Genomic DNA, 61187 nt, shown 5'->3' on the forward strand with positions numbered 1-61187 from the left:
TGAGACAGAGTCTCACTATGTAGACATGCTGGCCTTGAACTCACAGTGATTGGCCTTCCTAGTGCTGGAATTAAAAGTAGGTACCACCATGTCCCACTTGAACAAATAGAGTCCAGCATTTTGACTGTCCATCACACTCCAAGTGTCTCTGAGGAAAGAATGGATAATAGTTATTATTATTTCCCCAGACTAATAAGGAACTAGTAAGGAAGCATTTCTTATTTAAGAACAGTGTTTTAGGACTGTACAGAGTGGAATATACCTTTAATCCAAACACTTGCGGGGCACAGGCATCAGATCTCTGTGACTTTGAGGCCAGCTTGATCTACATAGTAAGACCGCATTTCAAAACAAACAAACAAAAAAATAAAAAGAAAAGTGTTTTAGGGAGGCATAGTGGTATAAATCTTCAATAACAGTCTTCAGGAGGCTGAGGCGGGAGGATTCCCAGGTTGAGGCTATCCTGGGCTACATAACAAAACCCTGTCTCAAAAATAATAATGATAAAAGATTATTTTATTTTAAAGCCTGTGGCAGTCAGCTTTAATTGTCCACCTGACACAACCCAGAAGAATCCCCTAGGAGGAGGACATCAGTGAAGGCCTTCTATCTTAGTCTTCAGTGGAAGACTGTTTCCGTGAAAGTAATTGACATGAGAAGTCCCAGCGCAGTGTGGGTGGTGCCCGTATCCCTAGGCAGGGCATCCTGAACTAAGGGTGGAGAGATGGAGCCAAGCACAAGCAAGCAGGTGAGCCCGCCTGCATTCCTCCTTTTTGCTCTTGACCATGGATGTGATGGGAATGACTATTCAGAATCCCTGCTTTGACTTACTCACGATGATGGATGGCAATGTGGGATCGTAAGCTGAAATATGTCCCTTTCTGCTCTAAATCACTCTCTGTCTGGGCATTTTATCATAATAGCAAAGAGAAAACCAGGACAACGCCTTTCAGGGTTCTAAGTACTTAGCAACTACAACGAGAAGCCGGTCTCCAAGAACTACTTCCAAAATACTGTTAAGAAGTTGTTCCTCGGCAGACACCACAATTTAGGGTGATACATGACCTCTTTGCTCAATGTCAGCCTCTCTACTTATGTCGGTGAGCAGCAGTGCTGCTCATGAAAGGCTTATCCTCACATCCTTTCCTTGCTTGTCAATCACAGCCTTCCTCCATATGATCCCCATTCTGCTTCCCTCTGCATCCTGCATTCTCCTCTTTGCTTCTCTCCCCTTAGACTCTGCTGCCTAGTTGTTTTGTTGGGTTGACACAAGCTAAAGCTACCTGGAAAGAGGGAATCATAACTGAGGAATTACATCTATCAGATGGCCTATAGGTAGTCTGTGGATCATTTTCTTGATTAATGATTGGCGGAGGAGGGTCTAGGCCACTGTGAATGGTTTCACCTCTGGGTAAATGGTCCTGTGTGGTATATAAAAGCAGGCCGAGTGTGCGAGCCATGGGAAGCAAGTCAATAAGAATTCCTCCATAGTGTCGGCTTCGCGTCCTGCGTGTAGGTTCTCGCCTTGAATTTATACCACCTCATCTGGATTTCTCTACAGTTTGTCACTGAACCCTGGAGAAGTTCATCCCTCTTGAGCACCATGCTTGACAGGCTGGCTAAAACCTCAGGATGAGGCATAGCTTAGCGGTAGAGTATATGTTTCCCTAATAAAAGTCCCTGAGTTTAACTCTCAAAACTCTACTGGTGAGCAAAGGCAAACTACCTTAGAACCCAGAATGTGACTTATTCAGAGCATGGAAATCCAGCTCTATAACTAGGCACTTTGCTATGTGGCCTTGGGACAAGAGAATGACACAAACACAATGTGTCTTCTATCAACAGTATTTTATTTACTGGCTTGGGGGTTTGTTTCCTTCTTACATTTTTACATTATCTCGTTTTATTATTAGCTCCACGCCCAATATACCATATAAAAGTAATCAGTTTCTCTATTTTTATGTGTAAGTATGCAAGCTAGGTATGGTGGTACATGCCTATAATCATAGCACTTGGTCGAGACATGGGGACCGAGGGCTCAGGTCAGTCTGGGATTCATGAGACTGTCTCAGATCAAAGCAGAGTCAAAACTATGGGGCAGAGGTCGCACCCATCCCTACAGATCTATAGCAGTTAATGGTTGCTGGAAGATGGAGACATGTTTTCTGTAATGGTGTAGCCACTGGAGGGGTGGCCATGCTCCTCCTGTAAGCAGCCTCTCACTCATGTTCCCGTGAATGGCATCTTGCTCACAATCTTGTAAATGATCCTAATAAAACCTAATCTAAAACCAGTCCTAACAAAACTCACTGGCACACCGAAAAGAGACTAGCCAGAGGGAAAACAGATTAATGATGCATGATTAATAAAAACTCAGGGTCAGGAATTGGGGTTCAACCTGAAGACCCAAAAAGCAAAACAGCCAACCACTGGCTCTAACCTTGACCTCAGCCCGAAAATGGTGATCCTGCCTCCGGGAATCCCAAAATGAGACTGTGTGTGAGAACTGTCTCCCCATCCTATATTTCTCTCTAGGGCTAGGATTAAAGGTGTGCGCCACTGAGATTAAAGGTGCGTGTCATTGTGGCTCCTGGGCCTAAAAGTGCATGTCATTGTGGCTACTGGGATTAAACGTGTGTGTTATCATAACCTGGTCTGTAAGGCTGACCAATGGGACTATTTTCCTCTCAGATCTTCAGGCTGTCTTTATTTATGAAAATACAATTGAAATGCCACTACAACGAAGGTAGAGGGGAGACAAGCTGGGAAGAGGAAAAGGATGAGCAACAGTGAGTGAGTCAAGGACACGAGAGAGTTATGGGTTTGAATGTCATCAAAGCACATTAAATACAAGCATGAAAATACCATAACAAGCCCACTGTCATGCATAATTAATATATGCTAATAAAAGCATCTGTGTATAAGAGCAAATGACATACAGAGAATAATAAAATAGTTCCATTTTCTCAAGACTGGCAGCTTCCCCAGATCACTGGACTTTCTGTATTGAAATGAGTCCTGCACAAACTGGAATAGTGACATCCCCTATGTCACACTGCTAGTAAACAACTGGCTGGGAGTTGAATAGAGGCACCTAGCTGATACTGTGGCAATTAGGTCAAATAGATATTTCTTAAATAATACTTGGTCCCTTCTTTCCCAATCCTGTGTGTTCTCCAGACTAATGCATACAGGTCCTGCTTGCCATCATGAGATAGCAGTTTGCTGCAGCAGATGAGGAATGGGTGTTCTGCAGGAGAGAAAAGCATCCTGACGCTAATGTGAAGGTCAGAACAAACACTCCCAGTAATGATGTCAATAAAGGATTAATTGGACAGAGTCTGTGATTATCCTAACAAGACCTGAAATCAGAAGTGATTGTGAATGGGCCACTAACTCAATCAACAATCAAACTACCCCTACTCCTGGATGATCAAGCACTGATTGCATATATGAATATTCAAAATATGTAAATTTTAGGGCCCTATTATCAGATAACAATCAAGGGTTGTAAGAGCCTTGAAATGGTCAATAAATCTCAAACCCAAGGGTAGCCTTGATAAAAACTATCTCAAGAAAGTCTCGTTTCAAGACTTTCAGATAAAGAGAGCCCGAGAGCTCCTTAGCTGACACTGTTCACGTCTAGTCATCAAGGACGAACAAACAGAGAAGGGGGCTTGTAGAGGAAAGCATCCAATTTAAGATGATAGTTGCCATCAGTTAATTGTATGTGTGGGGGTGGGGTATCATGGGGACAGGGTGTATTGTTATCTAGTAATTTTATCTCTTCCTGTTGTGGCAGATGTGAGGAAGAGGACAAGGGTCTCTATAAATTTAACATCAAACGTATGAAAATACGTTCCCTTTATGACCCAAACTAGCAAGGGACTTCTGTTCGCCTCTTAACAATATAGGTCGTCTGATGGACCGAGCGCAGCACCTCATCCTCAGGGCTGACAGAGCTCTCTCGGGGTGTGCAGCTTAACTTCTCAGCTAGCAGAGAAGGGCTGAGGTCAGTGCCCATCCACATCCCCTTTGGCAGACTCTACAGGCCACCACCCTCTGTCACCAGAACGCCACTGCTCTTCCTGAGTATGACCAGCCTTCCTTTTGACATTAGTTTACATAATCTTTGGAGATAATTCATTCCGAATGCTCAAACCCTACTCTAAAGCATCCTTTTATAGTTTTATAGCCCCCAAATTTCACTTTTTTGGTGTTTCCAGATTCCGTATTTGTAACAGTATCTGTAAGATACTGATTACCCATCATCCACTCTGGCCACAACTGCCTGACAATATGCTGGGTGCGGAGATGGGGGGTGGGGGTGGGGGGCGCGGAACAGTGACCAGGATAAAAGTCCTCCTAGCAATGAGGAGAGCAGGCGCGGCAAAGCTAGTTCAGGAAGTGGAGCCAGCATTGTATGGAGATGATACATGCCAAAGACTAGAGATAAGTTCATCAAGGTTGGAGGCAGGAAGCCTAGCAGTTGGCAGACCCGCCGCTGGGCAATTCGGTACTTTTCCAGGAAGCTTTCTCTGGCTGAATCCTGCAGAAGCAACAGCTTCTGCCCCCTTCACCTCGAATTATCAGAAAGCCATTAGGGCTCCCAATGTGCTTCCTCCCTCTTATTTTCCCGCGGCTAGTGTTTTCTCACAGATGAAATATTTTAAACCCTATTTTGCATATGCTTTTCCATCCGTCTTCTGCATATACCTGCCATACTGGTCCACATCTCTGTTGTCTGCTAGTAACCGCTGTCAAGGGTGGAGTTTCCTGTGGCCCAGGAAAGAGAGAAAACATGAGCTTGCCGGCTCGACGCATGGGGAAGCTGCTGCCTACTATCTCAGAAGTCTGGTTAACCCGTCTGAGGTCAGCACTGCACACCTGTCTCTGCCAAGCATGCCGTGTTCGCTGAATGGACACAAGCCTCGACCACCGCCCCCCCCCCCCCCCCCCCCCCCCCCCCCCCCCCCCCCCCCCCCCCCCCGCCCCAAAGACTTTCGGGAGCTTTAAGTGGAGCTGTGGTAGTCAGTTTTCATCACTACCTCAAAAATACCCGAGAAAATGGCTCTGAGAGGAAATGTTTCTTTTGCCTCCCAGTTGAGGTCCATAGTCACTTGTTCTGTTATTTCTGGGCCCCCAGAGGTGAGCCAGAACTCTGCGGCGGGACTGATGAAGTTAAGGTCCACATAATTCAATCACCCTTCAAAATCCCTGAAGCCAACAAGCCCATCTTAACCCCTGAGCTTGGGAAGGACTGTTCTGAAGCAAACCGAAGCAGGGGCTAAGCAAAAGGCTTGGTTAAGTCGGGCACTATTAAAACTGCCAAGGGCAAGAGAGACGGCTCAGTGGGTAAGGACACTTGCTTACCAAGCCTGAGGGCATGTATTTCATTCCTGGAACACACATGATAAAAAGAGAGAATGTTTATCCTCTGACTCCCACATGAGGACTGCAGTACAGCCCTCTCCCTCCCCCCACCCCCGCACTAAATAAATGATAGGAAGAATGGGAAGAGCTGGGTAAAGGGCTAAGCAAGGGAGAAACAGAAAGCAGACTGGGGGTGTGTGCTTGCCTTTCCAGCCCAAGTATGGACACAACAAATTCAGCGTGAACCTCTGCTCTCAGCCAGAGGCTGAGCTGATTGGAACAGTGATAGGCTGGGACCCAAGGACTGTCACCTCACAGGCTGGATGGTGATTGCCAAGGAAGCTTGCGAGTGATGACAACGGGGGCAGTCCTAGCTGCAGCTCTGATGGTTTGGTGGCTTTCAGCACGCTCTATGCTTTTCTCATGTAGCTGGCGTGGCAGCATTTATCTCTGTTTTACAGGTGGGAGTCGAGCAGAGGTTTCACAGTCCTCTAAGACCAAATCTGAGCAGAGCCCTCATCTATGTGCGTCTAGATTCAAGTCTTTCCTCTCAAAGGAAAATATACTTTTCGTATATTGGTTGTTTACCCCCTCATTTAAAATGCTTCTCAGCTTTGAGATTTCTGTCCGGTGCTCCAATTTGGGTCTCTGTCTCCTTTCATCGCCTGATGAAGGTTAATATTCAGGAGGATGCCTATATGTTTGTCTTTGGATTCACCTTCTAAATTAGCTTCTCTAGGATAACAAATTATAAGCTCACTGTCCTTTATTTATGGCTAAAAACCAAATATGAGTGAGTACATCCCATGTTCCTCTTTTTGGGTCTGGCTTACCTCACTCAGGATAGTGTTTTCTATTTCCATCCATTTGTATGCAAACGTCAAGAAGTCTCAAGGTCCAAATCAGGAGCAGAAGGAGAGGGAGCAAGCAGGAGCAAGGAACTCAGGACCACGAGGGGTATACCCATACACTGAGACAATGGGGATGTTCTATCCGGAATTCACCAAGGCCAGCTGGCCTGGGTCTGAAGAAGCATGGGATAAAACCGGACTTGCTGAACATAACGGACAATGAGGACTACTGAGAACTCAAGAACAATGGCAATGGGTTTTTGATCCTACTGCACATACTGGCTTTGGGGGAGCCTAGGCAGTTTGGATGCTCAACTTACTAAACCTGGATGGAGGTGGGTGGTCCTTGGACTTCCCACAGGTCAGGGAACCCTGATTACTCTTCAAGCTGATGAGGGAGAGGGACTTGATGGGGGAGGGGGAGGGAAATGGGAGGCGGTGGCGGGGAGGAGGCAGAAATCCTTAATAAATAAATAAATTTTAAAAAAAATGCTTCTCAGCATCCGCTGTAATCGCTTCTCGGTCTTTTGCCTAAGAACCCAGAATAAACCTAGAGCTACACAAAATGCTAAAGATGCTGTAGAGTCCAAGTCTTAAAATGTCCCATCAGACTCCCTCAGAGCCTCTACGTCATAGAAGACAATCGAACGCCAAACCACCAAAGAACATAAGCACAGGTTGTTACATGCTGTGGGTTACGACAGGGATGAATAGGAGAACAGAGATGAAAAGGTAGTCAGGGGAAGGCCCTGGAGAAAGGGATCTGGGATCTGAAGGACATTGCAGCTCAACCATTGGGCAACTGAGGAACAGATAAGTAATAACCAAGCAAAGCAAGACAGTGAAGGTGAGAATGAACTGCCCCTGAGGGAGTGGGATAGCTGGCCACACCCCCTAGTCTGCCGCCCAGCAAGCCTTTCCTCCCTTGTGCCTGTCACCTGTGCTGAGAGAGGAAGCCTACCCTCCCCCCTAACAGCTGCAGCACTCAGGAAAGTAGAACCTGCACCTTGCCTGAGCGACCTAGCAGTGTTGGCCCTACTAATAGAAGTAGGGTGAACCCCACCAAGCTCGTGAGCACGGGAGATCTGGCCCCGCCCCTCTGCCACATGGTGTTTGGGAAGAGGGGAGATACCCCTCCGCACTGCCCCTCATTGCCTGTGATGGGTGAGGAGCTGGCCCTGGGGTTATATGAACAGGAGAGCTGTCTGATCCCTCACCAGTTACTGCGTTTGGGAAAGTGACCCCTGCACTCACCTGGACAGCACAGCAGAGCTGGCCCTGATCAGCCAGGTGTGGCAGTGAAACCCTGCAGATATGAAAGCAGAACTGGTTCCAGCCCTTGCTCATTGCAGCGAAGAGTGAGCTAGCCAGGGCAAAGCTGGAGAGCTCACCCTCTTGGTGAGGACGGGAGAGAGCTGGCTTACTAATTAACTGTGCAACTACACAGACCCAGAACCAGGACTATGAGTTGACCCACCCCAACATCCACCCCATCTGTGATCTGCTGGAGCACATGAAGGGGCTGGTCATGCAGACCCAAAACTGCAGGATCTCCATGACACTGGGCAACAACAGGATATCCAAGAGCAGTCTCAGTGAGGGCCCAGCATCTATAGTGTAGCAGAAACCTTAGGCCTCAAGCTAAATCAATGACTCTTTTCAATGAACACTTGTAGGTATATATGAACAAAAGGGTTTACTGCCAGACTCACTATCACGACAGCTTCCATGATGAAATTTTCCCCTTTTTTCTTTATTTTTTTTCCTCTTAAATTTTACTTTATTTGCAGGGAGATTTCAAAGGCAGAGGGCAGATATAAAAAAGACGGGAAATAAATGGGATCCAGATGCATGATGTGAAAGGTACAAAGAATAAATAAAAAGAGAGTTTGAAAAATATGATTTCCTTTCAGTCCAGTGTGTTTGGTGTCTTCTTTCCCTTGGTTCACATCTGCCCAGTGGAAAAAACTTACCAAGAACTTGATGTTTCTTACTACATAATCATAAATAGGAATGCGTACGATATGTGTATGCATTTGTATTATAGCACACTGTGATCTTTGTTTTGCAAAAAGTCAGTCCCCTTCAGTCCTCTTATATACATTTTTTTTGCTTAATGAATATGCACATGTGGAAATACTTTCTAAACATCATCCTTTAAATGGGGACATTCGGACTGAAAAACTTCTGCACCCCATAAGCCTCTCCTCCAAATCAGACCAAACCAAACCGAATTAGAAAAAAAGCCCGGGTTTAATGGATAAAAATGCTCCTGGATGGTTTTCCAGTGTCCCCCTCCCAGAGGAGATAGAAAAGGAAGACAAGAAAACCACCATGTCTGTTTTCTAGGGGGCAGTTTAAGCACCTTGTGGGAGTGGTCTTGAGTATCCTGGGGAAGGGAGTCATCATTTGGCAGGCTTTCTGAGATGAGGCAGGGAGTGGGGTTGGGGTGGAGCTTTCACCTGAGCATTCCAGACTCTTTGGGTATATGGATGCCAGGAGCTGGAGTGAAGTTTCCACCAGAACACTGACCCCTGTGAGCCCATGTGCTATCGTTTACAATGCACCTCCTCTCTTGATGCACATCTGTTCCCAGTTCTTTTGATAGAACTAATATCTTCCCTGTAAGTGTCAATACTTAAATATCCTTGCACTCTGGGCTCTCAACAGGTATCTGGGAGAGGGGTTGCTAGACTTCAGGATACCAGTGGTATTTCCTTTCCTTTCGTTTTTTGTTTTCTTTCTGACAATATCTCAGAACTAACAGAGGGGAGTAATCTTGAACTTGCCAAGCAGTCAAGGCTAGCTTTGAACTACTGTTTCCTGTACCTCCCAAGTGAAGTACTAAGATTGCAGGTATCTTTATTAGTATTTTGTTATTGTTTGTTTGTTGAAAGAGTCTCACATAGCTCAGGGTGGCCTTGAACTATCATACTGTCTCTACCTTCTAAATTCTGGAATTATAGGCATATGTCACCACACCTAGCTAAAATGTCATAAGTTTTCATTATGGTTTCACACTATAATCAAAGCCATGATCAAGAGAGAAAATATTCACCACCTCAGAATCTCCCACTGAAAATCCCTGTTTTTTTATTTCTATTATCGTGTATTTGTTTTGTCTGCAGTAAAATGACATATAAATAAAACTACATAGGGTAGATTTTAGTATTTGGCTTATTTCACTCAGATTTTTCTTGTTGCTATTGGCTTGTTATTATTGTCTGGGACATGATCTTACTACATTGGCTCAGGCTGGCCCGGAACTCCATGAGTAGCCCAGATCCACCTTGACCTTTAACTTATCTTCCCTCTTTAGCCTTTATGTTGGCTATGTGAGTCAACAAGCCTGGGGTTCAGAACATTCAGAGCAGTGTGTGTGTGTGTGTGTGTGTGTGTGTGTGTGTGTGCATTATAAGACATAAATATGCAGGTGAACGCTCTATGATAGAAGCCTTGCATCAGTCAAGTATTTTATGCTTTTTAATACTATTAGAAACTGGATTGTTACCTTATTTCTTCTTTCTAGTTCTTTTCTGCAAGCATATAAAAATGATGATAAATAATATTACTTTTCATATTTTAATCTTGTACCCTATGATTTTATTGAACTCTCTCGCGTTCCATAAGTCTTTGTAAATGAAGGGTTTGTTTTATTATTTTATTCTATTTTATTTGAGAGAGAATTTTATGTAATCCAGGTTGCCCTTGAATTTGCTACCTGGACAAGGAAACCTAGAACTTCTGATTCTCCCTATGTCCCCCCAAGTGTTGAATTACAGATGTGATTCTAAGTTCATGGTATAGTGAGAACTGGATGGAGGGGCCTTGTGCTTGCTACTGACACATTCCACCAGCTGAGCCACATTCCCAGTCTCATCATCTTTGGTGATTTGAGTAGGAGGTCCTTCTGTATTTGTGTTGCTTTCATGGGTTATTAAAGAAACTGCCTTGGCCTAGTTGATAGGGCAGAACTCAGGTAGCCAGGGAAGACAGAACAGGATTTGGGGAAGAAGGGCAGTGGGGCGGACACCATGGTTCTCCTGCCCAAGACGGACGCTGGTCAGACTCCTGCTGGTAAACCACCGTCAAATGGCAATATACATTAATGGAGATGGATTAAACTAATATGTGAGAGTTAGCCAATAAGAGGCTAGAGATAATGGGCCAGGCAGTGTTTAAATGAATACAGTTTCTATGTGATTAGTTTGGATGTAAGCAAGCTAGGCGGCTGAGACCAAAAGCAGGCCTACTCCTCCTGTTATGCATATCCCAGGCTTTTCTCAAGCCCACAGTCTTCCTGCCTCTACCTCCCAATGCTGAGATTACAGGCACATGATACCATACATGGTATAAACATTGCTCTCTACATAAACAATTATGTTACTTCTAAATAAATCTACTTTGTAAGTATATGCAATAAGATATTATACTTATTTTTTCTTACCCTATTGCATAGACTTGTATCTCTAGTGCAATGTAAAATGTAAGTGCTAAAAGCAAGTATGCCAGGTGTGGTTGTGTACACCTGTAATCCCAATGCTTGAGAGGCACAGAGGCAGGCAGTTTCTGTGAGTTCAAGGCCCGCCTCGGTATACATAGCTAGTTCCAGACCAGCCACAAATATACAGCTAGACCCTACTCAAAACAAAGTAAAGCAAACATCTTGCCTTGTTTCAATAAATATAGTAAGCACATCCAATATTTTGTTGCTAAGTTTAATGTTATATGTCTTTTACCTATACCTTTGAAAATAAAGTGACTTGGTTTCTATTCTAATCCTTTCGTGAGATCTTATAAGAATAACTTAATAAGGTTTGTACTCCTAGAATAAACTTTACTTGATAATGATATATCTCACATCCTATGCATATAAGAATTTGATCTAATAACATCCCATCTCTGACAGACTCTGACCATAACTTCTTTATTTCTTTGACAGTTGTTGATATTAATTCATAATTCTGGCATCATGGAAATAATTGGGAGGCATTCTCTTCTGTGATTTTCTAGAATCTGTGTTATAAACAAATACATTGTATACATACATACACACAAAATATTTTTTACAAAAAAAATCTGATAGGTATATATTACTTCTCCCTTAGATATCTGATAGAATCCATCACTGAAATTATATAAGCTTATGAAGTCAACTACTGAGGATAAGTATATGGGAGAAAATTGCTCATACATGGATGCTGTTTTCATAGACTCACTCCTGATGTCCCTCTAAATCAGACACCTGATCAGATACTGTATTTTTTATGAGATTTCATGCATACTATGTCAATAATTCTCTGTTGCTGTGATAAAATCATGACCAAAATCAATTTGGGGAGGAAAGGGTTTATTTGGCTTACACTTATACTTCATGGTCTATCATTGAAAGAAGTCAAGTCAAGAACTCAAGGTAGAAATCTGGAAACAGGATCTGAAGCACACACCATGGAGGAATGCTACTTACCTGCTTTCTCTCTGTGGCTCCCTCATCCTAATTTTTTATATAACCTAGGACCATATATATTCCTAAGAGTTGTGTCACCCACAGTGGGCTGGACACTATCACATCCATCATCAATCAAGAAAATGGCCCACAGACATGCCAATGTGAAAGAGACAGTTAGCCAACTGAATTTCCCTCTTCCCTGGTGACTCTAGTTTCTTAAATTCCGAGCAATGATGTAATCCCATGCATGCTGAAGTCATGCATTCCAGAAGTATTATCTACATCTTTGAGAATGGAATACTAGTCCTGACAGGACTGAAGAGGTATAAGATAGCAAGCATCGTTTCCTTTTGAGATAAGATCATGTGTTAGGAGTCTGACCTCAGATTTGCTATGCAGTCCAGGATGACTTTGAACTCATGGTCTTCATGCCTCTACTACCTCGTTCTTGGATTACATGTCTGGCCTAATAGACTTCTCACCATGTTACTAGTTCTCGAAGAAGAGTGTTAGGTTTTAGTATTGGGTCTCTGCTACTGATCCACCACCTCCATTTAGGCAGAATTTCTCAATATAGTTTGGGTTGACATTGAATTTGTATTCTTCCTACCTCAGTTTCTGTAGTAATTCCTTACCAAGCCCAGATTATGTTTCTGAATATAGCATTCCTTTCCCCACAAGTCAGCAATGGGAGGGTTTAAGAGTTCATATATCAATAATAACTAGATACTTAATATCTTGAGTAATAATCATGCTGTATGTTTTAGGATTTAGTTGATTTTCAGTGAGCTTGAATTTTTGCTAATATGTATGTGTTTCCTGATCACAGACATCTCCAGTCTAATAGAGGGACATAATGTTACTGGGTCTCTGGGGATCAATTCAAACCACATGTTCCTTAAAGTGTCAAGGTATTTCCTGTCCTCAGGGTCAGCGCTTGCACATTAAAATGACCCTCTTCTTTCCATCTAAAGCTGAGACAAAAGAATGGAGCCTGTATGCCCCGCTTGGCTAGTTATTGCATGTAACCACCTCTGAGCATATTGACCCAGGATCCCAGAAGCCATGGGAATTAGTTCTCTGTTCCTGAAGTGACATCTGGCTGGTGCTCCCTGTGTCAAGCACAGTAATGTGCCTGGAAGAGTGTCTAGAAGGGAATAGGGAAGCAAGGCTGGGCAGAGAAAGAGGATGGGTTATGGTAATGCTCCCACAGAGACCCCAGCCAATCCTGCATGGGCACCAGCACAACTTCTCAGAGTTGTTCCAAACTGTCAAACCCTGAATCTCGTGTCTACCAGCATTACATGCAGGTTGTTTTGGGTGAGGAAGTGTGGTCAGGGATGAGACAGTATTTAGGAGGAGAATCGGCTGGGCTTGATGGCACCCTTCTGCCATCCCAGCACTCACAGGCTGAGGTGAAAGCATTGAAACTCTGAGGTTGACCTGGGCTCCATAAGTGATACCCTGTCTCTCCGAAAACTAAGAGATGGCAGCGCAGCTCAGAGGCAGGGTGCTTGCCTGCATGTGAGAGGTCATGGGTTCCGTCCCCAATACTCCAAAAACGGCGGGGGGAAAAAAAAGGAGGAAAGAAATCAAGAGGGAGAGGGAGACAAAATTTGGAAGAGAAAGAGGTGAAAGGAGAAGAGGAGAAGAAAAAGAATAAGAGAAGGGAAAGAAAAGAGGGGAAAAGAAAAGAGGGGTGGCTGTGAGCTGCCAGGGAAACCTTCCAGCAGTGGGGGGCGGGCGGGGGCGAGATGTATGCCTTAGTGCTGACAGGGGCACCTGAGGAGAACGCCAGGGTCTCCTCCAGGAGCACTCAGAATGGAGACTCAAGGCCTGCATATGAACGCAATTACTGAGAAGAAAGTGCAGACAGTAGAGAGAAGAGGAAGTTAGGTTCAGTGGCGCGCGCCTGCCTTTAGTTGAGAGCCTGAGGCAGACTCACGTGAGCCCAGGAGTTTGAGGTCAGACTGAGTGACAAAACATAATCCCACTTCAGGAGAAGAAGCGGGATGCCTAGAGTCAGTGAGCCTCTGCTGGTAGCGCTTCAGATCCGTGTCCACCCTAAACTATCAGGGCACCAATCCCGTTCTCATCTTTACACAGGAAGAGACAAGGTGGGGTTTTCCGCAGTGCTGACAACCACCGCTGGGCGCAGTTGCTTTGCCTCTTCGCTGCCTTTCTTTTTCTTCCATTTACAGTCATGTGTGCCAGCCTTCAAACTGGTAAACAGGGGATGGGGCAAAAGGTCAAAGGGGGTCAGATCTCAATCTGAACCTACCGGCCTGATCAGCTGTGTTTCCTCACTATAATCAGGAAATCCTGTCTCCAACCAGCGGAGGCACATCTGGAGAGACAGAAAGGGTGGGGAAGGGCAGAGGGGGAGGGAGGGAAGAAGAAAGAGGGCGGGGTCAGGTAGTGAGGAACTGAGAGGTTGGCCTCCCCTTTCTAGGTTCAAAATGAACCTTCGTTTCTTCAGTTCTTGTATATGTACATCTATTCTCTGCCACACCTCTTTCCCTATGAGCCTCTGCCGGCTTTAGACTCTCCTTACTAGCTAAAGACAGTTCACTGCATTTAAACAAAAGAGCAGTGTGAGTTCTAGTCCACTCCTGGGCTACAAGACACCATGTCTCAAAAAGGAAAGTTAAAAGTTTAAGGTAACATTATAATGTATGAACATGTTTGTGTGCATGTGTGAAGCATGTATAAAGTACACACATGATCAGATGTGGCGGTACACACTGATAACTAGCAACCAAGAGGTGGAGGTAGAAAGATCATGAGTTACAGAGAAGTGTAGGCAACATGCTAAGAATCTGTCTTAAACAGGGTGGTGGTGGTGCTCGCCTTTAATCCCTGCATTTCAGAAAGGAAGGCAGATCAAGTTCAAGGCAAGCCTGGTCTACAAAGGGAGTCCCAGCTATGTACAGAGAAACCCTGTCTCCACCCCTGTCTCCAAAGACCAAAAAGAAAAAGAACCTGTCTCAAAAAGGGGTGAATAAACAAATTTTGTATGCATACTTATTTGTATTTATATAACTTATTATATAATAATAATTATATAATAATATTATATAATAACAGGTATTGATAGGAGAATACTTGCCTAACCTGAATGAAGTCTTGGGTTCAATCCCCAATCCTTCATAAACCAGCATAGTGGAAATAGGGAGATCAGAAATTCAAGGCCATCCTCAACTACATGGGGCATCTGAGGCTAGCCTGAAATACACAAGATTATCTCAAACAAGCATACAATAGCAACAGCAACCCTAACTTTTAAGTGATTGACTTTTGTAAAGTGGTTATTGCATGCCAGCTATAATGTGAGCTCTAGTATTGAAAATAAACACTGAATTGCTATTTTTAGTAACAATGGTCATGTTTTTATTGTCTCTACCTCGAGAGTGTTAAGAATTAGGCTCTATATGTTTTATTTTATGAATAAAAATGTGAAGTTCATTTTAGAATCAAAACCAGGTCCTAGTGAGCTTTGACTTAGCATAGTTTTCACATCTTCTCCTGTTCCTCACTTGAGGTTTGTAATCTGTGTCTGACATGGATTCTGCCAATTTCCCTTCATTTAACTCTTTTCTGACTAGGAGAGATTTTATGTGTTATTTGCAACACTCGCTATTACTTCCCTTTTTTTTTTTTTTTTTTTTTTGCTTTTTTTGTTTAGGTTTGTTTTTGGTTTTTCAAGACAGAGTTTCTCTGTGTAACAACAGGCTGTCTTGCGATGGACTCTGTGTTATGGTTTTGGTCCCTTTAAGAGACAAGCCACACCTCCCCATCCTCTGAGGTAGGCTTCCGGCCTGAGCTCGCTCTCTTTTCCATCTTCCTCTCTCAGAGAGGCAGCTTCACTTCTGCCTCTCTCCCCACTTCTCTGCTTCCCCCTTCTCTCTCTCTCTCTCTCTCTCTCTCTCTCTCTCTCTCCCCCCCTCTCTCTGTCCCCCCCTTCACCCTTCCTCCTCCATAACCCCCTGAATAAACATTCAACCTCACCCTGCATGTCGTGTCTATCCATGTTTCTGTCTTCTGCCCGCCCGCCATGTGTCTCCCTGCCTGGAACCAGCCATTGCTCGGGGACCACTGCTTGCTGCCACATGGCCCACCACCACTGCTCTGAGACCAGCAGCTGTCTTTGCCTGGGACTGGCTGCTCCGGCCTGTTCTCTGTCGCCACATGGCCCGCTACCACCATTTGGGACTTAAAGCATTTCTGCTGCCTACTGCCACCGGGGATCTTGCACCATTTTTTAAAAAAGAATAACACTCTGTAGACCAGACTGACCTCAAACTCACAGAGATCCCCTGCCTCTGCCTCCCATATGCTGCCATTTAAAAGGTGTGCAGTACCACTACCCAGCAATTGCTATTACTTTCTTTTAGATTTCAAATGTCCCAGAGATTTTGATTACTTCCAGGACTCCTGATCTGTCAGCAGCAAATGTCATGAGTTTAACAACATTTATTAGCTTAATCTAATTCTGTCCTCTGCTGAAAGGGTATCTCTGGTTCTTGACAAGCCTTCTCACTGCTTCAGCACGTGGAGCTTTGACCTTACGCATTCTCTGATGGCCTGATACTGGGTACTTCCAACATGGGCCTGTCTGCCTGCAGTTTATTGAAAAGAAAGCAAATTTGGTCTCCACACTTTTGTATTGTCTCATTTCCCACTTGATGGCTCTTTGTACAGGGAGAAAAGGTTTAACTCTTTTCTCTTTTGAATTTATTTTGTGTGGACAAATGTCTCACCTGCATGTTTACATGTGCACCACATACTTGCCTAATCAGAAGAGAAGATCAGATCCCCTTTAACTGGAGCTACAGATGGTTGTGAGCCACCTTACAGGTGCTGGGAATCACACCCAGGTCCTTTGGAAGAGTGGCAAGTGTTGTAAACCACTGAGCCACCTGTCCAGCCCCTCACCCCTTTCTTTTCTCTTACAAAATAGAAGAAGAATGCTGAAAGTGTGCTCACAGGAAAGCAGGCAATTTTCACATCACACTGCTGTCATGTCCAAGTCAGCTTGGTTGTTCTGGCAACCAAACAACTGACTTCTTTTAAAACCTACCCTTTGTCTTCTATAAATGTAGGCTCCAAACTAAGTGAACCCACTTCCTGAGCCATTGGATTGTTAAGCCTGCTGACAAAGACAGACACGTTAAAATTGAAACTATGATTCTGATATTCCCCCTCACATTTGTTTGCATTTATTTGGGGTTTTTGATATTGCTGCTTGAGTTTTCATCCTCCTGCCTCAGCCTCCTGGGTCCTGCGATTACAGGCACACACCGTGATGCTACCTTGATTACTCTCTGTTGAAGTCAGAAATTCTCCGCATGTTGGCATCTCAACCTTCTCATTTCCTTTGAAGATCACAACCCAAGGAAAGGGTTGGTACCTGTCCTTGAAGGGAAGAATTTAGGAAGTATAGCCTCAGCCGTAGCAGAAAACAGAACTACCACCGAATGCTTCACTGCTACCTTAGGACTTCTGCCTACTGTACTAGTTGGCTCTCCTGCTGGGACATTTTGCCATAGTTGCCAAGGGAATGTTCCCTTAAATGAATGGTGCTTATTATTTAATTGAAAAATACTCTTTATCATTCTAAACTTGTTTCACTAAATTTTATTTATTTTTTTTTTATAGGGAGCCATTCCCTTAAAGCTCAGCTGCTTTGCATGAGGGTCCCACCCCATCTCCAACCTGAATTTGAAAGAAAGGAAAAAGTGAATCGGAAATGTCAATCGTAGGCTAAATTATTGTCCTTTCGTCTCCACTTTCAAGTGTCATGCTCCTACTTGATTCCGATGACTGATTTTTCCCGCAGTTATTTGGGTTTGGTTACCACTACCAGTTGATTGGCGGTCTTCAACTCCAGTCCACATGCTTATTATCAGAGCAGAATGAGGCCGAACAGTGAAAGCTGAGCCTTAATCACAGGGAAAACAACAAATTTGTGCCCCTTTTCCAAATAGCCTGGTGACCAGTTCTTTGACTACAAAGATCAACAAGCATGCTGATTGCTTTCTTGATTTTTTTTCTTTTTCTTTTTCCACCCATCCCCCTACCCTGGGTAATTCTGACATTGCTCCCAAAGAAGGCAGAACAAGATAGTTAGGGAAGCTACCAGAAGCAGATATGCTCAGACATCAAATTTCTCTGTTCAACACTTAGATCTTTTATTTTCAATTGACTTATTTTTGCTTCATGTGTATGGGTATTTTGTCTGCATATATCACCACATGTGTGTGGTGCCGGCAGAGGCCAGAAGAAGGTCTCAGTAAAAGGATAAAAGACAGAAAGGGGATACCTTCTGAAGGGCCCGCCAAGATGTGCCGCTAAGAGAAAACTCCATTTGCAACAGAGTTAGTGCTGGAAGTTTATTGTGGGAGAGGGGAGAGTGAAAGAGCCAAAGGCCATCATGGAGTGGGGACTTGAGAGGGGCAGACAGACAGACAGACAGGCAGACAGGCAGACAGGCAGACAGGCAGGCAGACAGAAAGCAAGAGTGGCAAGAAAGAGGACTGTGACTCATGAATACGTCTAAGGGGTGTGCAGGTCATGTAGTGATGGTGGAAAGGTGGCTAAAGTTGATGACGTAACTGCTGTCCTGCGCCACTAAGGCAGACTGTAACCGGAATTACAGACCCTTGTGAGCTACGATATGAGCACTAGAAACTGGACTCCAGTCCTCTGAAAGAGCAGCAAGTTCTCATAACTGCTGAGCCATCTCTCTAGCCCAAAGTTTAAAAGATCTTAAGAGTTATCAGCAAAGATCTGTTACCTGAGGGTGACGTTACAACTCCACCAAATGCTTCAGAGTTTACTACCCATGATGCACTTAAGGGACCACAAGGCAAATTATTTATCAATTTAGCAACACACACATATATCCATCTATCTATCTATCTATCTATCTATCTATCTATCTATCTATCTATCTATCTATCTATCTATCTATCTATCTATCTATCTGTAGTAAGGATGCTGCTAGTTGGTTCCCAGCTGCTTAGCCTCAAAATAATCACACAGAAACTGTATTATTTAAATCACTGCTTGGCTCATTAGCTTTAGTTTCTTATTTGCTAACTCTTACATCTTAATTTAACCCATCTCTATTAATCTGTGTATAACCACGAGGTCGTGGCCTACCTGCAAAGTTTCAGCACGTCTGTCTCTGGCGGAATTTCCATGGCTTCTCTTGACTCTGCCTCCTTTCTCCCAGGATTCAGCTTAGTTTTTCCCAACTAGCTCTGTTCTTCTATAGCTCTGTTATAGGCCCAAAGTAGTTTCTTTATTTATCAAAGGTAATCACAACATACAGAGGGAAATCCCACATCTCATATATATAAAAACCTTATATATTGCCTATGGAAACTGACATGCCCCAATAGGTTGTGGATGCCTGAAATCCCAGTTCTTGGGAGACAATGACAGGAGGATCAGCTCAAGTTCATCCTTGTTATATGTGGAGTTGAAGGCCAATTTACCAAGAACCTGTCTCAGAAAAGAAAAGGATAGAAATTGTTGTGACTGTCACACAAAAACTAAAATGAATTAGAAGGGGCTGTGTCTTCAAGCAGTCTGTGGTACCTCTAGTGACACTTCCTGAATGTCCCAATAATTGAAGGTGAAGAAACAAAACAAGCTCCCAAAATAACAGAAAAAATTAAGGAACTAACCTGGGCCTGTTCCAAAGAGAAGACAACCCTCCTTCCCCTGAAACAGGAAATGGAGCAGGTCTTCCTTTGTTATGAGACTGGGAGCCCTAAAAAAATCCCCCCTGTGCTCTCTTAAAGACAAACCAGCTCAGGAAACCAGCGCTGGGTGTGCCCTGGTGAGCTGGAAGAGCTGATGTGCACTTTGATGTAGTTTATTTGCTACTTTGAACCCTTCTCTTATTCTTCCTCACTAATTCATCACCACCATGAATCATCATCTCAACCAGATAGAAAAGTCCGTTTCCATTCAGGAGAAGGCCAAGAAGTAGCTCACAGCAAATAACTGTGCATTCTTTTGAAAGTGTTTGTTTCATTGGCACACAACAGTACTTCTTGTTTGTGGGGTGATGTTTCTGGCATGGAGGTATGGCAGCAGGAACCTGAGAATTTGTCTTCAACAGAAAACGTGAAGTCGAGAGCGTGAGATAAAAGTGGGGTGAGGCTATGAACTCTCAAACCCCACCCGCAGTGATGTACTGCCCTACAGGAAGGCTCCATGTCCTACATGCCCCATAACCTTCCGAAACCACACCATCAAATGGGGCCAAGGTTTTCAATACCTGAGCCTATGGGGTACATTGCTCATTCAAACCATCACACGAAATATTATTTCTATACATGCATACACTGAGCTATGGACAGATCAGGACAGGTGACTGACTTATCCATCACCTTGAACTTGTATCATTTCTTGTGGTGGGTATATTCAAATCCTTTCTATTAGCTATCTTGTAATATTCAGTTAATTGCTGTCAACATAACTCAACATTTTAAAGAATTTGTCTGCTCACTAATTCCCATGCACACACAGAGCCATGTGGCTAAGTGCCCACCCACTCCAAAGGAGAGGCTAAAGTTAAATCCAATTTTTTTCCTTAACCCACTGATGAACTTCTAGTAAAACCTCAAAGATTAAAAATAACAACAGTAGCAATAACAAAGCTGGGTGTGGTGCCCTGCCAGTAATCCCAGCACTCAGTGGAGACAAAGGCCAGAGTCAGCTCACACTCAACTGGTGAGCAAGGGAATTACCTTAGTACCCTCAGAACTTAAGGCAATTCACTCCCAGGCTTTCTTGATATGCTGTGTTACACACTTGCAGGCAACTGTGGTAATAAAACATGGGAACAGTGTATGATGGCCACTCTCTCTAGCTTTCCTTTGTCTCATTTGGCTACTCCTCTGTCTTCTAATGCTTCTTGCTTACAAACATGTTTCCTTTACTCCAGTAGCGCCTCGACTCTTCCTGAGGCTTTCTTCCACCAACTGACTTTCCTTTTCTGGCAAGGGAGAGTTCTGAACTTACCATATGCTTTATGATTTCAGAATTGAGCATCTTTTAGCATTTCAAGTCATTACCAGATTTTCAGAGTTCAAATGACTAAACTTGTACGGGTTTTGAGTGACACATCCTTGACTTTGATTTCCCCATAAGCACTGCTTAATGTTAGCATTCAGGCCAGCTCACAGGGTCCTAACAGAATACGTCATCAACTGCAGCCACCAAGAGCACTATATGTGCGCACTTGTGTGTTAGTATTCAGGCGTTTACACTAGACCATTCTCAGGGTCCTGACAGAATACTTCATCAGCTGCTGCAGCTGCGCTATAGAGCTCTCCCTGTGAGCATGCGCTGTATTCCCTCATACAAGGCAAGCACCACTCACCCCTTCTCTTTCTCCTTGACCCAAGGCGAGCCACCTCTGGACCCCCTTCATTCCCCTAGTAAACCTCCCACGTGAGTTCTGCTGTATGGTGTGACTTTCCTTCCCTCTGATGAACAATATTTAGTGCAGAAAGGCACACTCTGCCCTATACCTTTATGTGTCTGTTAAGTCAGATTATGCTTGAATAGCCAAGTGACCTGGATTGTATATTATTATGAATTAACTGTACATTAGAAGCTGTCTGGGGCTAGCCAGCACTTCATAGCAAGACCTTGTCTTTAAAAAATGTGGTCAGCCGGGCAGTGGTGGCACACGCCTTTAATCCCAGCACTCGGGGGTGGGGGGGAGGAGAGGCAGGAGGATCTCTGTGAGTTCGAGGCCAGCCTGATCTACAAAGGGAGTTCCAGGACAGGCTCCAAAGCTACAGAGAAACCCTGTCTCGAAAAAAAAAAAATGTGGTCAGTCCTGAAATCATACACTTACGTCATACAGACTGAGCATATTGTTTTTCATTTCTAAATATTTAGGAGTATATATATGCATATATGAATATACACATATAGGAATATGCACATATATATATATATAAAACAACAATTAAAGACAAAAAGGTAAGAGGACATGAATTTGACGAGGCAGGAAAGTACATGGAAGATGTTGGTGGGAAGAAAGCAAAAAGGAAAAATGATGCAATTATATTCTAATTTTCAAAATTAAAAATGAAATAACCAAAGTATAAACTTTGATGTGGTATATATAAATGATTACTACAAGAAATAAAATAAATTGAACATTAAAAAAGGAAAGAAAAAACTAAAATATAGCTTTTTAAAGAAAAAGATAGCCTAAAGGAAAAAGGGAAAATTAGATCTGCAAGAAACCAAACTGAAGAGTGGAAGAGGAAGTGTTAAATTAGCCCAGGAAAATAGCTGGAACCAAAATACTACAGAGACTTCTGCTGTTAGCAGGTTTTTGTTTTTGTGCGGCTGAGATGTGCCTTCCCATTTCCTGACTTGCAATTCCCTCTTTACCAACACTGAGATCAAAAAGGCAGTCAGCAGACCATGAGTCAGCTCTTTGAGGAGCTGGGCATCAAAGACTGACCCTCACCCAAGGAGTTCCTCATTCTTCCATTCAACACAGTGGCTTCGAAAACAAAAACAAGCCATGGTTTCAAAATCAGTCAGAAAATTTGAAGTTTGAAATTCAGAGTTATTATGGCATAACTCAATTCATCTAAAATCTTCCTTCAAGATTTACAGTGATGTTCATGACATTGGCTTTGAAGTCAATGAGGCCAGAGTTCTTGTATCCACTGTGGCAATGACTAGTTTGGTAGCTTCAAGCACATTACAAATTTATTTTTCATGACAAGGTTTCTCTGTACGGCCCTGGCTGTTCCAGAATTCACTCTGTAGACCAGGGTGGCCTCGAACTCAGAGACCTGCCTGCCTCTCCCTTCTGAGTGCTGGGACTAAAACCTGTGCTACTCCTGAGGGCTCACATTAAACTTTTTAATCCTCACGATCTTCCTCCATACAGTTGAGGGTCCAGATAAAGTGAGAGCGCCAATATAGGAAGACCTTCTTTGACTCTGATCTTGAAAGGATGCCCCTAAGACTGTAGCAGTGAAGACCCTAGAACAGATTCAACACTGACAACTATACAAAAGGACAAGAGAAACTCCTGGGGAAAGAAGAGCTAGAGGAAGTTAGGTTTGGTGGCACACAACTGTAATCCCAGGATTTAGGAATAGATGTAGCAAGCTTTCTTGTTGGACTATCTTTGGATCGCCAGTCCCCAAATAATAACAGAAATTTATTATTAATTATGGCAATCTTACCAAAAACAATCTACAGATGCAATGCCCATCAAAATTTCAGAAAAAAATTCTTCAAAGACCTTGAAAGAATAGTACTCAACTTCATATGGGAAAGCAAAAAAAAAACCAGGATAGCCAGAACAATCCTGTGCAATAAAAGAACTTCTGGAGGCATCACAATCCCTGACTTCAAACTCTACTACAGAGCTACAGTACTGAAAACAGCCTGATATTGGCATAAGAACAGACAGGAGGACCAATGGAACCAAATAGAAGATCCAGATATCAATCCACACATCTTCGAAGACCTGATTTTTGACAAAGAAGCAAAAAATATCAAATGGAAAAAAGAAAGCATATTTAACAAGTGGTGCTGGCATAACTGGATATCAACATGTAGAAGAATGAAAATAGACCCATATATATCACCATGCACAAAATTCAAGTCCAAATGGATCAAAGACCTCAACATAAAGCCAGACACACTGAACCTTATAGAAAAGAAAGTGGGAAGTACACTTGAACACATTGGCACAGGGGACCACTTCCTAAATGTAACCCCAGCAGCACAGACACTGAGAGAAACAATTAATAAATGGGACCTCCTGAAACTGAAAAGCTGCTGTAAAGCAAAGGACACGGTCAACATGACAAAACGACAGCCTACAGAATGGGGAAAGATCTTCACTAATCCCACATCAGACAGAGGTCTGATCTCCAATATATATAAAGAACTCAAGAAATTGAACACCAAAAGAACACATAATCCAATTTAAAAAAAATGGAGTACAGACCTAAACAGAGAATTCTCAACAGAGGAATCTAAAATGGCTGAAAGACACTTAAGGAAATGTTCAACATCCTTAATCATCATAGAAATGCAAATCAAAACAACTCTGAGATTTCATATTATACCTATAAGAATGGCCAAGATCAAAAACACTGATGTCAACTTATGCTGGAGAGGTTGTCAGGAAAAGGGAACACTTCTGCATTGCTGGTGGGAATGCAAGCTGGTACAATCCCTCTGGATGTCAGTGTGGCAATTTCTCAGAAAATTAGGAAACAACCTTCCTCAAGACCCAGTAATACCACTTTGGGGTATGTATCCAAAGGATGCTCAATCGTGCCACAAGGACATGTGCTCAACTATGTTCAGAGCAGCTTTGTTTGTCATAGCCAGAACCTGGAAACAGCCTAAATACCCTCGACCAAAGAATGGATAAGGAAAATGTGGTACATTTACACAATGGAGTACTACACAGTAGAAAAAAAATAATGACATCTTGAATTTTGCAGGAAAATGGATGGAGCTAGAAAACATTATTTTGAGTGAGGTAACCCAGAAACATAAAGACAATTATCACACGTACTCACTCATAGGTGGTTTTTAAAATAAAGCAAAGAAATCCAGCCTAAAAACCACAACCACAGAAAACTTAGACAACACTGGCGACACTAAGACATACCTAGATAAAATCGACATGAGAAGTAGAAAAAAACAAGATCTCCTGAGTAAATTGGGAGCATGGGGATCTTTAGGGAGAGTTGAAGGGAGGAGGGGAGAGGCAGGGAGAGGAGCAGAGAAAAATGTAAAGCTCAATAAATATCAATAAAAAAAGAAAATAAATTTCTTATTAACTACAAAGGCTTGCCCTTAGCTTAGGCTCATTCCCAGCTGCTCTTAGAACTTCTACATCTGTCTCATGGTGTGTTCACCTCTCTTTCATTCTGTATGTCATATTTGTTGGCATCTCACTGCCTTATCACGTGCTCCTAGATTCATCTCCTGGGTTCCTCTCTACCTGGAAATCACGCCTAACATCTTCCTGCCTAGTTATTGGCCATTCAACTCTTTATCAAGCCAATCAGAAGGCACCTTCATAAAGACTCATCTTCAGGGTTAACAAATATTCCACAACAGATAAGAGTGGAAGCAGGAGATCAAGTCTTCCTCAAATACTCAGTGACCTCGCTGTCAACATGGGCTATGAGATTCCTTCTCAAGCAAGCAAACAACAAAATAGTTACAAGGACAAGCAAAGAGACAGGGATGTGAAGTATGTTTATGTATATGAACACACTTTTGTGTGTGTGTGTGTGTGTGTGTGTGTGTGTGTTGTGTAGGGACTATCAAAACAAAATATTACAACTTAGTTTAATTTTTTTTTTAGATTTTAATTCATTTGTTTTTATTAACCCAGTCCTCATGTAGGTTAGGTTGACCTTTTACTCTCAGATGATGACCTTGAACTTTGACCTTCCTGCCTTCACCTCCTCGTGGTGGGCAGCATAAAGCATGCTGTTGATCAAAAGCAAGACTTCATACGTTCTAATCAAGTACTTGGCATACTGAATCACAGTCCCAAACTTGGTTTCAAAATATTAAGTGGGGAGGTAGAGAGATAACTCAGCAGTTGAAAACACCTCCTGCTCTCCTGGAAGTCACAGGTTTGATTCTGAGCATCCAAGGAAGGTAGCTCACAAGTTTCATCTCTAAGTGCAGCTCCAGGGAATCTGATGTCCCTAGCCTCCACAGGCAGCTGCTCTCTCTCTCTCTCTCTCTAACACATACTTCCACATAATTAAAAATAGTAAAAATAAATATTACAAAAATCTTAAGTGATTTTCTATTTAATTCTGAAATCCTTCAGGGTTCATCCCATCAAATAGAGTGAGTGTTCCAGTGTTGGAACAATGACGTTGAGAAGCTTGAAAAGAACAGAAATAAAGGCAAAGAACATATTAAACCTTTCAACGCAAAATCCCAATCAAGCCAAGTCAAAACAAGCCAAATTAAGAGATATCCAGGTTTAATGGGAGATCTGCGCTCTCAGGTGGCCCCAAGGGGCTGCGAAGGAGACCACCGGGAGGAAGAAAGGAGACCATGTGTTCCTCTTTTGGGAGTTCATTTAAATATTCTATGGGAGTTGTCCTAAGCCCCCCACAACCAGGGAGGGGTCAGGGCCTGGCCTGCTAGGATTTGGAGTCCAGAGTGCTAACTCTCAAGGTCCAGGGCTAGGTTAGATGCAAGGGGCCTGGACCTAAGTTCCCAACTTCACAGTTAACTTTTCCTTACAAAGCAGGTTTCAGGAGTCAGATAATGGGGACACAAGTTCACTGACATCACATTATTCGGGTTATTTCTTTTGTGTAAGGGGGATTTCACTGTCAGGTCAATCATTATTATTTTGTTGTTGCTCTTATTTCAAGAAGGGGTTTCTCTCTGTAACAGCCATGGCTGTCCTGGGGCTTGCTCTGTAGGCCAGGATGGCCTGAAGCTCACAGATATCTACCTGCCTCCGCCTCCCAAAAGGTGTGTGCACCACCACACCCTGCTTCCATTTTGAATGTTAGTAAACCAAAGTTCAAAAACAAGAAAAAGCAAAACAAAGGCTATTCCTGTATTAAAGATTCAACAGGGCTGATTAGAACTTATCAATAGAGCAGAATGTTGCCAACCCAGAATCGAATGGCCCTGGGCTGGCTACCTTAAGCTCACTTCTGACCTAAGATTCACCTGCCTATCAGGTAGAAGCATGCAGGAATGTATTGTAAACCATAAACAATAAGCAAAGGTATGACCTTAAATCATCTACCTACCCAATCACTAATTCCATGTCACTGTGCAACAAAAGTTCCCATAACTTCCAATGTCTATATAAAGCTCAGTCATTTCAAGCCATTGAATGGTGGGTTTCTAGAAGCCCATAGCCACAGCATTGTAATGAAGTTAGAAAGCTAAATTTTAAAATGCATTATTTCTTTGGCTTCCTGGGTAAAATTCTTTGCAGTAGTGTGCCTTCGCCAATGATTTGCCCAGAGGAAGATGTGAATTGATTCCTGAAGAACAGGAGAATTCAACTTCAGACTTTCCAAAAACCAAGTTTTCCATAACACTTGGTAAAGGGATTTGGTGAGCATCTCTGGGGAGCACTGGTTCCTTAACAACCAGGCTTAGAGACTTCAGATCACAGGGTTCTACTGCAGGAATATGTGTGGAAGGGAAGCCACCTGCTTGCCACTAAGATTTAGCCAGGTGGAGGCTTTAAGAAGACAGAATGCAAAAGCTTGTTTTTTGTGGGATGGTTAGTTTGAGGCTAGCCTGGGTTATATAGTAAGATCATATCTCAAAAGCCACCGAGCAAAGCTTACACATACAGCCACAAGGGAAGAAAAGGGAAGGAAAAAAGGAACGCAAGGTGAGGCAAGGCAGACTATACTTGCCTTTTGTTAATCAAGAAATTGTTGTATTTGTGGGGGCAGTTATTGTGAGTGAGGCACTGTCTTAGGGTTCTTTACTGCTGTAAAGAGACACCATGACCATGGCAACTCTTATAAATAAACATGTAATTGAGGTGGCTTCTTTACAGTTTCAAAGGTTCAGTCCATTATCATCAGGATGGGGAGCAAGGCGACAGACATGCAGACAGATGTCAGGAGCTAAGAGTCTTACATCTAGACTCTGAGGCAACAGGAAGTCAATAGACTGTCACACTGAGTGAAGTTTGAGAAAAAAAGACCTCAAAGCCCACTCCTAATGACACACTTCCTCCAACAAGACCCAACAAGGCCACACCTCTTAATGGTCTCACTTTCTTTGGGGTCATTTTTTTTTCCAAACCACCACAGACACAAATAGTGAAGGATGTCTAATGGTCCTTCCCTAACCCTTCTGAAGTTGGCCCAGATAAGAAAAGCTTTGCTTTGAAGACACAAACAGCAGTCATGATTGGAAAAATCTCCCTGCAGACCCTGAACAGGAGTGGCCCACTATACAAGAAGCTCCCTTACAAACGTAAGGACTGAGACACTCCGCCGGCTTAAAGGAAACTGTCCCTTTACCTCTCAATTAAATTTGCTTGCTTCCTTGCCCTTAACACGAGGCAAAACATCATAGGGTACAAAAAGCGCAATCCTCAAAGGCACTCATTATCGAAGCCAGTTAGACTTCTGACATCTGTCAGCCAGGGCACAACTGCTGGATTTTGACCAAACCCAGCCAGAAAACCCCAAAAAAGAAAGCCACAAAGGCCCGCAGGGCAAGTAGCAAGTAGACAAGGGCCATCAGCTGAGGCCACCTAAGGACTTCAACTTCCCCTTCTTCCTACCAGGGCATTACATAGCACAGCCCTTCCCCCATGCTCTAGGCTCTTAGAGGGAAAGGGTGGCCAAGGCACATTTCATCCTGAAGATTACATCAGCAGTTCCTGCTTAGGACAACTCTTTTTTTAAATTGTGTGCAGAGGATTGAACCCAGGGCCTCATTGCGTGCTAATCATGGCTTCAGTCACTGGCCCACACCCTTCAACTGTATTTTATGTTGGGTTCTTGTTTATTCTTTTGGCAAGTTTTTATATGTAACCAAAACTAGCCCAGGACCCACAATTCCTCCTGACTTTGCTTCCAGAACTCTGGGAATACAGGCTTACACCATCACAAAGGATGCGTCCATCCTGGCTGTTTACATCATACTGTTTCCCTCCACCCCTAAACGGGAAGGAAGGGCTTGGCAGGGAATCCGAACTACTTTAGACTAAATAACATTCATATTTTTGCACCTCCAAGCTGTAACACAGATAAAAGTGGCAGTCCCAACCTTCGGGTTTCATGAAAAAAAGACAGTCTAAGCAGTGAACGTCATTGTTGACTGGCAGAACTTCCAAAGGAATGAGTTCTTTGAAGGCCCAAGAATAGTCTTCCTCTGTGGTCTGGCTTTAGTGGCACTCATCTGAGGAAGGAGAGGAGGAGACAAGGAAATGGTTGTGGCAGGGGTTTAGTCTATTTTCTTCGTGACTGTGTGCAGAGTAGTAAATATCCTATAAACACAAGCTAAAAGAATGAGTGATGAATGTTTGAACATCTGCCTCGTGCCAGCCATTGAAAAGCATGATCCTATTTAATTCTCTTAACAGTCTTTGAATTTGGTAGCCTTATCACTAGTGTATGGATAAGAATATAGATTCGGGGATAAGGATATAGCACAACTGGTAGAGTGTTTGCCTAACATGCACAAAACACTGGGTTTGATCTCCAGCACCACATAAAATTACTTGTGGTGGTTCATGCCTGTAATCCTAGCACTTAAAAGGCAGAGAAGTTCAAAGCCATATATAATGTGGCAGTTTGAATGTAATTGGTCCCCATAAGCTCATAGGGAGTTGCATTATTAGGAGGTGTGGCTTTGTTGGAGTAGGTATGGCCTTATTGGAGGAAGTGTGTCACTGTAGCGGAATGCTTCGAGGTCTCATATATGCTCAAGACACACTCATGTCTCAGAACACTTCCTGTTGCCTGATGGTCAAGATGTAGGGTTCTCAGCTCAAACCATCTCTTCTTACGACACCATGATGGTAAAGAACTAAACCTCTAAAGCTGCAAGTCATCCAATTAAATGTTCTCCTTTACAAGAGTTGCCATGGTCATAGTGACTCTTCACAACAATAGAAACCCTAACTAAGACACATGGAGAGTTCAAAGTCAGCTCAAGCTACATAAGACTCTATTTCTGAAAAGGGGATGGGGGAGGCAGTGAGATGGCCCAATGGGTAAGTATACTTTTTCCAAGCCTGAGTTTGATCCCCAAGACCCACATTGTGGAAAGAACCAGCTCCTGCAGGTTGTCCTCCAACTCCAACGTGTACATTCATGGAGCACGTACCCTCCCCACATATATATTTATAAACAAATAAATATAAATAAAAATACTAAGAAAGAAAAATAACAGGAAAGAAGGGAAAGGCTGGAGAGAGAAGTTAGTTGTTAGGAGTGCTTGCTGCTCTTCAGAGGACCAGAGTTCAATTTACAGCACCATGTTGCACAACTAACAGCTTCCTATAATTTGAGTTCCAAGGGATCGGCACCATCCTTTGACCTCTGAAGGCAATTGTACTGTGCATGTATTAGCCATACAGACAAACACACATATACTAACCACAAAAATCAAGATAAGTCTTGAGAAAAAAAGGAAGGAAGAAATTAACTTAGACAGGTTTAATAATTTCTCCTGGGCCACATTTAGTAAGTGTGTACTGGAAACAGGATTTAAAAATAGGTTTTCAAATTCAAATAGGCTTTCAGGATTCAAAAAAAAAATCCATTGTGATTCCTTGCTGTTTTTAATATATTTTTCTCTTAAGTAGATAAAAATCTTCATATGGAGGAAACTCTAATGATATTTCTGCCTTTCACTTTATTTTACAGGAAAGATTTCTGTGGTAACCAGATCCTAATACACACACACACACACACACACACACACACACACACACACACACACACACCATATACAGTCTGCCTCAAAGAGGAGAAATAAAGACCCTTCCTTCCGCCCTGATCTTACCAGCAAAGCAGCATCAAGGTTGCAGTGACTGTGTATCTAGGTTTAAATGCCAATAATTGCCTGGATAGAAAGAAGTCACAGCAACCATAGAAAGAATTCTGCGGAGAATAAAAATGCAATTCCAGAAAGGGGAGGGGTACTCTGGAAAAGGGAAGTCATAACCCTAATCAGTACTTTAACTGAAACAAGCACTTTTTAAGGTCAAAAGAACTTTGTGCAATCAAGGCTTAACAAAACAAAATGGGCCAAATTGCATAAAAATAAGTCCTTTCTTAGATTTCCAGTGACGTTAGAAGCCACAGGACTTCACCATCTATTCAAATTACAGCCTTCTCTTCCAGCCTCTAGTGAGATGCTGGGTCAGAAACCACCATCTGTTCATCTACGGCAGCATCTACGATGCCTGCTCCTCAGCTCTGATCTCCTGCTCTCTCTAAATTTAGTCCCCCTGTAGCCAGAGCAGGAGCGTCATCAGTCCCAAGACTTGCATGCCATGGGTCCCAAGGTTCCAAAGAAGACCTGGTGGGGTCTGAGCAGTCAGGCCAGAGGCATGAACATGGAAGTGCCATGTACAACACAAAAGAAACAGTTCATTTTTTGATCACTGCTTTTACTAATGTGTCTGTGGTTGCAAAGTAGTTCAGAGAAAGAGGAAGAATTAAGCTATCGCAAGTCACTTATCTCTAGAGTGAGACAATTGGTGATGCAGATCCCCGAAGTCCCCTCTAACTTGCACATTCTGAGTCCAAGACTAAAGATTTCCAACTTTCTCATGGAAGAAAATGTCGAAGCCCGCAGCTTCACTGGTCATCTTGTTCTTGTTTCAAAGAGGGAGTTATTTAGCCTCTTTAGTCCCTGACTTTGCATGCTCAGAAGATAGACAATAACATGCTCTCCACACAAACACTGTATATAGTGAGTTGGAGTGAGAAAATCAGACCTGATAACATACTTTCTTGAAATATTTGTTTAGAAACTTTTGCACGCATATAGTATATTTTGATCATATTCACCCATTACCAACTCCCATTTCTCCCACTACTCATGTTGTATTCTTCTTTCAAACAAGTTCCCCTCTTACTTTCAAGTCTTGGGTGAGGTGTTGCAGGGTTTAATTAGGGCCACTTGGATCAGCCTTGGTGTGGGGGTTCTTTACTGGAATATGGGCAAATAACCAGTAGCTATTCCTCTGAAGTCGGTGACTCCTCTCCCCCAGTTGTCATTAACTTCCAATAGCTCCTGGTGGAAGGGTGTGGTTTCCCAAGGCCCTCCCCCACCAGTGATGGGCACAGATCTTGTGCATGCTAACCACAGCTGCTGTGAGCTCTGGGGAGTAATGGCCATGTCATGTTCAGAAGACAGCGTGTCACAATACTCCTCCCCACCCATCCTCCAGCAGTTCTTCACGCCCTTTTCCCATGATGGTCATTGACCATAGCAGGGAGGGAAGAAAGCTTGATAGAAATGTCTCATTTAGAGCTGAGCACTCTGCAGCACTGTCACCAGTTATGAGTCTTATCATTAGCCATTGTCCCCTGCAAACGAAAGCTTCTCTAAGCAAGTCTGAGAGCTGCACTGACCTATAGGTATAAAGATAAACATTCAGAAGGCCACTGACAACATGTCGATGAAGCAAAACCATCCCCAGAGCCTATAAACTCTCCCTCTCCAAATATGAGCTTTTGAACAAATTTCCAGGGCAAGGCATGATCTCCCTGCTATAGAACAGGCCTTAAACCCAATCAGAAAGCACTTGATTACCCCCATAACTGTTATGCCACTGTTGCTAGCGGGCCTATCTTCCCTGTAAAGTCAGTATTATAACATACAGGGTTCACAGCGCAATCAAGATCATTGAGGACCTTTCTTCTCCAGCATCCTGTGTAGTGCCCTCTAGCACAATGAAAGCTTTGCCAACATATTTTCTAAGCCTTTAAATTTTAAAGAAATTTTAGAAAGCGATATGGGAGGGGAAATTGACTCTTGGGAAGTGCTTCCCATGCATCATAACTTTGCCTGTGTTATTTTCTCATCATGCTAATGCATTAGGACAGCCTCTTTTAGAGAGGTAGAGGGACTGTTTATATGTATCTGTCACCACCACTCAGTGGAAATATAGGCATCTATGAGGATATACGGTAGCTTCTGATGATTGTATATACTGGCCATGGAGAATCCTCATCCACAGAGCCCCAGAACCTAAGCTAATCTGCTTTCCCAGTCCACCATGCCTGTCATATCCTAGAGGGAAAAATGACTCCAAAGTGGGTCTGACATGGTACCCAGAGTGGAATCCTAGGTGGATAACTCAGGTCTGAAAGCTCACTCATTTGCACTAATATATACTGATGACAAAGTAGGATCCCTGAGATTATTTGTCACTACTATTTATGCCACTTCATTCAGGAGGACCAAGAGTTCAAGGTCATCCTTGGCCATATATTGAGTTTAAAACCAGCCTATTCTATATGTGACCCTATCTCAAAAAACCCAAGCACTTGAACACAAAATAAACAAAAATCTTAACCTACCAAACCCCAACTCCCTTTGAGATACCTAGAAATATTTGGTTTACATTCTTAACTAAACACAAAAGCCTGACTTGCAGAGGCAAAGGGTAGGGATGTATTATATTGATATATTATTTGTATTTTAATAAATAAATCTTGCCTGAAGACCAGAGGCAAAGCTAAAGCCACTAGAGGTCAGATAATGATGACATATATCTTGAATTCCAGAATTTGGGAGGTAGAGGCAGAGGAATCTCTGTGAGTTCAAGGCCACCCTGGGCTACACAAGACTATGCAGAAACAAATCCAGGTGGTGGTGTCTCCCCTTTAATCTCAGAACTTTTGAGATTCAGAGTTGTTAGATCTAAAGGAAACTATAAATCAGTAGTTTCTAGACCTTTCTAATGTGGTAGACCCTTTAATACAGTTCCTCATGTGGTAACTCCCAACTATAAAATTCTTTTAGTTGAAACTTCATACCTGTCATTTTACTACTGTTATGAACCATAATGCAAGTATCTGATATGCAGGATATCTGATACACAACCCCTATGAAAGGCTCGTCTGACCCCCGGAGGGGTTGTAACCCACAGGTTGAGAACCGCTGCTCCAAATCCTCAGTTATACTAGAATAAATAAGCAGAGAAAAGTTATGTCTAAACAGACTGAGGAACCTTCTGAAGAATCTCCGACTGGGACCGGTCGCCTGGTCTCGAGGGCCTGCAGATTTATTCAGGAAGCTGATCTCACTGTCTGTTCTACGCTTAGGGATGGATGTTGGGACAAAACAACAGTGGCCTGACATTGTCTGGGAGGCCGCTGCATTCCAGAGGGCATTAAGGCAGTCAGAAGCATGTTTCAAGTCCACTATTGCTTTTCCATTCCTTTGTCCTGTGTGTTCTATAAATGCCATTTTCTAAGATGTGTTAATCAACACCCCCAAAAACCATACCTGGAACCATTTTCACAGTCTAAGGGAATATTTCAGCCTACCTAAAGCGGAAGTTAGACAGAGCTTGGCTAGAGTACACGCTTTCCAACTATTGCCCTTCTCTTCAGTAACAATATAGCCAGTTCCATAAGAAACATAACCATAGAGATTCCTATCTTAACAAAGCTAATAGGAATACATTCTTATTTTCCCTAAGGTTCGTAACTTGGCTCCTTTCAGAATTCCTGCTGTTTCTCCCTATCGCTGATCCTTGGTGTACATTGGTTGTCAGCCTGCATGCCAGGCCCCTGCATTGAGGTCTTCTGTGGGAAAGAGCTTGCGTGCTTACGCGTTCATATTAGTTCATCACATTAAGGGGCTTAAGCTTTGTTTCTGTTTCTGAACCTTGGCAGGGCCTCTTCATTCTCTCACAAGTGAAAAGCAAAACTCTGCCTCGGGCTGTTAATGGTGCCTACCGAGAGCCATGGAATGTGAGTGATTGGGATCTGGGAGATTACTACAGGGGACAGCCCACAAGGCCTCTGAACGCCCTGCTGGCTCCAAAATATGGGAACCAGAGATGGACCCTCAATTCGTGCTTTACCAAAAAAGGAACTGGGAAAAGAGAAACGATGCTCACCAAGTTTGTTTTTTTTTTTTTTTTTATCTAGGATAGTATTATAGCCTCCGCAGTTCAGAAGAATCCATACAGTCAGATATAAAGAATGTGAGCAGCTTAGAACACAGAGAACCTATAGTGACCCCCGAAGTAGGAAACTCCCATTGTATGGGAAGCCCTCTTGTTCCTGTAGGTAGATGTCAATGAAAACTGAGTGGGAGTAAAGAACTTAACACAAAAATAAAACGTTATTATGATTGACTTAGCTCCAAGTACGAATTCCCCGCCAGTGCACTCTTAATTGATAGTCAGACACAAAGTCTAATGTAAACTGACGGTGGTGACGTCACACACAGTTCTGTGAGCCCGACTTCCACAAAGCACACGAACTCAGTCTCAAGGTGACCAGAAGCAGTGGGGTGGCCTGAGAGTATTTGATCACATAGTGGCCTTTTTCTGATTTGTTGATGGAAAGCCTCACTCTGTGGGCTAGGCTGGTTTGGAAGTCACTATAAGACACAGCCCAATCTCTTACTTGTTGTAGTCCTCCTGCCTCAGCTTCCAGGCTGATGAGAGAACAGGCTTGAACAACCACACTCAGCTGCACAGCATGATGCTCAAACGAGAGCCATTTCTATAGCTTTTTTTTTACCTTTTTCTTCAGGGTGTATTAAATTCCTCCAAATTCCCTATAGGTTTATTGTATCTGTTAGACAAAAGTTATGCAGATAGATTTGCTTCTGAGGAGGAGAATTTGGGAACTACAAAATCCCAAAGGCTTTTCAAAAGTCTGCCTGCTGTTTTCCCTTCTAGTTATGGTGCTTCTTCTCCCTGTTTCTCCCTCTCTGCTTCTACCACGTTATGAGGAAAGAAGACGGTCCCTGAAACACTGATCTGATGCTAGGACCCAATCATTAAGAGCACACGCATGCTGCTCTCACAGAGAGCCTGGGGACTCTTCCCAGTGTCCACATCAGACAACTCACATCTGCAAACAACTCCAGCTCTGAATAGTCAAATGCCCTTTTACGGCCTTCAAGGACACCTATGTGCATGTGCAAATACACACACACACACACACACACACACACACATACCACAAATAAAAAATAAATCTTCTTTTGCACCCAAACCCTTCAGATCTGTGCCTGGAGACATTCCCGCTCATTGCACAGATCACTTTTAGTTGAGATGCTGGTGGCACACCTCTATAATATCCCAGCACCAGAATCTGCAAGGCTGAGGTGTAATGGTCACTAGTTCAAAGCCAGTCTGAGATACATAAGGAGACCATGTCTCCAAAGAATAAAAAGTAAAAATAATTAAAAAAATAAATGAGTTTAATATCTTGAGGGGAGGACAGTGAAATCCAGGGCTCTCCGAGACAGGACACTACTATCACTATTAACTCCTACATCAGCGCCTGTCTATATGCCTATGTATCTGTCTCTTGCTATCCATCTATCTGTGTCCATTTATTATTTATTTAGGTGTGTGTAGGTATGCATCGGAGGTTAGAGGATCATGAGTTTGAGACCAGTCTAGCTAGACAACATGGTAAGAATCTGTCTTTTTTAAAAAGTCATTAACAGGCTGAAGAGATGGCTCAGAGGTTAAGAGCATTGGCTGCTCTTCCAGAGGTCCTGAGTTCAATTCCCAGCAACCACATGGTGGCTCACAACCCTCTATAATGAGATCTGGTGCCTCTTCTGGCCTGCGGGCAAACATATAAGCAAACACTATGTACATAATAAATAAATAAAATCTTTTTAAAAAGTCATTAACTATGTCAACAAGGAAGAGTTTCAATAGCCTACTCATGACAATTGTCACGAGCCATATATCTTAAGAACATTCTTGTTTGTTTGTGCTTATATTTGTGTTAAGTCTGGATCTCACTAGATAGCCCTAGTTGTCCTGGAACTCACTCTATAGACCAGGCTGGCCTTAAACTCACAAGAGATCCGCCTGCCTCTGTCTCCCAGTGCTGGAATTAAAGGCGTGTGCCACGATATTTGGCTACTTGGTGCAGTTTTTAACTGACTCAAAACCTGTATGGACTTAGACTATTCTTTCTTTCCAGAGGAATCATTCCCTGTGAAGAGACTTTCAGTAACTCAGTTTTCAGTGTCCTTTCAATATACAGACAATACCTCCCTGGGTTAGAAGAAAATACTCAGAGGGTGTCTTTCATTTTTATTTATTTGTTTTTAGTGCTCTCACCCAGCTGCTTGAGAGATGACTCAGCAACCTACAGCGCTTGTGGCTCTGGCAGAGAGTCGACTAGGATTCAGTTCTCAGCACCCTGATGGCCGCTCACAAGCATCTGCAGCTCCAATTCCAGGGGATCCAATGCCCTTTTCTGGCCTTCTCGAGCACCAGCACACATGTGGTACACAGACTTACACTCACACCAAATACTCACACATATAACATAAGTAAATCTAAATAAATATAAATCTGAATTATTGTTAGTGTTCTTTACTCCATCTCTTCACTTTTAATGGATTCGTTTGTAAGATGCACGTATCGGTGGATTGATTTTTGTGGAGGTTACACACACGCATCTACAGCCAATGTGTGGAAGTCAGAGGGTAGCCTACAGGACTGTTTTCTCTTTCTGCCATGTAGGACCTGGGGCTCAAATCCAGGTTGTGACTCTTGGCTACAAACCCCCTTGTCACTGAGCCATCTTATAGGCTTTATATACTTTTTATTTTTGAGACAGAATCTCACTCAGTTATTCAGACTCACTTTGAGTTTGCTCTGTGTGTGATATATCCTAGGCAGAGGTCAATGCAAGTGTCCTCCTCAATTGTTTTCCACCCTTTTTTGGGGGGAAAGGTGGTAGTTCGAGACAGGTTTCTCTGTAGCTTGTACTGGAACTCACTCTGTGTAGACCAGACTGGCCCTGAACTCACAGAGATCTGCCTGTCTTTGACTCCCGAGTCCTGAAATGCTAGGTGCCTGTGCCAACTTATCTTTTAAGCCCAGCTCCACCTATCTTTTAAGACAGGATCTCTCACTGAACCTGGAGCTCAGTGATTCAATGCTATCCCTTCCTTCAACCCCTACAGCACTGGGGTCACTGGGGTCACAGAAAAGTACCACTGTGTCCCACTCCTCTGTGCACATTGAAAATCTGAATTACGATCATAGAGGACATTGGAAATTTTGTTTTGAGTAGTTCACATTGGAAAGTAATTCCTTGAGGCCGAGGACGACCTTGAGCTCCAGAAACCCTGCTTCTTCGTTCTGAGTGCTGGGATTATAGGTGCATATTCAAACACCCTACTATGTGCAGTAACAGGGACAGACCCCCGGGCCTGCTGCATGCTAAACTGGCACTTTGTCAACTGAACAGCATCCCTGGCAGACCTGGAACTTCTTTCTGCTGTAGCTTCTTGGAACAGGAATTGCAGGCCTGTACCACCAAGTCCAGCTAATCTTTTTTCAAGATTTATTTTTATGGTTTTTGTTGTTGTTATTTTGTTTTTGTTTTATTTTGGTGTGTGTGTGTGTGTGTGTGTGTGTGTGTGTGTGTGTGTGTGACTGCTACGTGTGTGCCCATGTCTATGGAGGCCAGAAAACAGTGTCAGATCCCATGGAACTAAAGTTACAAGAAGCTGTGAACCTCATGATGTGGACACATGAAACTGAACTCAGGATCAAACATTTTTTTTTTCTCTCCTGAGACAGGGTTTCTCTATGTAGCCCCTGCTGTCCTGGAACTCTCTCTCTGTAAACCAGACTGACTTTGCACTCAGAGATCTTTCTGTCCCTGCCTCCTGAGTGCTGGCTCAAAGGTGTGAACCACAACCACCACCACCAAACACTCAAATTCTTTATAATTGTCCCTATCACGACATAAAACTTCAGCGCACTGCATGAAGTGCAAGCATGGCACCAGAGTAGGAAACAGTGATGCTTTCCTATGCCCCCAGTTATGTGGGGCTTGAAGGAAGGAGAGAGTTGAAACTACTGAGCTTCAGATTCAGTGGGAGATCCTCCTGTCTTAAAAAGGTAAATTGGAAACAGTTGAGGAAGAGACCTGCATTGACCTCTGGTCTTCATATGCCTAGGAACATGGCTATATCAATGCATACATACATGTACACTGCATGAACCTGTACATAGACCCCATCTCCCTCTAACTGGAAAAGTTATTGACATAAAAATATCCAGCTAACTGTTCCAAGCCACTTATATGTTTTAAAGGTGCACCTGTACCACAGAGCGCACATGGAAGTCAGAGGACAGCTTTGAGGAATCATTTCTTTCCTTCTCCCGTGTTGGGCACACAGGATCCCTGTTGTTTCTGTTATACCATGTCCCCCAGAAAAGCCAGTCCCCCAGCCCAAGAACAATTCCCTTCTCTCTGTTTCCCATCTTGTAGAAGGTGTGCTGGAAAGATGAGTCTCCACCAAGTCCAATTGTTTTCAATGCGAATTCCACGCATTGAACTCAATTCACTGGTTTGCACGGCAAGCCCTTTCTCCCTTCAATCCACCTTATTGGCCCTGTGACAAAGTACTTCACACGTTGAACAAGCTGGGAAAACTTCTGTGATACCCGAGTTTACTTCCACAATAGAAAGGAGTATGAAAACCTGTGTTTTTCTCACAGCTGCCTTGACAGGCATCTAGACAAGGAAGAGAAACCAAGGACTCTCTCTGCAGGTGGCCAAACACAGCTCGCTGAGGCAGAACAGCATGTGAGCTAACCAACCTCTATTTCTGGTCCCGCAGAAGCCGGGTGAGAGGAGTCTCCAGGCGGGCGTCTGATAGCTCATGTTTTTACAAGTGATTTCTCACAAATATTTTCTTATTTTAGAACGTAACTTTACTGGCGATCTAAATTTGTTTTTATCTGAAGTGTCTAGACAGGAGCAAAAGAAGCTCTGAAATTAGAAATAAATATTTTCTCATTTGCACAAAGCAGTGAAGACGCTCCACCAGCAAGGAGGTGCAGTGTGAGGGGCAGAGCTGGCCATGGAGGTGCAGACGTCTGAGTGGCTGGTATTCTTGAAAGTCATAAAAACAGCAGATGGGGCTGGGATGCAGCTCAGTTGATAGAGTGCTTGCTCAGTATGCGAGAAGCCTGGGGTTCAGGGCCCCGCACCACATAAACCAGGTGACTTTGTGTCCTTTCCAATCCCAGGACCCATGTCAGGCAGCTCACAGACACCTGTAACTCCAGCTTCAGAGGATCCAATGCCCTCTTCTGCTCTTCTGGCCACAGAAGACACACACACACACACGTAAATAAAATGTTAATCATTTTTTTAAAGTGCATATGTTGTCGCCTATGTTTTATATCCAGGTTCAACAAAGATCCCACCTACATTGCTCAAATGACTTATTTGGACCCAATTTGGCCATTGCAACCCACATGGTCTAGTTCACAGTAGCTGCACAGAAAGAAAAGCAGAAAAGCACACACTCAGGAGAGACAGAAACTGGCAACAATGTAAAGCTGTTTGATCTAACAGACACCAAATGGCCTCCCCCACACAGACCGTAAACGACCTGAAAAATCTCCATCCCGGCTTTTACAGTAGTGTCTAGGAACTCCCTCTTCCAGATGACGTAATTCCAGCTCAACTACCACGATTTAGAGAAATCAAATCGAGTCTGGGATGAAAGCTGCCAGCATTAAGCTCACTTTGTCTGCTGTGTATTGTGCTCTCACTGTGGTCTGTTAGTGTATGCATGTGTGTTGTGTGTGTTGTGGGCACTTGTGCCGTTACAGACAAGTGGAGGTTAGAGACCAATGCTATCCTGGAGTCAGTGGACAGAACTTCCCCCTTTTACATAGGAGCCTGGAATTCAACCAGGTTCACCTGGCAAGAACTTTTATGTGCTGAGCCATATAGCCAGCCTTGTCTTTGTTTTATTTACAGACAGGTTCTTCTTCAGTAGCCCAGACCAGCCCAGAGTATTCACCACATAGCCCAAGCTTTCTTCTGCCATGATTCCCCAGAGCTGGGATTACAGCATAAGTCACCTGACCTAACCATACTGTCTAAGTGAAATGCTGCAAAACTGAAAATATTGGAGGAAGTATAGGACTGTGACTACATTCCTGAAAGAAAAAAAAAGAAGTATTTCTTGCCATCTCATCATCTCTTAACCTCAAAGGGAAGAGGCCACTGAAGTACTAGAACAGAAGGAATAGATCAGAAATGACTAGAAAGTCAAAGACCCTGTTGGTCATTTTCCTCTATCACAATGCACAACCAGGCCAGGCATTCCCGCTGAATTCTGCATGCGTGGGACAGTGAACAGACAGTAGAGATGTGAGGAAGGTGGGAGCAGGAAGGTCAGCCACGCTGTGGCTTTGATTCCTCTACAGGAAACAGATAAGCAAGCAGCTTACTGCCTTCTCCATTCCCTGGTAGGTTCAGGCAGCGTTTCCCCCTTTCCTGTTTCTGGTCCTGATTCGTATCTAATCAGCCTGTGGAACACCTGAAGCACGTCATCTCTGCTCCACCAGGAGCTGGCTGAAGGCCAGGGATGAGCAGAGGCAGACAGCATGCTCGACTTCAGGTTTGCCTTCCCGGCCCTTTAAAGCTCTGCCCAATACTTCTACCCATGTAGACCTTACACCCAGGGAGCTGCTTTTATCTGACTGAATGCTTTGTCTAGGTTTGCTCATGTGGCCATGGTTTGGCATACTTCTCTATGTGTTTCCAATACTGATATACTTCAGCATCCCTACCAGTTATAAATTGTGTTTTTTTGAGATTATTTATAGTCATTTATAAATTCATAAGAGTGGAATCTGAATGTCAATGCATTTTTTTATTGTGAAAGTTTCACTGTACCACTAGACTCTTCCAACACACACAGATTCTCCAGGGATTACGCACAGTGAAGCTAAGCCAATTTCTCATCCTATAGAAGTCAAAGAGCACCATTGGCTCATAATTATTTAGTATTTTAAAAGTTTGTTCCTAGGGCATAAGATAAATACAAAGAGATCACATGCTCTTCTATGGACTATTCTGGGACTTTTGCCATGTTCTCTTGAAATCCATGGAATCTTCCCAGAATTTCTGAGAAGAGGCCCTGTACTGCCCTGTACTTAGAAGCGGAAGCCGGCCATCTTAGATTTTTAAAACTACATTTTCTTTAGAATATGGTTGGGTAAGTTTAGACAGCTATGTACATCTGAATAACAACATTCCTTAAAGAAAATGATTGAATATAGAATATTCTTAACAACCTAGAATGTCCTTCCTCTTCCTTTTCTTGGGTCCCTGTTCATTCTCTTTTGATGTCAATAAATTGGTTTTCCTTTCCTTCTTAAAAAAAAGATTTATTTTTATTGTCTTTAATTATTATAGGAGTGCATATGAGTGGAAGTCTGGCAGAGGACAGACATGTTGGATACCCAGAGACCAGAATTACCAAGGCACCTGCCGTGGGTGCTGGGAACCGAACTCAGATCCTCTGAGAGAACAGCTAGCAGTACTCTTCTGCCCAGTTTACCTCTCTCATTCCAGTTTTGACTTTTCTTAGATTTCACTTCTGGGGTTTATGTAATATGAATCTGTTTTTGTTTTGTTTGGTTTTGTTCAACATAATGGTTTTGAGGTTCATACAGATTTTTAAAAGAATTAGTAGTAACTGAGTAGCATTCCATGTGGGCCGGCTGTCATCCACAAGGAAGCTGCTGGCTGGGAGCATAGAGGAACGTCAACAGAACACAACACAGTCATTTCTAAACACTCAGATTCATAGCTTACTTTGGGCTACTGCTTATGCCTATACATAGAGCACAGTCTGAGTGGTCATCTTTGAGATCCCAAAGGAATAAAAAAGGAGAACGTGGGGAAAATAGGAACCATGCGAATCCAAAGTCAAGAAGCAAGCCCAGGATTGGAGGATAGGGTGCATTGAGAGACACATCCCCTTGTGGCTCAGCATGGCTCTTGGTCCCGGCTCTCATCTCAAGAACTGTGGAAAGGACAAGATGGGACTTCCTGAATGAACAGTATTTCTAGCACTATCCGCCTCTTGTCTTCTCAGCTCTTTTGACTTTCTTCCTTTCTCCTCTTCTGGATTTTGTTTTGCTGTCTTTATAAAGTTTTTCTTTTTAAGTTTGTGGACATATATTTACTGTGCACCGAACATATTCCTTGACCTGCCCCCCCCCCATGTAAAAAAACTCCTTTTTGAGATAGAGTACCATTCATAACCCTCCTACTTCAGCCGCCCTGGACATGTGCCACCATGACAAGGAAAGACTCTGCGTGTGCACATAGACATTCGGACAGTTTTTACCTGCTCGTGTTTTGTTTCCTGGAATGGTCTGAAAGATGATTCCAGCTTCAGCTACCACAGAAGTAAAAGGAAAACTGTGTAGATGGTTCTGTTGGGTCCTTTTCCTTAGACAATGGGAAGCACACCAGAAAGGAAGAAAGGGAGCATGGGAGAACTGACGCAATCGCTCATCTTCAGGAACTTACTGTGCTGGGCAGGGTGGCCCTCACCTGTCACCCAGTACTCAGGAAGCTCAGGCAGGGGCATTACAGTAAATTCAAAGACAGCCTGAACAGCAGAATGAGACCTTGTCTCAAAAGGCACATGTACATACCTGTCCCCCCCCCACCTCACACACACGCATATAAAACACGCATGTCCACAAAAAAAGCCCTCTACCAATTTTACTTACTACCGAGCTGTGCAGGGGAAAATACAAACAAGTCAACTCTAAAAATAAATGAGATCAAATTTAGTTTGATAAAATTAGTTAGGTGCCCTTGGAAAACACCACAGACCAAAGGAATGGAATGAGTCATCTGAAATACAAAAAAAGAGCACGGTTCAGATGGGAGAGTCTCTGCGTCTGTCTAGCAGGCAGGAAGTCCTGGGTTCTGCATCTGGCACTGTGTAAACTGGGTGTGGTAACACTCACCGGTAATCGGGGAACTTGCTCAGTCACGGCAAAGTCTTAAGTTCATGCCCATCTTCAAGTAGCTTGAGGCCTTCCTGGACTATATGATACCCTGCCTCAAAAACAAAATTTTAGAGCCAGGTGTATGCCTTGGGAATAAGTTTGGGGCCAGCTTGGGCTATATGAGATCCTGTCTCAGAAAAAATGAAATGAATTAATTGGTTATATTAAAGGAATAACACGATTACACGGAAACTACAAAAACTCATTGCAAATACTTACCATGCATATTATAACAGTTTTTAGTTAGAGAATAGTTTTTGAATCAACAACTTTTTGTTTGTTTGTTTTCTTAATGGGAACTCCCAGCAATCCCCCTGTCTAAGCATTCTGAGTACTAGGATTATAGATGTGCCCCAACTGTTAAGTCATTGACTATTAAGAAGCTCTTTAGCAATTCTGTACATGGAACGCTTTAAAATGGACCACTCCAGCACTAAAACATGTGATTGCTACCACTGAGTGTTAACTGGATCCTCAGGTCCTCGTGTTATAGCATTCCCAGGAACACCTGCCACTTGTCCGAAATCTTCCTCTCTGAGTAGCAACTCCAAACAGATGCTTAGAAGTGAGCAACCTTAGTGATGGAGAGAGCCTAGGTGCCAGGGGTCCAAAGTCTAAGAAAAGTGCAGTCTGAGAAGAATTGAAAAGATGGGCACTGAACAGTATTTTAACACAGGCAGCGTCCAGAGAAGAAACCAGCCAAAGGACTATCATGATGATCTCTATAAGCAGACTATTTACATTGGGGGGAAATAGGGATTCTGGACATCACAGATGAAGTGTCAATCTTTCTCAGGAGAATCTAGTATGGAAAGAGCGCAGACACACGAATTCAAAGCTTACACTTAAGCTTCTAAGTTCCTGGTAATATTGCAAGATTTGGTAGTAGCTGTTTTGGTTTTTTAAGGCAGAATCTCATATAGCCCAGTTTGGCCTCTGATTTCTCACTTGGCCAAAGCTGGTCTCAAATTCTTTATTCTCCTGCTTCACTCTCTTATTTACTGGGATGACAAGCATGAACCACCACTCCCTGCTCCAGTTCTTAGCATTAAAGGGCTTCTGAGGACCAAGCCCAAGCCACTGGGTTTGTGTGGTGAGCACCTTTACCTTCTAGGCCAGCTCAGCAGCCCTCAGATAATGTTCTGGGATGTTAGTAATACTGAATGATGGGGATCAAATCCTATGCCATTTTGTAGCTTTCCTGGTATTTAAAACTAAATGAATTTTTACACAAAATCATTAAGTCATTTAATATGCCTCACATTTCTCTTGAACAAGACTACATTTTTTTAAAAGAGATGGTTTCATATATTCTAGGATGGCTTCAATCAATATTTAACTGAACACCTTCCTGTTTCTCCTTCCTGGAATTACTACCATGCCCACATGAGGTTTAAGGATTATTGGGGATGGAACTCACAGTCTTCTGCATGCTAGACAAGCTCTCTACCAATGGAGCTATGTAAAAATATATTTTAATATATATAATTATATATAACATATATTATATATAATATATATATATTTGTGTGTGTTTGTGTGTGTGTGTAGTCAATCACTGGGGGTTTTTCTCATCTCACTCCTTGGAGTATACCAAATTAAAATCAGCTATACATGGTAGAATACAACCACAGATTCCTTGCTCTCTGTCTTTGCATCTTGACTAAAACTGGGTGCTGGGGGTCCCACACATCTGCAACTGCCCAGCTTTCTCCAAATGAGGTCCTCTGTCTGGTGGCACTGGAAGAAAGCACGTCCACAGGATGCTGTGCCCAGAGGTGGACAAGAAGGTTGACCTCCTGTCAGCAAGGAGCTCCCATCTGTTCCCATATCGTGAGTCACCCTGTGCTTGGAGATAAGTCCCAAAGTACAGCTTTATCATCCACTGAAGCAAAATGGACACACTTTTCCATTATGCCCGAGTCTGTAACGAAAGCCCGAGGAAGTGAGTGGAACATGAAGTCACCCCTTCCGCCGCGGCAGACAGATGGACAGAGACATTCTCTTTTGTTTCCAGCCCTTTGTCTTCCGAGCACTTTTGGCATTTCCTTCAGGAAGCTGAAGGTTATGACCTAAGGTTTCCTTAGTGAACACACTCTGTTTCCCACAGTCAGCCTCACCCAGAAATGACATCTACTCTAGTAGGTGAGGTTTATCTCCATGTCCCAACTGTGTCCTGTCCTGTGCATATCCAATGACACTTGCAAACAAAAATTCTGAAAAGTAACAATAGGCTGGAAAGCCAGACACACCGAAGTACTCCCATTTAATCTGCAGTTAAAAAAAAAAGATGACAATAACTCCAAGAGCTGACTTTTGTAATAATTTTGTGTTGTAGGCTGCCATTTCACAGTTGCTTTCATTTTAATAGAAACATTTAAATGGCCAGAAAAATTTAAGATGTTTGTGTGTGTCGGGGTGGGGGTGGGCGGTGATCACTCACCCTATAGTCTGTTAAATTGATATGACATTGCCCCATATTGTTCTTATAAGAACCCAAGACGGTGTCCTCAAACATGGGATGGCTTAGAGACTGGATAGGTAGCTCAGCTGGTAGAGTGCTTGCCTAGCATATGGAAGGACCTGGGTTCAATCCCCAGCCCAGCATAAACCTGGGCCCAGCACTGAGGAAGAGGCAGAAGCAGAAGGACTAAAAGTTGACATTCATCTTCAGAGTGAGCTCGAGGCAAGCCTGGAGCCCACTAGACCTTGACTTAAGAGCAGACAAACCAAAAAAGTACAAAGCATTGAGCGACTTAATATTATCTCCTGCTCACCGTGTTTCATCTCCCCTAGCATTTTGCAAAAAAGGCCAAGAATGCATGCTTCTGTAGTTGGGATTGAAAAATATTTAGGAATTCACTGTTGTATTTTAGAAGGCTATATTTTAGGGTGGAACTATCACACTTCGTGTTTTTTTTTTTTTTTTTTTTTTTACCTCCAAAGAGTTACATTTATTTGCTGTGGTCTTTAGAAGGCTTTCTCTTTCTCTCTACATGTCTTTAATGCTAGTTAATTGAAGTTTCTCTTCCTGAAAAAGCTAAAGTGGTTTCAAAACAAACCACTTTTTTCCACACCCTAGCTTATCAAGGCAAAAGCTTTTAAAGAGTACCGCAAATTTACTCTTAACTCTAATTCCAAAGGGCCACATAATCGACAGACATCTCAATGAGTGATTTCTAAAAAAGTTCTCTTCACAAAAGAATCTTTAAAAAAAAATCAGTTTATTAATGTTTAAAAGTTGATAAAGCTATGTGCAAAATGACCCACAAAAGTCAGAAACCTATTAAATACTATTTTTTTTAAAAAAAGACATTTCTTGGTTTAATTGCACTGAAAACCATGCTAAAGAGACAGTAATATATTTTTATTCTCTGCAACATTTACACCTCACCATCTCTATCTATTAACAGCCCAAACAAAGAACTCCTGGTGCTCCCTGTCAGTTAAAGTAATGCTTTTTCGGATACAAGAGGGTAGCACTTTCTTAAGAACTACACATTCAGTGGTGTTAACACAGGTTAGGAAGAAACTCAACAGATGACCTCGAAGAAACAAATACATTCAAAAAATCATAAATCGTATTTTAAACGAAATAACCCCCCATTGTTTGAAATGGCTCATACAACACTCTGAAATAATCAATGAAAGTGCCAAAGACATCGTATTTGTTAGAGAAGGACAAGAAGAAATCACTCTTGGTTTGCAAAAGTCACCGCCACACTTCACTTCATCCTGTGGGTTTTCTCCTGTTTCATCTCAGGTCCGGGAGGATGCCATTCAAATAAAATAGACCTCGTTATTCCCATTACAAACACATGTTCACTGTGGTTGTAATGGGAATAAGGAATAAGGAATGCATGAGGAATATGGAACACATTTTCACTTTGAACCCAGCCTAGCAAATAACCAACAACTTAACGCGCCTTACATGGAAGCTTTGGCCTCAGCAAGTAGCCTTTCCCGTGAATAGCCGTCCAGTTTCAGACAATCAAGAAAGAGCCCTGTACAACCCCCTACTGACGAACAACGTCAGACAGTTAAGATATAAAGTAAAAGAATATGGGGAAGGGCAGGAAGGAGAGAGGGGAGGGGGAGGGAGAGTGCGAGGTGCGCACCCCCTACCAAGCTAATGGGCACATCCCCACTTTACCATTAACAGTGAAAGATCACATCTCAAAACACCAGGGATACTTTCTCATGGGACGTTAGTCTTTGAGAAGGGGTCAGATGCGCCCTTCAGGAGCTTGACAATGCTAGACCTTTGGCTCAGTGCAAAATCAAAGCTCCAGAGTATGGGGGGGAGGGCAGGAAACCCATTGCAGGCCAGACCTTATCTCCACCCTTTCCAGTGCTTTGTTCACAAGAACGACCTACCCTACACCGTGGCATCGCCAGGCCACACATTCTCCCTTCCCTCCCTCTCTCAAGCTCCCAGGAGCTCCTTCCCGGCAGCAGTGGAAAATGAGAGACATTTTTTTTTTTTTAAATTCTGGGGTAGTGAGTGACCAAGTCAGTATGGTTCCCCAGTATCAACGGCTTCCATTTTTAAGAGGAAGAGTTGACGTTTCCAGAAGACATAATGGTCTCTGGGTTGTCCCCATCATCCTTCTGTGGGTGGGAGGAGTTGTCTGATTTGCTGCGGCTGAATTCCATGCCTGGGATGATGGGCCGCTTGAATTTGCCAGTGGAGTCTCCGTTGGGACATTTGCAACAGGATACAATCCGGATGAAGGCCCTGCGCATCTCCTTGTTGGTCAGGGTGTAAATGATGGGATTGGTACCTGAGTTCAGCACAGCCAACACCAGGAAGTACTCTGCTTTGTACAGGATGTTGCAGGTCTTCGCCTTGCAGCCCACATCCAGCAACAGCAGGATGAAGAGAGGGGCCCAGCAGGCAATGAAGACACTCAGGACAATGATCACGGTCTTCAGTAAGGCCAGCGACTTCTCAGAACTGCGGCTGGCCTTGGAAATGTTCTTTCGGAAGGTCAGGCGGCGGCTTCGAGTCCTGACCAAGGAGTAGATCCTGCAGTAGAGAATGACGATGGACAGCAGGAGCAGAGTGAAGACGGTGGTGCAGAAAAGAATATAGTGCTTGTGGTAGAGCGGGAGCACGGTGGAGCAGCTGGACAGCGAGTTGATGCAGTTCCAGCCCATGATGGGCAGGCCCCCCAGAATCAGGGAGATGACCCAGCAGGCGCTGATCAGCAGAAACGAGCGCGAGCTGTTGCTCCCATTGTGCAGTTTCATCTTCAGCATGGTGATGTAGCGCTCTATGGCGATGGCAAGGAGGCTGAACACCGAGGCCGACAGAGCCACAAACATACTCCCTTCCCGCAGAAACCACTGGGCGGGGGTGAGCTTGTAGGTGGTGGCCCCAGATAACAGCAGGTTAGCTGCATAAGCCACTCCTGCTAACAGGTCCGAGAGGGCCAGGTTGCCGATGAAATAGTACATGGGCCGATGGAACTTCTTGGTTTTCCAGATAGTTAGCAAGACAAATATATTCTCTAGGATGATGAAGCAGCAGATGAGAATGAAGACCACTGAAGTCAGTTTAATGCCGTGGTCCTTCTCCAACCCGATGTTCAATTTGCCTGTGTAGTTATAATGCCGGACTATGATATCATAGTTGCCATAGTCGGAAACTGAGCTACGAAGGGCCTTAACCACAGGGACGCTGGTGGACACCATAGCCGCAGTGTGTCCCCAAGAACCCGGGGTAGGACTTCTCCAGACGAACGCTAGAGGGCGAGGTTGAGCGGGCCTTCAGTTACCGCAGGGCCGGGTCAGTGAGCAATCCAACGTTTTTTTGTGTGTGTTGCTTTTCCGTGGCTGGAGAGAGCCTCCGAAACAGCAGCCTTAAACGAGTTACAAAGAAGAGAGAATCAGGAAAAAGGCCCAGCACACTAGCATAACTCATTCTGGCCAAGGCCCTGCTCCAGTTGGTTGTTGATTTGTTTTAAGAAAACTTGGCCAGAACACAGGGAGGACTTTTTTTTTTTTAACTCAAATTATCATTTCTAGTAACAAAACAAAAATAAATAAACTAGAGACGGAGAGAGATGAAGTTAGAAAGAGGGGGAGAAAGCAAACAAATTACCCAGAATGAAAACTCTAACTAGAGGACAACCTCTCAGCTCACTAAAGCCACCAAAATGGGAATGGGAAACAGCGCCCGTTCTAGTTTTCAAGCCCTCACCGGTTCCCCTGGCATGGCCACCCCTGGGCTTCCAACCCTGAGATTTCTCTAAGTGCCACCAGCTCAGCCACTTGCTTCACCACCAGTCCAGGGGCCTCTTCTCACAGGAGGCCCCAGCTGCCAAATCTGTGTGTAGTGTAGATACGTACACCCCTGAGCATTCACCACACACACACACACACACACACACACACACACACCACAGCTCCTAGAGATCAGCCCACCTCCTAGTTACCATGCAAGAAAGTAGATTTGCAGGAGGTTCGTTTGACAACGTAAGTCATTTTCTGGGCTCTATTAATAACTCCCTCGGAGCAGGTGTGCTGGGGGTCGGGTCGGAGGGCGCAGTGAGGTGTGGGCCGCCGGGCCTTGCAGTAAACAGGAAAGCTTGGCGCCTCCACCAAGCAACTGCCTAGTCTTTCTTCTTAATTTTTTTTGCTTCCCTCCTCCCTACCCAAGTCCCCCCCCATACACACACACAAGTAAACTTATTAAGTTTAAAGATATTCATCTAGAGCCCCTCCTACAAGATTGCAGCAAATCCCAGAGGTTTCTACTCGTACCGATTGCCTCTTTCGACTTCAGCCAAAGCAGGCACGCACGCACGCACAGAGTAGTGACCGTGCTAGTAATAACGGAGCATGCCACTTTCTTCTAGCTTTAGGCTAGAAACTTTCCAGAAACACACACTGCTGCATTTTCAGGGGCAGTTTTAGCCAGTGTTATCAATCCCCGTCCTCGGCCCACACCCTCGACCTTGCCCCCTCTCACATAACGAGGACACAGCACGAAGTACTTTAAAGACTGCCCAGGTAATGGATCAACGTTGTAAAATGAAGTTTAAAAAAAAAAAACTATAACCATTGATTATGACAGAAAAGTTCACGAAACTGCAAGTTTCCCCACCCTAACCGTAGAGTCCACTCTCGGGCAGGGGAAGTCATTGCGGTGATGCCTGATAATTTTGTCTATAGCATTTCTAAAATTAGGCGTCTCCGCTTTTCTCTGCCCCCTCACCCACCCACGCCCGTCTTTTCTGCAATTTGGGGATTGATCCATTTCTGAAATTCATTAACCCCGTACCCCAAGACGAAGCCAATCAAGATGGGTTCCATAGTAACCTGGTAATGCACTTTTCTTTCTTTTTCAAAGTTTTTCTTTGTTTCGTTCGGTTTCAAAGCTTAGTTCTTGGCACCTGAGTGCCCCCCCCCCCCGCACTCAGCGCTGAAGACTGAGAGGCTCACAACCCCCTACCTCGCTCAAGCAGGACGAAGAAGCTGCGTCCGCAGGGCTCTGGGTCTACACCGCGCGATCTGCATCTTGCTGCTGTCCTCGAATGACGGCGACCAGCTCACTCGCAAAGTTCTCTGAGCTGGGGTCCCCTCCCTCCGCAGCCGTTCACTCCAATGGCCAGCCTTGGCTGCCGCTGCCCGCACCAGTGGCAAAGCGAAGTCTCTGAGCGCCCCGCCGAGGCTGGGTGGCTCCTCTAGGAAGGGACTGGGAGGGGTTAATGCCTCTAACTCCTCCGCCCTCTGCCAATGGCAGGGGGCCCCTCCGGGTCCGTGCAGCTGAGAAGCAGCTTTCAAGAAAGATCTGGGGCAGAGTGACTAAAATAAAACGAAATGAATAGGAGCCCCTCCGCCCCAACCAGCAGAGAGGGGGGAAGAAAAGGGGTGGAGCCTGGCAGCCCCTAAATTCTAATTCACAAATCACGTCTCTTGCCTTCTACCCGCGGTCTCCTGGGCTGGAGAGGACTCAGAAACTAGAGATGGGCTCCCTTGAAAAACTTTTCTAAGGTAAAATCTTAGCAGAGGACAAGCCTGCATCTCGTGGAGGACCTTTTTGGTCCCCGGTCCCACAGCCCTGTGGATCCGAGTGGCCCCTGTGCTCTAGGAGCCGCTTATACACGGTCAGGGGAAACACAACCCTAGTCCAAGAGAGTCTCCGCCGCGCCGCGGGGAGGAGATCCTGGGAAGGGGTTGCGAAGGAGACCGGAGGCAAGCCGCCTGAAGGCACCGAAATGCTTCTGTCCTCCTCCTCCCCCTCTCTTACTCTGATCCTAGCGAAGCCTTGAAACTTGCGGTCTGGTGGGCAGAAAGTGGCTTTCCCCGGGCGCACCGTGAAGTGGGCCAGCGCCGGGCTTGGTGTGGGGTGGGGGTTCCCCTCGCTCAGCTGAGTGCCAAGCCAGGCGGTGTGTCCCAGATTCTGGGAAGCGCGGGGACCTTTGAGGAGGTGGGCTGCTAACCCTGACCTCAGAGATTTAACAGTCAGGCAGCTCAGGAATTTCCACAGGGGAAGGGGTTGCCTGGGTTTTCACAGGCCGGCACCTACTGCAGCCTGGCTAAAACTGAGCTCCCCTTTTCTATTTGAGAGATAACTAAGAGACCCCCAAATCTACAGAGTCACACCTCACCCACATTTTCTCTCCGTAGATAATATTTAAAAGATTGAGGTTGAAGAGGCCTTGGTTAGGTTTGTTTAGGTAGCAACCTTGCCCTACAGTTAAAAAGAGGTTCCACCCAAGTCCCCTGGTCACATTGTCTTCCCACCCACCCTAAGCAGATGTGAACGCAAAACTTCCTCCACTGTGCAGTTTCAATTGACAGACACACCCTGTACCTGAATGACTCAAAAGAGGCTGAATGAATAAACAACAGACCCCTACCTTCTGAGATTTTTATGAACATGCAAAAAAAAAAAGTTAACTGCTAATTCACATCTGCCTAAGAACTCTCGTCGACAGCCTTGTACCCTGTATACCCACAAACTACAGAGCTTGCAAAAACAGTATGGAAACCAAGATAACAGCCGTCCAGTCTCCTCCGGAAAAGAATGAGTTTGAGACTTGTTTTATTTGAAAGAGGAAACGATTAAAGTCTATCAGAGCACAGCAGAGGCAAGGAGCGAGCCTCTTCTCCCCTCCCACCATTAACTTAAAAGGTCTTTCAAGGGAAACTGAACACCTTGCTGTCTCAAGACGTGATGGACACTGCCCCGTGACACAAGCGGGGACTGGGGACTGTTCTATCCTGAGAGACCTGGAGATGCCCAGTTACTGTATTAGCAGAGCTCAGTCCCCAAATCTAAGGTGTCTTGCCTGCTGGCTCAAACACTGTCAATCACTTTAAATATTCCAGTTGCTTTTCCTAAACAGAGCAGACTCCCGCACTTCGACTTTTTCAGCGTTGTACTTCTGATTCTACTTGCCTCTAAATGTGCATAAAATGATGACTGATGTATTCGGTGTGGAGAGGGAAGTTTGTGTTTCAAAAAGCAGCACACACTACCTCGCACTTGAGGTCTTGCTGCTTCAGCTCTCAAGTGTGGACTATCACACTTAGCCATATCCATGTCATTATCTGTCTACAGCCAGGCACAGGGGTAAGTGCCTGTAATCTCAGAATTTCTAGAGGCAGGGTCAGGAGTTCAAGGTTATCCTTGGCTGTCTAGTGAGGTGAGGGCCACCTTGGGACACTTGAGACACTCTCTCTGTCTCTGTCTCTGTCTCTCTCTCTCTCTCTCTCTCTCTCTCTCACACACACACACACACACACACACACAACAAAGGCTTGAATGTATCTCAGTGGTAGGCCATTTCCTTAGCTTGTGCAACACCCTGGGTTCTGTTCCCAGTACTAAGAAAAGAAAAGATAGTCTATGAGTGGTGGCAAATGTTTTTAATCCCAGCATTTCAGAGGGAAGCATTTCTTTGTAAAGGCAGGCATATCTTTGTAAATCTGAAGCCAGTCAGGCTAGCCAGGACTATACTGAGACGCTGTCTCAAATGAAAAGGGCGGGAGGGGGGCAGAAAAAATGAAAAACTGCACATATTCCATAGTCGGAGTCAGAGTTCTCTGAAGAAACAGAATTGATTGCCATCTGGCTAGTCCAACAATGGCTATCTACTGAGAGATTAAGAATCCGGCACCCATAAGCCCATGAGGATGAATGTTTCAGGGGTCCCATTCTGGTTCGGGGGTCCTGGAGGACTCCAAGGGAATTGCTGGCCTTCAATCTCCATTGAAATCCTGAAGACAGGTTCTAAAAGTAGTGCAGCAATGCCTCCACAGCAGGGGATAGGAACTCATCAGGTAGAGTGAGGGCAAGCAACCAAAAAGAAAAAGCTGACTCTCGCAAGACTTGAGAGCGCTATGTGACCTGAGTTAAGCGGAAGTTAGGTCTCTTTTTCGTGGTGCCTCCCAGACCGTCGGCTGCGCGAAGATGAACCTGAATATCTCCTTCCCTGCCACCAGCTGCCAAAAACTCATTGAAGTGGACTATAAATGCAAGCTTCGGATGTTCTATGAGAAGCACATGGCCACAGATGCCCTGGGTGAAGAGTAGAAGGGTTATGTGGTCCGAATCAGTGGCGGCAATGACAAACAAGGTTTTCCCATGAAACAAGGTGTCCTGACCCATGGCAGAGTGTGCCTGCTGTTGAGTAAGGGGCATTCTTGTTATAGACCAAGGAGAACTGGAGAGAGGAAGCACAAGTCTGTCTGAGGATGCATTGTAGATGCCAATCTGAGTGTTCTCAACTTGGTTATTGTAAAAAAAAAAAAAAAAAAGGAGAGAAGGATATTCCTGGACTGACAGATACTACTGTGCCTCGTTGGTTGGGACCTAAAATAGCTAGCAGAATCCAAAAGCTTTTAAATCTTTCTAAAGAAGATGATGCCCCCCCCCATTAGGTTGTCAAAAAGCCTTTAAACAAAGAAGGTAAGAAGCCCAGGACCAAGGCACCCAAGATTCAGCGTCTTGTGACTCCAAGTGTCCTGCAACACAAACGCTGGTGTATTTTTCTGAAGAAGCAACGAACAAAGAAAAACAAGGAGGAGGCTGCAGAATATGCTAAAATTTTGGCTAAGAGAATGAAGGAAGCCAAAGAAAAGCGTCAGGAACAGATTGCCAAGAGGCGAAGACTGTCCTCACTGAGAGCTTCTACTTCTAAGTCTGAGTCCAGTCAAAAATAAGTCTATAAGGGTAACAAATAAATGATCAGACTCTGAAAAAACAGAAAGAGAGAGAGAGAGAGAGAGAGCTTTCTCATGGACTGCCACCAGAAGGTGTGGCTCGGTTTTGGAGTTTTGGGGTTTTGGGATTGGTCTTCCCACCTCAAATGATCCTGTGGAGAAAACCCATCCCAGGCATGCCCAGCTGCTTGAGATTAAGCAGATTCCTTATGTCAAGTTGACAGCCAAGATTAATTATCACAAATATATAGTCATAGGTCTATGTAACTGTAGATATTAGAATCTTATGTAGCGTGGGATGGCCTCAAACTCCATTGCTGTCGACCAAAGACAGCCTCAACTTCTGATTTTCTGATTCTTCTGCTTCCACTTCCCAGGTGTTGGTGTTACAGGCATGCACCACCGCATCTGGCTTTATGTTGAAACAGTGCTGGGGATTGAGCCCAGGGTTTTGCACATGCTAAGGAAATGGCCCACCACTGAAATATACCCAAGCCTCTGTGTGTGTGTGTGTGTGTGTGTGTGTGTGTGTGTGTGTGTGTGTGTGTAAGATAGTCTCAAGTATCCTAAGGTGACCCTCATCTTACTAAATAGCCAAGGGTAACCTAGCACTTCACCAATTTAGCTACTCATGATTACCTCCTAATGATTGTTATCTGAAACTTCTCAGAGCCTTTCTTAGAGACCTAAAGACAAGTTGTGTTTTCGGTAATTCCACACCAGATTCTAACCCTTGCAGATTAGTCACGGCAGGTTATGTTCGATTATCCTAATTTTATGAACATGGAAAACGGGCCCCCGCTATATTAATCATGTTGGTTAATGTGCAATATGACCATAGACAGACTTTAGAATCATAACCACCACACCAAACCACTGAGATAAACCTCAAGTCTATCAAAGAATTGCTCCGGAGAAATCTTTTCTGTTGTACGTACCATGGCTGAGGACAACACGCAGGTCTGGCTCAGCACTGTAAAAAAACATAGCTATTTTGCAGATGGTGATTTGGTAACTAGTGGTTTCTGTTATCATACACCTCTGGAATGTAAAATGTATAGAACCAATGGGCAGATGAGAAAGCCCAGCAAGTTGTCAGCCACAGCTTTCTGGTGAATTCCAGGACTCTAGCCACGTACCCTCCAAAGCAGCTTTACTGAAGCCCTGAAGCCGTCCCTAAGAACTATGCCCTCCAGCTAATTCTTGGTTGGTGGTCTAGCCCTTTCTCTGCCTGGGAGCCACACCCTGTGTTCCCACCTTAAGTCCACAGGAAGGCTGCAAATCCCCTGTGTCTGGGTCATCTTAAGGTGGCTCCATTTCAGAGTTCTGATTTTAAAGAAGCTTCCCTATCCTTTAGTGTTTTTCCTTAAGAGTTATCAGATAAAATAGCCCTTGATCTTTGAACTACAGCTCACGTAAATAACTAAATACTTGTTCATCTGGGAATCAAATGAGATGGAGTAAGCTATATCTTTGCTAAATCCGAGTACCCGTTTTTTCTATTTACTCCAGTTGATTTTCAACTCACCCACCTCTCAAGCCCCAGGGAAAAGCAACAACTTACTCATTTATTCTTATCATTCATTTTCTTTCTGGTTTTCAAACAAAATCATTTAATGACATTTCTTATATAGACGTGTGTGTGTGTGTGTGTGTGTGTGTGTGTGTGTGTGTGTGTGTAGGGAGATACTCCTGCCATGGCATTCACATGTATGTCAGAGAACAACCTGGGGAAATTGGTGGTCTCCTTTCAAACAAAGTTGTGGGGGGTCAAACTCACTAGACAGACTTAGTGGGAAGTACTTTTAGTCTTTGATTCTTGTCTCTGGCCTTGACAAAATCATTCTGTGATCAAGCCAATACATGCACATCATTTAGAAAACATCAAAGAGTACTTATCTTGTGGACTGTTACTCCTTGGTGCTCTCTGGTCCTCAGTTTCCCATGTCCCATGGGTAGAGTCCTCTTCTTATTTATTTATTTTTATTTGTTTTAAAAAAGAAAACAAGCTATCATTTTTTTATTATACATACCAATTCAAGTTCCTGTCCCCCCCCCATTCCCTCCACATACCCTTCTACCCCAGCCCCTCATCCACTCCTCAGAGAGGGGAAGGCACATTGCTTTGGGGAAGGTCCAAGGCCCTCCCTACTATATCTAGGTTGAGCAAGCTATCCATCCAAAGAGAATAGGATCCCAAAGAGACAACACAAACAGTAGGGATAAATCCTGGTGCCAAAGTGACCCCTCAGTCTTCCCCAGCTATGCAACTGCCAACCACATTCAAATTGAATACTTTGGTCCTTTGCTTGTTCTTTCCCAGTCCAGCTGGTATTGGTGAGCTCCCATTTGCTCAGCTAGACTGTTTCAGTGGATGAACCCATCATGGTCTTGACCTCTTTGCTCATATTCTCATTCCTCCCACTCTTCAACTGGACTTTGGGAATTCAGTCCAATGCTCAGATGCAAGTCTCTGCCTCTGTTTTCATCAGTTGCTGGATGAAGGTTCTGTGGTGATATTTAAAATATTCATCAGTTTGACTATAGGACAAGGCCAGTTGGGGCACCCTCTCCTCTATTTCTTAGGACCTTAGCGGGGGTCATCCTTGTGGATTCCTGGGAATTTCTCTAGAGTCAGATTTCTTGCTAACCCCATTATGGCTCCCTCAATCAAGACATCTCTTTCCTTGCTCTCATCTCTGTTCTTCTTCTATCTCAATTATCCTATTCCCTCAAGTTCTTCTCCCCTTCCCCCTTCTCTCCCCCTCTTCCCTTTCTACCCTCCCTTCTCCCCACACCTCTATGTTCACAATTTTGTCAGGTAGTCTTGTCTATTTCGACTTTCCAGGTGAATCTATATATGTTTTTCTTAGGGTTCACCTTGTTACTTAGCTTCTCTAGGATTATAAGATATAGATTCAATAACCTTTGTTTAGAGCTAGTATCCACTTATGAGTGAGTACATACCTATTCATCTTTTGGGGTCTGGATTACCTCACTCAGGATGGTGTTTTCTAGTTCCATCCATTTGAATGCAAAATTCAAAATGTCATTGATTTTTAGTGTTGAGTAGTACTCTAATATGTAAATGTGCCACATTTTCTTTGTCCATTCTTCAGTTGAGGGACATCTAGGTTGTTTCCAGGTTCTGGCTATTACAAATAATGCTGCTATATGAACATAGTTGAACAAATGTCTTAGTAGTATGATTGAGCATCTTTTGGGTATATGCCCAAGAGTGATATTGCTGGATCCTGAGGTAGGTTGATTCCCAATTTTCCGAGAAATTGCCATACTGATTTCTAAAGTGGTTGTACAAGTTTGCATTCCTACCAGCAATGGATGAATGTTCAGCATATTCTACATCCTCTCCAGCATAAGCTATCATTGGTGTTTTTGATCTTAGCCATTCTGACAGGTATAAGATCATATCTCAGAGTTGTTTTGTTTTGCATTTCCCCGATGGCTAAGGATGTTGAGCATTTCCCTAAGTGTCTCTTGGCTGTTTGAGATTCTTCTGTTGAGAATTCTCTGTTTAGTTCTGTACCCTATTTTTAATTGGGTTATTTAGAATTATGATGTCTAATTTCATGGGTTCTTTATATATTTTGGAGATCAGTCCTTTGTCTGATGCGGGGTTGGCATTGGCAAAGATCTTTTTGTCTTATTGACTGTGTCTTTTGCTTTGCAGAAGCTTCTCAGTTTCAAAAGGTCCCATTTATTTATTGTTGCTCTCAGTGTCTGTGCTACTGGTGTTATATTTAGGAAATGGTCAGGTAGAGTCCTCTTAATGATTTTAATAGCTATTGGAAAATCCCTTAACCCTATGCTTATATGCCTATAACTTCATTATTAATCTTTAATATTGTCTATTGATTTTATGCCATGCTGATGTTTTTCAAAAACTTTTTATGCTGAAACGTTGATTAACTTACTCTTAAAGATAATGCTTATGCTGTAAATGTTCCAAATCCTACATGTCTGATATGAGTATATACATAATATATATATGATATATAATATATAATCACATCATATACATATAATATACGTATGGATGGTGTGATGGATAATTTTATGTCAACTTGACACATCTAAAGTTATTTTGAAAGAAGGACCCTCAAGTGAGAGAACAGTCCCACTTCACTGGGCTTTAGGCAAGCCTGTGGTGCATTTTCTTGACTAGTTATTGAAGGGTGAGAGCCAGCTCACTATGGGTGGTGCCACCCATACATTGGTTGTCCTCGGTGCTCTAAAAAAGCAGACTGAGGAAACCACAAGGAGCAAGGCAGTAAACAGCACTGCTCCATGACCTCTGCATCAGTTCCTGCTTCCAGGCCCTTGTCTTGCTTGAATTCTGCTCTGCAGAACCTCAGTGATGGGCTGTGGTATGGAACCGCAAGCTGAAACGAACACTTTTCTCTCCAAACTGCTTTCTGGTCATGCTATTTTATCAAGGCCACAGGAGAGCTATCTCTGACAGCTGCTTTGCGTGCATATGTGTCTGTTCACTACATGTATGCCTGGTGTCTGAAGAGGCCAAAAGAAGCACCAGATTCCCTAGAACTAGAGTTACAGACAAGTGTACATGACCATGTGGGTGCTGGAAATCAAACCTTGGTCCTCTGGAAGAGCAACAAGTGCTCTTAACTGCTGACCGTTCTCCCCAGCCCCAAATAATCTTGCTTGCTTGCTTGTTTGTTTGTTTTAAACAGGAACTCTTTTTAGAGCTCAGGCAGTCCTGTAACTTACTATGTAGACTAGGCTGGACTTGATCTCACAGAAATCTACCCACCTCTGCCTCTCGAGTGCTGGGATTAAAGCTGTGCACCACCCTTCCACACATTATATATTTTAAACGTATACTTTGCCAGTATTCTGGCATATCATAGGCTTTATATATGTGTGTTACATATGTGCTCTATATTTTATGCCTATATATGTTACTTATATGTGTATGTATATGCATATACTTAAGTATATATTATAAGTAATTTTTCATGAGAATCTAAGGCTTTTCTCTTTTGTCTTTTAATTTCTAGTTTAAAGTTTCCTGAATGTGACGCATCCACCTTGCTTCAGCCCATGGATGGTTTTGAGATCTCTTCTCAGAGCTCCAGAGTAACAACACTGCTCTCCAGGCCTACAGTTCTGAACGTTATCTGAACTCATTTCCCTGTTATTTTGATTTTCTCTTTATTCTGCTCGTTTCTAGAACTCTCATTATCCCGGTTGTGGATCATCTGTGTTGACATGTCTCCTCTTCCTACCTCCCCTTCACAAATCCTAGTGTGACAGGCATGCACAAGACATGTACTTTTTGAGTTTTGTAGAAAAAAAATCATTATACAGCCCTAGCTGCTCTGACATTTACCTTTTAGCCCATGCTGACATCATGCTTATAACAATCCTCCTGCCTCAGACTCCCAATTGCTGTGAACATGGATGTGTACCACCATGTCTAATTTCCATGTAATTTTAAAATTCCATATAATTTTATGTATATTCTTTTTTCTCTAAAAAGTTACATTTATGGCTGGGCAGTGTTGACACATACCTTTAATCCCAGCACTCAGGAGGCAAAAGCAGGAGGATCTCTGTGAGTTCAAGGCCAGCCTGGTCTACAAGAGCTACTTCCAGGACAGGCTCCAAAGATACAGAGAAACCCTATCTCAAAAAAACAAACAAAAAAGGTTACATTTATTTATTGTGTGTGTTTGTATGCACACTCATGGGTGCACATGTGTGTCACAGTGAGAATGTGAAATTCAGATTATAAATTGTGAACGCACCCATTCCTTCACTGGCTTCAGAGCCTACTTCTTTGGGATTTCAGAATATATAGGAGACCAGTTAAAATATCCAGCCTTGTAGGACTGAGAAACTTCTAGACTCTTTAAATTTCCAGTCACAGCTAGCCATTGTTGAATTAGTTGGAAGGCAGCCTGTAAGTCATTTCAATAAATTATCATTTTATATATACATACAGAGAAAGATTAATTTCATAAGTCTGTGATGTTAGAGAATGCTGATTTTACAGGCCTGGACTGGAACTTGGACCATTTTAACCAGCATGAGTTTGGAATGATGCTAATCTCTTCCAGAGTAGCTCATAACCTATCTCTCTCTATCCACCCTTTTTCTCTCACATCATTAGAGTTGATGTCATGATTTTGTTAGTCTAGTCTTGATAATGTAGCAAAATACTTTAGATCGAGTAATTTATAAAAAAAAACCCACAAACATGTACAAGTCCCCCACACTGGGATGTCCATGAACAAGAGACAGCCAAATCTAGCTGAGCATGATAGTGCATGCCTTTAACTCCAGCAGTCGGGAGGCAGAAGCAGAACAACTGAGTGAGTTCTTAGTTAGGTTTCTATGGCTGTGAAGAGACACCACGACCAGGGCAACTCTTGTAAAGGAAAAACATTTAATGGGGTGGCTTACAATTTTTTGAAGTTTGGTTCATTATCATCATGGTGGGACATGGCAACTTACAATCAACATGGTCCTGCTGTTTACAAGGTACAGGACTCTGAGCTACTACTCCAGCACCACATCTGCCTGCATATCTCCATGTCCCACGATGACAATAATGGACTGAACCTCTGAACTGTAAGTGAGCCACCCCAATTAAATGTTTTCCTTTATAAGGATTGCCATGGTCATGGTGTCTCCTCACAGCGGCAGAAACCCTGAGACCTATAATATTCAACCTTCTCTTACTGCTTTTTTTTTTTTTTTT

The 61187-nt window shown here is 43.6% G+C and overlaps 1 protein-coding gene and 1 pseudogene across 1 annotated transcript; one reads left to right on the plus strand and one right to left on the minus strand.

The window, feature by feature from the left end:
• Positions 1–46468: 46468 nt before the first annotated feature.
• On the minus strand, positions 46469–51015 carry S1pr1 (sphingosine-1-phosphate receptor 1). Its single transcript, XM_005357172.3, has 2 exons — positions 50721–51015; positions 46469–49125 (listed from the first exon to the last, which is right to left on the minus strand). The coding sequence occupies exon 2, from the start codon at positions 48956–48958 to the stop codon at positions 47810–47812; it is 1149 nt and encodes a 382-aa protein (XP_005357229.1). The 5' UTR covers positions 48959–49125; positions 50721–51015; the 3' UTR covers positions 46469–47809.
• A 2672-nt stretch (positions 51016–53687) lies between these two features.
• On the plus strand, positions 53688–54439 carry LOC106144031 (annotated as a pseudogene).
• The last annotated feature ends 6748 nt before the right edge of the window (positions 54440–61187 follow it).

Source organism: Microtus ochrogaster, chromosome 21 (assembly GCF_000317375.1).
Source record: "Microtus ochrogaster isolate Prairie Vole_2 chromosome 21, MicOch1.0, whole genome shotgun sequence".
In the NCBI taxonomy this organism is placed as follows: Eukaryota; Metazoa; Chordata; class Mammalia; order Rodentia; family Cricetidae; genus Microtus; species Microtus ochrogaster.

Excerpts from the sequence above, each read along its gene's own strand:
- S1pr1 (XM_005357172.3), bottom strand. The coding sequence starts at position 48,958 with ATGGTGTCCACCAGCGTCCCTGTGGTTAAGGCCCTTCGTAGCTCAGTT.